We start from the raw sequence: 72089 nt of genomic DNA, 5'->3' as shown, positions 1-72089 counted from the left end.
CCCTGACTTTGGACCAGGCACCTGTAAAACAGTCCACGCAAAGGTGAATATGGCAGACTTGCTTGGCATGGCGGATTGACGGACAGATCTGCCTGTGAACAGGTGGCTTTAGGGTGTCCTGTAGACCAATGGGGTACCTACCCTGGAAGCCGTTCTTCGTGAGTTCTCCTCACTATGGAGGGTAGCTCCCTCTTCTTAGGCAGGGACAGTGAGCAGACAGGTTTACACGCTTTGTGAGCAGGGTGCCTGTGTGGTGAGGGAAAGAGATTCTTTTCTGGACATCGAAACTTGCGTCTTATGGACTATTCGCACAGATTGCTATGGCAGAGTACAATAGAAGATTTCATAAAGCAGGGGATCCGAGTGTTTCTTGCAGTTTGTCCTATGCTTCCAAACTGTCTCCCGTAGCGTTTGATTCCCATATGCTACACGTTAATAATACAAGTGCAGACTTTAGAAGGCCGAGTCAAGAGGCAGCATCGTCAAGTTTATGGGAGCACGAAAGTTGTGGAATATTTCACTATTTCTAGAATAGGTTTCATGGCGCCTTTCTCGTGCAAGGACTCACAGGATGTAGGACTGTCTCCTATCACCTAGAGCGCAAGATACTGTAACTGACTGGAGCCCAGAACAACAGACAGACTGTAAGTCAGGGCGCCATTTTCCCAACAAATCCCAGCATGATCTGGTCGCCGAGTGGAATAACAGACAGAGTGGGATCCTGTACGAGATTGTTGACATCTTGTGTAAACTTGTCAAATTCAGAGATTGGTTGGGGATTAACTTATTTTTCGGAAGATAGAGGACAAAATTGTAGCACGGCTTCCCACTGCGAGCTTGTATGGAAATCATGCACATTGGCTGATGGTTTTGGTGGGTTATCCACATACAGATGGCTATTCTTCTCTGAATTCTGCTGTGGGACACCCTTGGTTCCCAAACCGGTCACTGGTGAGCGTCACTCGTCGTCATTCTGTTTCGAGCATATTTTTCCTCAGTACAACTTTTGAGGAAAGGATTACTGCCCTGCCTTCATCTTCAGTCTATGCAGCTATATGGAGTGCAGTCCATCTGCTCGTGGAGCAACATGAAAGCAAGCTCACGTTGCAAATGTAATCGCGAGTTGATAGTGTTGAATCAGGTTAGTAGTGTTTCTTCTAAATTTGAGGGGATCTGGTCACTAATTACGTTTCGGTTGCAGTTCTGTTTGAGCTCAAGTATCTGGGGTTCCCACATGCGTTCTCCTTTTCACCAATACGATCGATTTAATCGTCATCTCCCAGTCGGAATCGCATGATTAATTCTTTTAAGAGGAACATAAGTTAATACTAGATGTTCCCTTATATTTCCCGCGGACAACCGCACGCTGTATTGGTTTATTTTAATTGAAAATTGTACGGATTTTGTGATCAAACATTCCTTTTATTTTATGTTTTGGAGACGTAGACATATCATGCGTATTTGTTTTGGTTTTCCCACCGAATCTAATGTGAATAAATACTGGTCTAAGTGGCTCCTCGCACTGTTACAAGTTTTGACAAGGACCTCACACACACACACACACACACACACACAAACACACACACACACACACACACACACACACACACACACATACATGCACACACACACACACACACACACACACACATACACACACACGTCTTATTTATCAGAGCCATTAAATTCCCCATCGTTTCCTCGGCGCACAGTTTATCGTATCACATCTGAATCGGAGTGAGGTGATTTGTGCATCTATTGGGTTCACTCGTTTCAGGTGAAAGCCAAGCTTCCTTTTAGCCATAACTCAGTATCACCTTGTACACTTCCTACACCATTAAAAGTACAGCGTATCCGTAAGTACCGCAGTCATCCAAAAGAAAAGGAAAAATCATAATTAAAAAGCTATTGGAAATAAGAATGTCATGATTTTTTGTCACGCTCTTGACAGCTAGCTCAGTGATTTTCTGTTGTGACCTAAGTATTTCAGTGTGTGTCCCATTCGTCGCTTGTAGAACAACAAGTCGGTATTCAAGTTCTGTTCGTGTAGGCATCATCCTTCCACCATTAACCGTTCTGATTGCTGCACTGATTCGTGCATGAAGGGTGGTATTGTCATTGACGGTTCTAGTGTAAAAGTGGCCCTTGACGCAATCGCACAACAATACTTCTCATGGCATGGTATCGGGAAGTCATGCAATACGACGATCAAGACACATCAACTTCTAAGGAAATGTGTTAAGTCAGACATCCAGCAGGTTCAAGTTCCAGTTTGAGAGTGCTCCATTATGCTGGAAGACGATGGACGGCTGCATAACTTCAATCTGTGATAGCAGGAACTGCCCAATCATGTCTATTTATAATTTTCTGTGCGAAGAAAAGTGGGGCTGTGACCCCATCATTCATTAGGTTACACAAGACATTAAGTTTCTGCCCATCGTGGATTGTTCACACGAATTGTGGGAGGTTTCGGAGCACCAAATCCCAACGTCGTGGTGATCCAGATGTCGAGAAATGTGGAGCCTTGCTTCATCTGAAAACAAGCACCTTCTCAGGCATTCTTTGTCAGTAGCTATGGGGTACCCGACGCATACCACAGAGGACAATCGGTTTTGGGCTATGCTTGGACATTTTTGCACTTTGTACGCAGAAAGGGGTAACTACTTATGTAAAACTTTGTGGAAAATTCATCTTGCTTCCTGCACTTCACACGATGCGCGACGAATTAACTTCTGCGTGCTGTGTTGAAATGCAGCTCGCATTACGTTAACGCGCACTTGAGACGCAGAGACACATTCACTTCGAGGATGGTCGCTTATATTGCCTATCGCTTAATGTTTTTAACCCGCCTCGTCGTGCTTGTCTTTGCCGGTATATATCTTCAATGCTGGCGTCGATAATTCTGCTGTGATTGACAGATATTTGGATTCTGCACATCATATAACATATGATAATACAAAATCAAATCAGCAACCATATTCATTCTGTCATACACACCACGACCCTTACGCAATACGTAAACAGGTTCATCTTCGTCCACCTTACGACGAACACAGGTCCTTGCTAAAAAGGTATTGTGGATTAAAAGTAAGACCCACCAATATCCCTATTGTAAACTTAACCAAAATCAGAAGTACGTTATATAATGATGTCACGATTACCTTGACTGAAATCACAGTCCTTTATGATGGTAAAATTAAAATACCAACAAATACAGGAGGACCCTCAACAACCGGTTGTGAACCAATGCCTTCAAGCTTCACTTTATTCTTCGAAGCACTAGCCGCCCCAGTACTGAAAGTAACGTTGTTAATCGGTTTGTAAACAGTAGTGCAGGAGCACCGGCTCCTGCTAAAGTGACGGTCGGTGTGGCCGAGCGTTTCTGGGCATTCACTCTGAAAAAGCCCGACCGCTACGGTCGCAGGTTCGAATCCTGCCTCGGGCGTGGATGTATGTGATGTCCTTAGGTTACCTGAGTTTAAGTAGTTCTTAGGGGACTGATGACCTCAGATATTAAGTCCCCTAGTGCTGAGAGCCATTTTGAACCTCCTAAAACAAAGCCTCTCAACGAGTGATTCAAAGCAGTTCCCTGTGCAGCGGCCCGAGCCAGACAGAAAGCATGACCGGATGTGGTGCGCTTATACACAAATCGAAAAGAGTTTTGCATCAACTCGGTTCCGAGAGCTCAGGAAAGTGTACTGAGATCAACTTGTGCGATTAACACAAACATCATTTCCGTCCCGTTTATTGCTCATGAAAACCACACATTACGTGTTGTACCACCTTCAGACCTTCAGAGGTGGTGGTGCAGACTGCTGTACACAGTGGTACCTCTAATACCCAGTAGCATGTCCTCTTGCATTAATGTATGCCAGTATTCGTCGTGTCATACTATCCCCAAGTTCATTATGGCACTGTTGGACCATATTTTCCCACTCCTCAACGCCGATTCGGCGTAGATCCCCCAGAGTGGTTGGTGGATCACGTCGCCCATATAAATCCAATTTGAATCTATCCCAGGCATGTTAGATAGGGTTTATTTCTGGATAACATGCTGGGCACTCTAGTCAAGCGATGTCGTTATCCTGAAGGAAGTCATTAAAAGATGTGCACGATGGGGCGAGAAATGTCTTTCATGAAGACGAATGCCTAGCCGATATGCTGCCGATATGGTTGCACTATCGGTCGTAGGATGGCATTCGCGTATCGTACAGCCGTTACGACGCGTTCCATGACCAGCAGTGGCGTACGTCAGCCCCACATAATACCACCCCAAAACAGCAGGGAACCTCTACCTTGTTGCACTGGCTGGACAGTGTGTCTAAGCCGTTCAACCTGACCGGGTTGCCTACAAACACGTCTCCGACCATTGTCTGGTTGAACAAATATGCAACAATTATCGGTGAAGAGAACGTGATTCCAATCCTGACCGGTCCATTGGGCATGTTGTTGGGCCTATCTGTATCGCGCTGCATGGTGTCGTTGTTGCAAAGATGGACCTCGCCATGGACATCGGGAGTGAATAAGCTCATCATGCAACCTATTGCGCACAGTTTGAGACGTAACACGACGCCCTGTGGCTGGACGAAAGGCGTTATCGAACATGGTGGCGTTACTGTCAGGGTTCTTCCGAGCCATGATCCGTAGGTAGCGGTTATCTATTGCAATGTTCGCCGTTGGGCTGCCTGAACGAGGCATGTCATAGACAGATCCTGTCTCTCTGTATCTCGTCCATGTCCGAACAACATCGCCTTGGTTCACTCCGAGACGCCTGGACAGTTCCCTTGCTGAGAGCTCTTCTTGGCACAAAGTATCAATGCGGACGCCATCGAACCGCGGTATTCACCGTCTGGGCGTGGTTGAACTACAGACAAGAAGAGCCGTGTACCTCCTTTCTGGTGGAATGACTGGAACTAATCGGCTGTCGAAGCCCCTCCGTCTAATAGGCGCTGTCCATAGATAGTTGTTTACATCTTTCGGCGGCTTTAGTGACTTCTCTCAACAGTCAAATATACAGTCAACGTCTGTCTTCAGGAGTTCTGGGTACTGGGATGATACAAACCTTTTTTTGATGTGAGTATAAAGCGCTCGGCGTTATTGGAATGACCGCCCAACTTCTGACACCGTAGTGTTCCCGCGGTGCCTAGCCAAGCTACAGGCGCCGTGCGAGTATCGGCCACGCACGTACACGAAGTACGCTACTAAGTAGCTGAAATTTTAAGAAGCGGTTTGGGGTGCTTATAGATACCTTGTACACTCCTGGAAATTGAAATAAGAACACCGTGAATTCATTGTCCCAGGAAGGGGAAACTTTATTGACACATTCCTGGGGTCAGATACATCACATGATCACACTGACAGAACCACAGGCACATAGACACAGGCAACAGAGCATGCACAATGTCGGCACTAGTACAGTTTATATCCACCATTCGCTGCAATGCAGGCTGCTATTCTCCCATGGAGACGATCGTAGAGATGCTGGAAGTAGTCCTGTGGAACGGCTTGCCATGCCATTTCTACCTGGCGCCTCAGTTGGACCAGTGTTCGTGCTGGACGTGCAGACCGCGTGAGACGACGCTTCATCCAGTCCCAAACATGCTCAATGGGGGACAGATCCGGAGATCTTGCAGGCCAGGGTAGTTGACTTACACCTTCTAGAGCACGTTGGGTAGCACGGGATACATGCGGACGAGCATTGTCCTGTTGGAACAGCAAGTTCCCTTGCCGGTCTAGGAATGGTAGAACGATGGGTTCGGTGACGGTTTGGATGTACCGTGCACTATTCAGTGTCCTCTCGACGATCACCAGAGGTGTACGGCCAGTGTAAGAGATCGCTCCCCACACCATGATGCCGGGTGTTGGCCCTGTGTGCCTCGGTCGTATGCAGTCCTGATTGTGGCGCTCACCTGCACGGCGCCAAACACGCATACGACCATCATTGGCACCAAGGCAGAAGCGACTCTCATCGCTAAAGACGACACGTCTCCATTCGTCCCTCCATTCACGCCTGTCGCGACACCACTAGAGGCGGGCTGCACGATGTTGGGGCGTGAGCGGAAGATGGCATAACGGCGTGCGGGACCATAGCCCAGCTTCATGGAGACGGTTGCGAATGGTCCTCGCCGATACCCCAGGAGCAACAGTGTCCCTAATTTGCTGGGAAGTGGCGGTGCGGTCCCCTACGGCACTGCGTAGGATCCTACGGTCTTGGCGTGCATCCGTGCGTCGCTGCGGTCCGGTCCCAGGTCGACGGGCACTTGCACCTTCCGCCGACCACTAGCGACAACATCGATGTACTGTGGAGACCTCACACCCCACGTGTTGAGCAATTCGGCGATACGTCCACCCGGCCTCCCGCATGCCCACTATACGCCCTCGCTCGAAGTCCGTCAACTGCACATACGGTTCACGTCCTCGCTGTCGCGGCATGCTACCAGTGTTAAAGACTGCGATGGAGCTCCGTATGCCACGGCAAACTGGCTGACACTGACGGCGGCGGTGCACAAATTCTGCGCAGCTAGCGCCATTCTACGGCCAACACCGCGGTTCCTGGTGTGTCCACTGTGCCGTGCGTGTGATCATTTCTTGTACAGCCCTCTCGCAGTGTCCGGAGCAAGTATGGTGGGTCTGACACACCGGTGTCAATGTGTTCTTGTTTCCATTTCCAGGAGTGTATATTTTGCCACCAGTTGCTTGTAAATTTCAATGTACAGCCACATATTTTTCAAGTAACGAACAAGATAATATCCTGGAGGTTACAACCAAATGGGAAGTTACTTGGTAATGGGTCAAAGGAAGTCCAAATTGGGAATACGTTGCAGGGATTTCCAGTTCCAAAAACTGCTTTAAACCCCAGGGAATCCTCTCGAAAACTTTGGACAGAACCGGAGGATGAGAACTATTTTTAATGAAATTCAACGTTATCCAAAGAAGAAATGGACGCCTAGTGTATGTGAAAAAGTATTTGTTTACCTGTACACAGGACAAGGTCGGTAACCTGCTCGATATATGCAACTTATGTAGTGCCCGCGATTCCCTTGTGGATGTAAATGAAGTAAAAAGACATGTATAAAATAAATTTAATTACTCGTCTATGGGAGAAGGCTGGAATTATATTTACATTTTCTGCACAAAAGAAACTGTGACTGATATCCACAGAGCATTATTAGGGTATGCTGTATTTCAGATGGGTTTCATGAAATCCAAAGCATACTCTGTCTCTTTTCATATACAAGCAGCTGTGAAGTGGAATGAGCCTCGACACGCAGTTTTCTCAGCCCGCTAGAGATGCAGGTTTTAGAAGTTTCTTGTCATTCTTATTTGGTAAATATTTTCTTTGATGATATGTGCGTAAATTGATTTGACGTCTAGGAGGAAACTCGTTAATGTAAGCTGGTGCTAAATCAGTACTAATTCTCATTCAATTCCTTCCTTAAAATAACTTTCAGTGTTTTCTGCATTTAAGAATATCGTTACAAGATTACACTCTTAATGAGGAAAAGGGAGGTGTCATAAATTACAGGGAGGGAAAATGACTTAATTGTCGAAATCGCAATATCACGTCCCCAGAGATAAAGAGTAAGCTGTAAATGAACGTATGCACTTCTCTTTCGAAATCATTTTCGTTTTTCTTCATTTTAAACAATGGGCGCTGTCTCTATTATTAGGTGGGTCAGCGATACGAGAGTGACACAGTCACAAACTGCATGTATTTCTAGATGCAGAGCTTCAATTTTCAAAATCGCAGTAAGTTCGTAATTCATACCACTATGATTTTCAACTAAGTTACCAAACTTTTTAGACTGATATACGACAGTTGCTTCTCAAATCCTCGTACTGTAGTTCGTGGTCAGACTCCATGAAACCACCATCGGGATTGCACATAGATAAGTAACAAGTATTGACAGTAATTGCCTTTTTTACCTCTTTCATTTCTTGTGGTTTTGGCATACCAATCACACATGACGCGTACTGATCTGGACAGCACGAAACCACGTTACCTAACAAACGACCTAATAAATGGTCGATATCGGAGACGTTGCATTGTCAATGACAGGGCTATTTGATTACTGACAAATGGAACAACCGCAGATTCAGCCTCCTCTCTAGGTGTACCAGTACTCTTCGCAGTCTATGTGTGTAGAGTGTTTTGAAAACAATTCTACTCCACGTAAAGTGGTTTTAATCTGAAGTAGGTTAGAACTTCAGTCATAATTGCTGTTTGACGTATTTAATTGTGTTTTTATTCAAAAATTCTGTTTAAATTGGAAATGTACCTCCATTTCTTTTCCTCAGTGCGTCGTAAATTTTCTTTTTTTGTCATGGTAGCAGATTTTGTTCCGTAATTTAAACGAGGGTAGACTTTGCAGTTATAGATAAGATTGTGATTGTAAATTTTTACAACAGATCTTAACATTTGAAATTCCAGTAGCAAGTATCGCGGATCTACACTGACATATTTCTTGTAAATGTCTATTAGATATGCAGTGAAACAATTTCCAACCGCCACTCTGAAGAATTATTTAAGTCAGTGTGTTATGTCTACCCGACATTAGTTTTCAAAAAAACGCTCACCATTATGTGAGAGTACTACAATTAAAAGACTAATTACGTGTAACAGACGATAAGAGGACAATATCGCAATCGCACTGCCATCAACAGCTGTATACCTGCAATAGTTACACCGGATTGTTCCGTATCAAGCGTACACGAGTCTTCTGGACTTTATTTGTTTATTTATTTTCAGTCATCAGTCTTCTGACGGATTTGATGTAGACAGCCACAAATTCCTCTCCTGTGTCAACATTTTCAACTCAAGGTCACGTTAGCAACATATTTCCTCAATTGTTAGCTTGATGTATCCTTATTTCTGTCCTCTTCTGTTTTCACCCCCAGTAGCTCAATGGCAGTTATATTCTGTCTTAACAGGTTTCCAATCATTATGTCTCTTCTTCCCGTCAGTTTTTTCCATATATCCTTTCCCTCACAGATACTGAGCAGAACCTCCCCATGTCTTGTCTTATCATTCCACCAAATTTTCTACGTTCTTCTGCACCTGAAATGCTTCTACTGTCTTCTGCTCCAGCTTTCATGAAGCCCATGTCTCACTGCTACACAATGCTGTACTACAAACATAAGTTCTCAGATATTTCTTTCCCAAATTAAGACCTACAGGGTGTTTCAAAAATGACGGTATATTTGAAAAGGCAATGCAAACTAAACGAGCAGCGATAGAAATACACCGTTTGTTGCAGTGTGCTTGAGACAACAGTACATTTTCAGGCAGACAAACTTTCGAAATTACAGTAGTTACAATTGTCAACAACAGATGGCGCTGCGGTCTGGGAAACTCTATAGTACGATATTTTCCACATATCCACCATGCGTAGCAGTAATATGGCGTAGTCTCTGAATGAAATTACACCCACAGACCTTTGACAACATGTCTGGCGGAATGGCATCACATGCAGATGAGATGTACTGCTTCAGCTGTTCAATTGTTTCAGGATTCTGGCGGTACACCTGGTCTTTCACGTGTCCCCACAGAAAGAAGTCACAGGGGTTCATGTCTGGCGAACAGGGAGGCCAATCCACGCCGCCTCCTGTATGTTTCGGATAGCCCAAAGCAATTACACGATCATCGAAATGTTCATTCAGGAAATTAAAGACGTCGGCCGTGCGATGTGGCCGGGCACCATCTTGCATAAACCACGAGGTGTTCGCAGTGTCGTCTAAGGCAGTTTGTACCGCCACAAATTCACGAAGAATGTCCAGATAGCGTGATGCACTAATCGTTTCGGATCTGAAAAATGGGCCAATGATTCCTTTGGAAGAAATGGCGGCCCAGACCAGTACTTTTTGAGGATGCAGGGACGATGGGACTCCAACATGGGGCTTTTCGGTTCCCCATATGCGCCAGTTCTGTTTATTGACGAAGCCATCCAGGTAAAAATAAGCTTCGTCAGTAAACCAAATGCTGCCCAAATGCATATCGCCGTCATCAATCCTGTGCACTATATCGTTAGCGAATGTCTCTCGTGCAGCAATTGTAGAGGCGCTGAGGGGTTGCCGCGTTTGAATTTTGTATGGATAGAGGTGTAAACTCTGGCGCATGAGACGATACGTGGACGTTGGCGTCATTTGGACCCCAGCTGCAACACGGCGAACGGAAACCCGAGGACGCTGTTGGATCACCTGCTGCACTAGCTGCACGTTGCCCTCTGTGGTTGCCGTATGCGGTCGCCCTACCTTTCCAGCACGTTCATCCGTCACGTTCCCAGTCCGTTGAAATTTTTCAAACTGATCCTTTATTTTATCGCTATTCGGTCCTTTGGTTACATGAAACCTCCGTTGAAAACTTCGTCTTGTTGCAACAACACTGTGTTCTAGGCGGTGGAATTCCAACACCAGAAAAATCCTCTGTTCTAAGGAATAAACCATGTTGTCCACAGCACACTTGCACGTTGTGAACAGCACACGCTTGCAGCAGAAAGACGACGTACAGAATGGCGCACCCACAGACTGCGTTGTCTTCTATATCTTTCACATCACCTGCAGCGCCATCTGTTGTTGAAAATTGTAACTACTGTAATTTCGAAAGTTTGTCCGCCTGAAAATGTACTGTTGTCCCAAGCATATTGTAACAAACGGTGTATTTCTAAAGCTGCTCGTTTAGTTTTTATTACCGTTTCAAATATAACGGTCATTTTTTAAACACCCTTTATATTTGATACTAGTAGACTTATTTTTGCCAGTAACGCCCTTTTCGTCAGTGCTAGTCTGCTTTTGATGCCCTCTTTGTTCCGTCCGCCATTGATTATATTGCTGCCTAGGTAGCAGAATTCCTTAAGCTCAACTACTTCGTGATCATCAATTATGATGTTAGGTATCGCGCTGTTCTCATTTCTACTACTTCTCATTACTTTCGTAATTCTCCGATTTACTCTTAATGCATATTCTGTACGCATTAGATTGTTCTTTCCAATTCATCATGTCCTGTAACTTGTCTTCACTTTCACTGGGAATAGTAGTATCATCAGAGAATCCTAACATTCATATCCTGTCTCCCTGAATCGTAATACCTCTCTTTAACCTTATTTTTGTTTCCATCATTGTCTCTTCGACGTATATGCAACAGCAGGGGCGAGAGACTACATCCCTGCACTACAACCTTTTTATTCCGTGCATTTCGCTCTTCGTCTTCCTTTCTTATGGTTCCCTCTTGGATCTTGTAAATATTGCTTATTAACCCGTCTTTCCTTGTAGCTAAAAGGCCAACAACTCCAATGAACGTGTCTTGATTTTTCTGCAGTGTTGCTTTCATTATCAACCGTAAACTATTCCCATTGCTGAAGCCTTATATTATATACTGATATCTGATTTCCTTTACATCTTCCTCCACTTGTGGATAAGGCGGTTTCAGTCAGCAACTTTCACATTATTGATGGCTTTTAATATTCTCTGTATTCCACTTGAAACTATTCGTTACTATGTTTTTACTCCTTTGTCTATAAAATTTTCTTAACTAATTCTTGATCGGGCCAGATATATATTAGCTTATACCTACAGATTCCCTGGATGTGTTTTCTAATTACAGCTCTATGGCTAACCCCTGAGTTCTAGAATACATATGGCAACTCTAACTGAACCTGACGTTGTGATTAAACAATAACTGTCCTCCCACTGTCTCATGGACTACCTCACTGTTTACCAAAGTGTCTGTACGACACTGTAAAAAATACCTCGTCTACGTCTACATCTACACCATACTCCGCAAGTAACATGACGATGTGTGGCGGAGGGTATCTTGAGTACCTCTATCGGTTCTCCCTTCTATTTCAGTCTCGTATTGTTCGTTGAAAGAAAGATTGTCGGTATGTCTGTGTGTGGGCTCTAATATCTCTGATTTTATCCTTATGGCCTCTTCGCGAGATATACGTAGGAGGGAACAATACACTGCTTGACTCCTCGGTAAAAGTATATTCTCGAAACTTCAACAAAAGCCCGTACCGAGCTACTAAGCGTCTCTCTTGAAGAGTCTTCCACTGGGGTTTACCTATTATCTCCGTAATGCTTTCGCGATTGCTAAATGATCCTGTAACGAAGCTCGCTGCTCTCCGTTGGATCTTCTCTATCTCTTCTATCAACCCTTTATGGTAAGGATCCCACACCGGTGAGCGGTATTAAAGCAGTGGGCCGACAAGTGTACTATAACCTACTTCCTTTGTTTTCGGACTGCAATTCCTTATGATTCTTCCAGTGAATCTCAGTCTGGCATCTGCTTTACCGACGATTAATTTTATATGGTCATTCCATTTTAAGTCACTCCTAATGCCTACTCCCAGATAATTTATGAAATTAACTGCCTCCAGTTGCTGACTTGATACATTGTAGCTAAATGATAAAGGAACTTCCTTTCTTTGTATTCGCAGCACATTACAGTTGTCTACATTGAGATTCAGTTGCCATCCCCTGCACCATGCGTCAATTCGTTGCAGATCCTCCTGCATTTCAGTACAATTTTCCAACTTTACAACCTTTCGATATACTACAGCATCCTCCGCAAAGAGCCTCAATGAAGTTCCGATGTTATCCACAAGGTCAGTTTTATATATTGTGAATAGCAGCAGTCCTACGACATTCTCTTGTGGCACACCTGTAAACACTCTTACTTCAGAAGACTTCTCTAAATTCAGAATGACATGCTGCGTTATGTTATCTAGGAACTCGTCAGTCTAATCACACAATTGGCCTGGTAGTCCATATGGTCTTATTTGGTTCATTAAACGACTGTGAGGAACTGTATCAAACGTAATGTCAATATCAAGCAAAGAACAGACATAGTTATTATGCCAATATCGTTCATCAAAACAACATTATCACTCTAGTCCAAAACTGTTCTTGTAGTAAAGCTCGTTTGTAGCGTGATTGAAAATTGTTCGCTACAGCAGCGAGTAAATTTTGGATCCCTTTCACTTATACAAATCCTGCTGTCGATATATCGCAAGCGGTTGGCGATGGGACACACGCTGGCCCTCTATGCAGTATGACACTTCTAGCAGTTTAGGCCAGATTAGGGCCATCAAGAACTCTATTACATCTAAGAACGCTTTTTATATATTTTACATTGCATGTATTACAGTAAGGATTGTATACTAAATTAATAAAATAAAAATTACATTGGTGGAGATAAAAAAGCACATACCGACTGTTTACATTCGTAGAGAATAAATGCAACAATAATTTGAGGCTTCAGCAATGGGGATGGAGGGTGGGAGTGAGAAGAGAGGGAAAGAGGATTGTGATAATATATAATTGATGGATTTAAGGGAAGATAAGATGGCTTAACTTACAGAGAAACGAAAGGAGAAAGTATTAAAACTGGGAGAAGAGTGGAGAATTGACTTTTCTATTTGGCAGCGGAAGGCTGGATACGTACGTTAATTTTTGGGGAAATGCCATGAGGATGACAGAAAGAAGTGCTTAAAGTTAATCTCAAAAGCAGGGCATCGAGCAGTGCGAAGAGTACAGGGCAGCATTAGTACAATTTTAACTGGAAGCAGTTTTAAAATTGCGGTAAAGACATAGAGTTACCATCTGTATGAGTGTGTGTGTGTGTATGTGTGTGTTGTGTGTGTGTGTGTGTGTGTGTGTGTGTGTGTGTGTGTGTGTGTACGCGCGCGCACGTGTCTAGTGTCTGCGGTGGGTAATGCCAATACGAGACTAAGAAATGAAACGTTAACTTTGACATATACAGTGTTTTCGGATACGTTGAAAGACGTGCACTGCGTTCACCACTAAGTGCTCGTCTTTCATATTCCTAACACCAGCATTCTGGTAATCGGTCATAAAGGAATTCGAGCCCTGCCAATAATTTCCTTGGGTTTACTAATTTATTTAACGTTATTTAACGATATTTCACACTGATCTGTGAGAGGAGCTTGGCGCTCGGAATTTCCTTTATGTTATGGGCGAGGGCAGCAGTCTTCCGTAGCAGCCATGATGGTTTCCTGTTTCCCTCCTTTTTCGATCGCCAGGGGTAGCACGTGGTGTCGGTTGAATACTCAGTAGTGGCCAAAGTTTCTACTATTCGCAGTTCCCCAACCTGCAGTACCAACCTTGGAACTGCTATTTCTACTCACTTTTAATGTCGCGAGGTCGCCTCCCTGCAAGATTCCGGCCCTCTGATTGGCCAGTTCAGGTGCGCGCCCGTTTTTCGCGTGTGGGCGCCAACCGCCCTCGGCAGGTGGATAGAGGACAAAGCGGCTGAGGGCAGTTCGAGTGTGACCGTGCCTGAGGCTGGAGGTGCTGCTTCCAGGAGTGGAACCTTTCGGTAAGCATGAGCGCGGGCGTGCATTGCAGCTTCGCGTCGGGCGCCCCTTTGCTTCGGTCACTATTCGGATTGCGAGCCCAAGTCAATTAGCACCGCATGTTTGAACCGATTCGCGTCGTGCAGGTCTTATTCCTTTAGGACGGGAGGCTACGTCGCGATACAACCCCCAGTAGCATTTTTCGTATTCATTGTGGTGGTCATTGCATGCCGGCAATCGTACTCTAGTAGACGACACGGCGATCGCTCCTAAAATTCCCTTCCTTTTCAATCGCGGCTTATGATAAATGTAAGTTGGGGTAGGCTGCTGAGCCCTATTCTTTCTTCCCCCACCCCCACATAATTGTATGATTGTTCAGTGCTCAACCGATGAATAAATGAATTCTTTAATGTGTAAATTCTCTCTTTCTTTTCGTGAAGTCGCCCTAAGTGTAACAATAAAAAAAATGCAGAACCACCCTCATTATAACGGTTGCCATAAGGTCGTGCGGGTCTCGCGCCTTTATTGAATAGTATAAAGATTACATATCGCGCGCCTGGCACGACCATTGCACGCATGGCAACGAGAAAACTGATGACAATTTTCGATCATTCTCCAAAATGGGAAGTGCCCACGGCTCAGTGCGAGCACGTGAGCAAGAAATCCACTTAATGTGGTGAAAGTAGTGGCCGGTTCTCCTTGCTAGTTTAGAAAAGAAAAAAATTATAGCCCCTACGCAAGGGACAATAACTCACAGCCGAGCCACCGCTTTTAACGTACAGGCTGTTTAAATGTGTCTCATATTGTTACAGGTGAGGAAGGAAAAATAAAACTGGTAAAAGGCCTCATAATGCTATTACAGGAAACAATATCATTTGAGACATGTGAACCTGTACTTATGTCGAGAATGCTAAGTGCCCATTTACGTAGAGTGAAAATTGATTGCACATTGTTTACTGCTTCTGTTTGTGTCTGTACTCTTTACACTGGCTAAAGTGTTGATGTCAGGCATTGAAGTTAAATGTGTTTCCTTGTTCACCCAGTGGATGCTGAGCGCTGAGATCCGTAGGTCGATGCTTTCATTAAAATACCGGAGAGTTGAAGGACTGGTCGAGAAGATTCAGTAGGATAGCTTTCCTTACTCCTTTCAATGCGTGTCTTCGTTGATATCAAAAATCGTTGGCTTATGCCTTTCGTTAGACACTCATTGTCACACGTGAAGTGAAATCTGAAGGCAGCCATATGCCTTTTTGGAAGTATCGTTGCTCGTCGAGCACTATAGCTTAAGGATAAATAAAAATTGGTGGTAACTACATGAACATCTTTTACGAGATCTACAGACAGGAGCGAATGCCCATTTTCAACAGGTTTTTGTTGTAGCACGTAACTTTGAAGGACTGTTCCCTTTTCTTTCGACCAGTACCGTTCACATACATTCATATATCATTCGTCTATGTGAAACTCAACCTATCAGTAAATATACGCTTGCACGTAAGAAAGTTTTATTTTTTAACTGTGTTTTATTCTTTGCATTTGTATGTCTTATTATTGTATTAGAGAGTCATGTCTATAATTAGTGCTAAATGACCTCTGAATAAATAGTACCCAACTAAGATGCTATATGTTACACTCAAAATAAATTTTGTTCTCTTTTAGATATCCCTAGATATCCATCCTGGTTAAGTGTATGAGTCGTTACCTACAATTGCTTCCACGGGATTGAGAAAGCCGCAATTGTGAGGAAAAGAAAATGATACAGTCATATGGAATAGGTGGCTGGGAGACGGCGTGTGGTAAAGGGTGTTCTTCGTTCTCACACAATGGCCCATTTTAATCACGTAGTGTGAGAATTTAGTCTTACACGTTGCTATTCACAAGTGACCGAAATGAATATGTGTAAGATTTCGGGTCATGTTTGCGTTATATGATTTTGGCAGGAAGAATTCTGGTACCGACTCCTATCAAATAGTTCCCAGCTTAAAGTCGCCATCCGAGAGATGAATCGTCTTCAGCAGTGACACATGCCTACATTCCATGAGACACTGCGGAGAGGTTCGAAATTTAATTCAGGATACTGACGCAAAGACAAACGATCAGGATATATACGTAGGCCTCCCCGGTCATTGTCAGACTCAATAAAATTTTTCTATGTTTGTGACCGCTTTGTCTATATATATAAAACTACCGACTTTTCGGCCACTATTGCAAGCGACCTTCTTCAGTGTGTTTTTTGTTTTGTGTTGTAAGTGAAAAACACATTGAAGAAGATCGTTTGCAATAGGGACCGAAGCGTCGGTAGTTTTATTTATATTGAAAATGTAGTCACCAACACAGAAAAATTGGATTGAAAATGATCAGCAATTTCACGCCACATCGGCTCTCGTTATCGACCAAGTTCTGGCAATGACAATTTCTTCAACCACTAACATTCGAACGTGGTATATAGGCTCACATTATCAACATCGGCTAACGGAGGTGGCATATGTTTACGTCGTCAGACCTTCAAACTTTTAAGATACTGCTCGTTGTGGACGAGTTCTTCTGTTTCTTCCTAGAGTTTGATATTATATGTATCAAATACCGAACATATTTTAGATGATGTTATGTGTTGTCGGCCTTAAAACAATGGAAACTATTCTGTGTCACTGTGTGGTCTTTTCAGTCTGGGTTATAGGAAAAGGCTGCAGAAGGAATTTGCCTCCAATAGAAACTCTGGCTTATTTTATCAACTACTAGCAACTGTAATGTAGCGTTTCTTCTTTTCTGAGGTAATACATGAAAAGGAAATCTCGATTATTTACGACCTTACATAGATTATTACGTAATTCACTAATAAAAAATAGAGGCATAGTTGTTTCTTAATATGACAGCACTTACACTAGTGCACTAATAGTAATTAGGTTATACTTTATCATGGTGAGCTCTGATACTTGTCATTAATTCTTAGAACTAAATCAGAATTTCTTCATTGCCGATATCTCGAAATTGTAATGATGGAAGGTGAAGTATTAAAACAAAGTTACAGTTCCCCCTGAGCAGCCATAGCGTACGGATCTCCGTGCCGGCGCGTTCACAGGAGCTCAGTCCGTCAGTTCACCTGATGATGGCGACATGTTTAATCGCCGAAATATTGTGCCCGTTGGACACTATAGACCGACAGTACACCCGTTGATATTTTGATTAAAGTTACAATTGTTTATGAATTTTACATCATATCTAAGAGTGATGATGGATTTCAGAAAATTGGCTTTCGTTATTTATTTTCAGCTGCTTTCATCAGTTGGAGCCTTAGTAGCCCTACAGCTAGTTAGTTTAAAAAGTGAAATTCAGTAGATGAATTATCGTTGTCAATGTCCTGTTTCTACCGATTCGTGTACAGGGTGGCACGCAGTAAGGAATATTTTACGGAATTGGTTTAAAGGGCCCGAGTCAATTGTTTACAAGTTTTCTCCCAGAGAACATCTACGTATACAGCTACGTGATTGTAGAATGAAGGCTTTCACGACCGGGTGACATGGCTGTTGATATACTTTTCGGGATGTGAGGTCGTGGTCCAAGAACTTTTCTGCTCCTTACGTTTCTTCCAGGACTGCGCTGGACGAAACGTAAGGAGCAGAAAAGTTCTTGGACCACGACCTCATATCCCGAAGAGTATATCAGCAGCCATCGACGTGATTACTCTGATATTCACAATAAAGTGCCTGGCACAGGGTTCAATGAACCACCTTCATGCTGTCTCTGTACCGTTCCACTCTCGAATGGCACGCGGGAAAAACGAGCAGTTAAATTTTTCCGTTCGAGCCCTAATTTCTCTTATTTTATCGTGATTATCATTTATCCCTATGTAGGTGGGTGCCAACAGAATGTTTTCGCTATTGGAGGAGAAAACTAGTGATTGATATTTCATGAGAAGATCTCGTCTCAACGAAAAACGCCTTTGTTTTAGTGGTTGTCACTCCAATTCACGTGTCATGTCCGTGACACTATCTGCCCTATTTCGCGATAATACAAAACGAGCTGCCCTTCTTTGTAATTTTTCTATGACATCCATCAGTCCCACCTATTGCGGACCCCACACCGCACTGCAGTACTCCAGAATAGGACGGAAAAGTGAAGTGTAAGCAATCTCTTTGGTAGACTTGTAGCTCCTTCTACGTGTTCTGCCAATGAATCGCAGTCTTTGGTTTACTCAGAACATTATCTATGTGATCTTTCCAATTTAGGTTATTTGTTATTGTAATCCCTAAGTATTTAATTGATCACTGATCAGTCTGGCCTAGCAACGGAAGACAGCAAAACGAAAGCTGAAATTTTAAATTTAGCATTTGAGAAATCTTTCACGCAGAAGGATCGTACAAACATATCTCCGTTTGAGTCTCGTACAGATTCCGTATGGAGGACATAGCGATAGACATCACTGGGGTTGTGAAGCAGCTGAATGGGTTGAAAATAAATGAATCGCTAGCGTCCTGATGGGATTCCAATTCGGTTTCACAGAGAGTACTCTACTGCAATGGCTCATCGGTTAGCTTGCATTTATCGCGAATCTCTTGCCCAACGTAAAGTCCCGAGCGACTGGAAAAAAGCGCAGGTGACGCCTGTATATAAGAAGGGTAGAAGGACGGATCCTCAAAATTACAGACCAATATCCTTAACATCGGTCTGTTGCAGGATTCCCGAACGTATTCTCAGTTTGAATATAATGAATTTCCTTGATACAAAGGAGTTGCTGTCCATGCATCAGTACGGCTTTAGAAAGCATCACTCCTGCGAAACGCAACTCGCCCTTTTTTCACATGACATCTTGTGAACCACGGATGAAGGGTATCAGACGGATGCCATATTCCTTGACGTCCGGAAAGCACTTGACTCGGTGCCCCACTGCAGACTCCTAACTAAGATACGAGGATATGGGATTGGTTGCCGAATATGTGAGTGGCTCAAAGACTTCTTAAGTAATAGAACCCAGTACGTTGTCCTCGATGGTGAGTGTTCATCGGAGGTGATGGTATCATCTGGAGTGCCCCAGGGATGTGTGGTAGGTCCGCTGTTGTTTTCTATCAGCATAAATGATGGATATGGTGGATAGCAATGTGCGGCTGTTGTTGATGACAGGAAGTTGTCGCCGTTGAGTGACTGTAGGAAGATACAAGATGATTGGGACAGGATTCGAGATTGGTGTAAACAATGGCAGCTAACTCTAAATATAGATAAATGTAAATGAATGCAGATGAATAGGAAAAAGAATCCCGTAATGTTTGAATACTCCATTAGTAGTGCAGCGCTTGACACAGTCACGTCGATTAAATATTTGGGCGTAACACTGCATAGCGATATGAAATGGGACAAGCATGTAATGGCAGTTGTGGGGAAGGCGGATAGGAGACCACTTATAAAACACTAATACGACCTATTCTTGGGTACAGCTCGAGCGTCTGGGATCCCTATCAGGTCGGATTGAGGGAGGATATAGAAGCAATTCAGAGGCGGGCTGCTAGATTTGTTACTGATAGGTTTGATCATCACGCGAGTGTTATGGAAATGTTTCAGGAACCCGCGTGGTAGTCTCTGGAGGAAAGGAGGCGTTCTTTTCGTGAATCGCTACTGAGGAAATTTAGAGAACTAACATTTGAAGCTGACTGCAGTACAATTTTGCTGCCGCCAACTTATATTTCGCGGGAAGACCACAAAGATAAGAGAAGAGACGTTAGGGCTCTTACAGAGGCATAAAGGCAGTCATTTTTCCCTCGTTCTGTTTGGGAGTGGATCAGGGAGAGAAGATGCTAGTTGTGGTACGAGGTACCCTCCGCCACGCACCGTATGGTGGATTGCGGAGTATGTATGTAGATGTAGAACTTACAGCCCTCAGATTTGTGTGACTTATCGTGTAATCGAAAATTAGCTGATTTCTTTTAGTAGTCATGTGAAGAACTTAGCACTTTTCTTTATTCAGGATTAATTGCCACTTTTCACGACATACAGATATCTTGTTTAAATCATTTTGCAAGTAAATGACGGCATCATCTGCAAACAATCTAAGACGGCTACTCAGATTGTCTTCTATGTCGTTAATATAGATCAGGATCAATAGAGGGTCTATAACACTTCCTTGGGGAACGCCGGATATTACTTCTGTTTTATTCGATGACTTTCCGTCTATTACTCCGAACTGTGACCTTTCTGACAGGAAATCACGAATCGAGTGGCACAACTGAGGAGATACTCCGTCGACACGCAGTGTGATTAGAAGACGCTTGTGAGGAGCGGTGTCGAAAGCCTTCTGAAATTCTAAAAATATGGAATCAATTTGACATCCCCTGTCGATAGCACTTATTACTTCATGAGTATAAAGAGCTAGTTGTGTTTCACAAGAACGATATTTTCTGAATCCGTGATGATTATGAGTCAATAAATCTTCATAGTGTTCGAATACAGTATATGTTCTAAAATCCTACTGCAAGTCGATGTTAGTGATATAGGCCTGTACCAGTAATTCAGCGGATTACTCCTACTTCCCTTTTTGGGTATTGGTGTGACTTGAGCAATTTTCCAGTCTTTAGGTACGGATCTTTCTGTGAGCGAGTGATTGTATCTAATTGCTAAATATGGAGCTATTTTATCAGCATACTCTGAGAGGAAGCTGGCTTGTATACAATCTGGACCGGAGGCCTTGCCTTTATTAAGTGATTTAAGCTTCTTTGTTACACCGAGGATATCTACTTCTATGTTTCTCATCTTGGCAGTTGTTTTTGACTGGAATTCAGGAATATTTACTTTGTCTTCTTTGGTGAAGGAGTTTCGGAAAATAACTTTGCTTTAGTGGCACTGTCATCAGTGACTACACCGTTATTATCGCGCAGTGAAGGTATTGATTGTCTTGCTACTGGTGTGCTTTATGTATGACCAGAATCTCATTGGGTTTTCTGCCAGATTTCGAGACAGAATTTCGTTGTCGAAATTATTAAAAGCATCTCGCATTGAAGTACGCGCCATATTTCGAACTTCTGTAAAACTTTGCTAATCTTAGGGATTTAGCCTTCTTTTACATTTTGCATGCTTTTTTCGTTGCTTCTCCAACAACGATCCCATCAGTTTTGTGTACCATGGGGGATCAGTAGCATCATTTATTAATTTATGTGGTATATATCTCTCAGTTGCTGTAGATACTATCTTTTTGAAAAAATTCCACAACTTTTCTACACTTACATGATCAGATCGGAAGGAGTGAAGACTGTCTCTTAAAAAGGCGCTAAGAGCATTTTTATCAGGTTTTTTAAACAGATATACTTTGCGTCTCTTTTAGATGGTTGTAGGTGTTACGACATTCAGCCTGGCAGCATATGTCTTATGGAGCTATTCCCTGTATTCGTCATGATATTCCCTATTTGTCCAGGATTATTTGTTGCTAAAAGGTCAAGTATGCTTTCGCAACCATTTACGCTTCGTGTGGGCTCATGAACTAATTGTTCAAAATAACTTTCTGAGAAAGCATTCAGTACAATTTCGGATGATGTTTTATGCCTGCCGTCGACTTTAAACATATAAATTTTTCAGCATATCGAGGGTAGATTGAAGTCATCACCGACTATAGTTGTATGAGCGGGGTACTTATTTGAAATGAGACTCGAGTTTCCTTTGAACTATTCAGCAACTATGTCTTCTGAGTCGGGGGGTCGGTAAAACGATCCAGTTATTAGTTTAGTCCGATTGTCAGGTATAACCTCTACCCATACTATTTCACATGAACTATCTACTTCCATTTGGCTACAAGGGAAACTACCGCTGACAGCATTAAATATTCCACCACCAATTGTATTTAATCTAACATTTCTGAACACTGTTAGATCGTTCGAAAAAATTTCGGCTGGACTTTTTTTCGGCTTTAGCCATCTCTCTGTACCTACAACTATTTGAGCGTCAGTGCTTTCTATTAGGGCTTGGAGCTACAACTACAATACCAATCGTTTCTACAACTACCTTACTGTGTTTTTCCTGCCCAATTTCTGACTGGCGCCCCTTCTGTCATTACTTAAGACCCTCTAACCTAAAAAACTGCCCGGTGCCTTCCACACATCCCCCGCTACCCATGTAGACGCCTCCTGTGTGTAGTGGACTCCTGACCTATTAATCGGAACACGGAAACCAGCCATCCGAAGGCGCAAGTCAAGGAATCTGCAGCATACGGAACCGCCTGAGCCTCTGATTCAGACCCTCCATTCGGCTCTGCACCAAAGGAGCACAGTTGGCTCTATCGACCATGCTGCAGATGGTGAGCTTCGCCTTAATCTCAAAAGCAAGACTGGCAGTCCTTACCATTTCCGCTAGCCGCCCGAAACCAGACAGAATCTGCTACGACCCAAAGCGACACGCGTCATTGGTACCGACATGAGCCACTACCTGCAGTTTGATGCACCCTGTACTCTTCATGGCAGCCGGAAGCACCCTTTCCACATCCGGAATGACTCCCCACTGAATGCACACGGAGTGCAAACTCGCTTCCTTCCCTTCCTTGGCAGCCATTTCCCGAAGGGGCCCCATTACACTCCTAACGTTGGAGCTCCCTACTACCAGCAAACCCACCCACTGTGAATGCCCAGAGCTTGCGGGCTGAGAAGCTTCCTCTGGAACAGGGTGGACGACTGCATCCGGCTCAGAGACATGGTCAGCCACAAATAACGCCCGAAACCTGTTCGTCAAACGAACCGGGTAGGCCAACGATCGGCCCCACGGAAAGTCTTTCGCTGCCTGCCAGACTTTGGAATGATCTCCCACTCGGCCACGGGTGAGGGGTCAACCTCAGTGTAGGCAGTACCCGGGGAGGTCACAGCAGTGGATAGCTCGACGGACACGTGGGACGTGCTCGACGTCCCTCGCATCCCCGCGTCCGATCTCCCACAGTGACGTACGTTGGCAGCAGCCTCAAGCTGTGTGATGGAAGCCAACGCAGCCCGTAGCTGTGAGCGAATTGTCGCCAGCTCAGCTCTCATCTGTACACAACAATCTCAGTTCCTATCCGTTAGTGCACTCCTCCTGTTTGAAGCTCGTAAAAATATGTAAAAAGCAGTAGCAGGAACTAGCGTGTGCGCTCTCTCTGACGGTCTAACTGACACTAAGCTGTTGTAACCAAACAAACAAAAGCCTGCACGATACGAGAATCGATACAACGGTCGATAGCAACGGCGGTATTGTACACTGCACTGTTATTGGAATTAAAAGGTTGTGCCTAGTAAGCACTCGAGCACGCAAGAAATTACAGAAATAAATTAGTAACTACACAGATAACTGAAAATAAGTCGCTCCTGTTTGAAGCTCGTGAAAATATGTAAAAATCGAACGGTGTACTCGCCTTAGTAGTAGCAGGAACTGACGGTCTAACTGACACTGAGAAACTTCCGCTATGCCTACGTGATACAAGTTGCCTGTCTTTCAGAACCGAAGCAATTCTGTCCAGTTAAAGCTGCTGACAAGAGACGGTTTGATCCTCTTCTGAAACTGCTAGCGAGTTCACGCCATCGGTTTCAGCCAATAGCTTGCGTGGGGCCTCTGAAATAAAATCACAGTCTTGTAACCATCTCTCATGAAATGAGGGAGGAATTGCACACGGTGACGGGTAATAATGCTAAAATTTTTTATTGTATTGATCTTTCGTTAAAGCTTCTGGCAGTGGAGTGAACAACTACGTTAACTACTGCGCATTAATTGTGGCCGGCTCAGGGGGCTATTTCGCTGAGCTACGGACGCCACCATTATTATTATCGGTTTTCTGTGGTATATTTCCTTCAGGAGGACACCAATTTTGCCCATAATTACCATTGTTACTACTATTAAACTAGCAAACGCCGCAAGGTTGAGATGCCACGCCGGGTACCCGCGCGCTATAGACGCGCAGTCTTGGGCGTCTTGCCAAGTCTCGCGCGGCTCGCCCCGTCGGAGATCGAGTCTTCACTCGTTGATGGGTGTGTGTGTGTGTGTGTGTGTGTGTGTGTGTGTGTGTGTGTTGTCCTTGGTGTAAGTTGATTTAAGTTAGATTATGTAGGGACCGATGATCTCAGCTGTTTGGTCCCATAGGAACGTACCACTACCGAGGTTGAGATATCCTAAATGAAACTGAGCGTCAGATATTAGAATTTCCCTCATTCAATAGAGGGGGTCTGAATTCTGCCACGCGCCATTAAAATCCTGTCCACCACCGTTCAAAATATGAGCAGGTGTCCTATACTAATAGTAACGTGGTGAACATGGAACATTTTCATAATCTGAACCACAACCATTACTACAATCACCATTTCGATCATGTTTCATGTCGTCATAATATACATCAAGGCAGTCAAGAACAAAGAGAAAATGTTCCACATCAGTTATGAGTACATCGATGAGCTCTTTCCTGGTATCAAATATAAATTAGTTCTTAGTATCCTCAATCATCTCGTTGCGAAATTGGTTCATTCCAATACTTTATCTTATTTAGATACGTCTTAAATGTTTCCATAAATCAACGTCCTTGATATAGCATCTCTCAGGCTTGAAAACATGTTGACACAATCAGTGGAGAATAGCTTGCTACCAGTACTTAGCAAGGAAATCTTCTTCAAACTGTTTAAATGATTGACAGTATTCAATATCTTCAGTTGCTCAGCCCCCACCCCCATCACATTGAGTAAGTCCTGCCACGTATTGTATTTTCTGTCTCTCTGACCACCGATTTACTAAAATACCCTTAATTATCCTATGAACACTGCAGGTTGTATACTACACTCCGGGAAATTGAAATAAGAACACCGTGAGTTCATTGTCCCAGGAAAGGGAAACTTTATTGACACATTCCTGGGGTCAGATACATCACATGATCACACTGACAGAACCACAGGCACATAGAAACAGGCAACAGAGCATGCACCTTTCGCAGCAATGCAGGCTGCTATTCTCCCATGGAGACGATCGTAGAGATGCTGGATGTAGTCCTGTGGAACGGCTTGTCATGCCATTTCCACCTGGCGCCTCAGTTGGACCAGCGTTCGTGCTGGACGTGCAGACCATGCGGACGTGCATTGTCCTGTTGGAACAGCAAGTTCCCTTGCCGGTCTAGGAATGGTAGAACGATGGGTTCGATGACGGTTTGGATGTATCGTGCACTATTCAGTGTCCCCTCGACGATCACCAGAGGTGTACGGCCAGTGTAGGAGATCGCTCCCCACACCATGATGCCGGGTGTTGGCCCTGTGTGCCTCGGTCGTATGCAGTCCTGATTGTGGCGCTCACCTGCACGGCGCCAAACACGCATACGACCATCATTGGCACCAAGGCAGAAGCAACTCTCATCGCTGAAGACGACACGTCTCCATTCGTCCCTCCATTCACGCCTGTCGCGACACCACTGGAGGCGGGCTGCACGATGTTGGGGCGTGAGCCGAAGACGGCCTAACGGTGTGCGGGACCGTAGCCCAGCTTCATGGAGACGGTTGCGAATGGTCCTCGCCGATACCCCAGGAGCAACAGTGTCCCTAATTTGCTGGGAAGTGGCGGTGCGGTCCCCTACGGCACTGCGTAGGATCCTACAGTCTTGGCGTGCATCCGTGCGTCGCTGCGGTCCGGTCCCAGGTCGACGGGCACGTGCACCTTCCGCCGACCACTGGCGACGACATCGATGTACTGTGGAGACCTCACGCCCCACGTGTTGAGCAATTCGGCGGTACGTCCACCCGGCCACCCGCATGCCCACTATACGCCCTCGCTCGAAGTCCGTCAACTGCACATGCGGTTCATGTCCACGCTGTCGCGGCATGCTGCCAGTGTTAAAGACTGCGATGGAGCTCCGTATGCCACGGCAAACTGGCTGACACTGACGGCGGCGGTGCACAAATGCTGCGCAGCTAGCGCCATTCGACGGCCAACACCGCGGTTCCTGGTGTGTCCGCTGTGCCGTGCGTGTGATCATTGCTTGTACAGCCCTCTTGAAGTGTCCGGAGAAAGTATGGTGGGTCTGACACACCGGGGTCAATGTGTTCTTTTTTCCATTTCCAGGAGTGTATTTGTTCCAGGAATGAAGATTTGTGAGTTAGACTTCTTTAAAGGGTCTTTTCCGGTAGCCCAGTCCAAAATGGCTCTGAGCATTATATGACTTAACTTCTGAGGTCATCAGTCTCCTACAACTTAGAACTAATTAAACCTAACTAACCTAAGGACATCACACACATCCATGCCCGAGGCAGAATTCAGATCTGTGACCGTAGCGGTTGCGCGGTTCCAGACTGTAGCACCTAGAACCGCTCGGCCACCGCGGCCGGCCCAGAGGACAGTGTTGGCTTCGCCGCCATATTATATGCACGGAAAGCAAGAGAGAGATTGTAATCGTGTGCTGTTCCCCTAGGGAAACACTCGCTTGGTATCACATGACCATTGAAATCCTACGTTCTGTTTGCTAAACTGGGATTATCATTACCTATTTCCCTTTTGAAAATTACCGTGTTGAGTATTAACTATATCCCTCCACTCTGGTATCTCTTAATTCAACGTTTCCTTAATCTTACTGATATTTCTTCTTAGTTACTTCTCTGCATCTCTCTGTTCTATGGGTATGTCATCAGTAGAACAGCAGGTAGGTTGCTTTACCTCTGAAGCTACTACCTCGTTGTGTTCCTTTCTACTTCCAGAATTCAATAAATTTTTGTTCTTGATTAGCAGAAAGGCGTTCTAAAACATCGCTAAATTCCTTAATATTAGTTTTCATCGAGTGTTGATCGATCTGTATAGCAGTCACCTCTTTGGAAAGTTTTCTGACAGCTACCGGGACTTCACGGTAAGCAACTTGGAAATCAGATATATCAATTTCTACTGCATCTTTGCCTTATCATATTCCTGACAAAAAAGTCACGCTAATGTCATCATTTGAGCTGACAAAGTCTTTTGTTCCATGTTAATTTCCGCTAACTGAGATGACATGCCTTTCTGTGGGACTGTTTACGGAGCAAGTCAGAACGTATATGTTCAGTAACCCGGTTATTTAGATGTTCGGTCAGCTCAACTTCTTCTTCTATCAGTTGAGAATACAAACATGTAGACAATTCGGTTTTCAAATGATCATACTGCTGTTTGCTTTTCACTCCTGAACTGATCCACGAACTGTCTTATCCGAACGTTGTCTCATCATTCCCATGAGAATCATCAAACGAGAGGCCTATTCGGCCTTTGCAATTTCCTCAAGTAAACCAGAAACGAGATCTGTGATTGCTATTGCAATGTGATTACTGTACGCGAGAATTCACATTTATCTACGATAGTGCTCAAGTTTTTGTTTCTATCTTCGGCGAATTTGCCATCTGTTGCTTCACGCTTATCAGCATTCGACACTTGAGACATCATGACTACTACCTACCTACTCATTCTTACCATATTCATGAACACAACACCAGTACACAAATATTTATCACTTCAGGTTAAGTGTTTGGTATGTCAACAATTAACATGCAAAATTAACGTGCACAATTAACATGTGCAATTAACATGAAGAAAACAAATCTCTGGGCGGACACAGCAAGAATATATCAGATCACTTTCGAAACATTACTGTTTCTGCCATGTTGTGGCAAACAAACACTTAAATTTTGAAGTATTGCGATCTTGCATACGATCATTATGAGCACTGACAAATTATTTTCCTAATAGGTTTTACTGACGGGAACAACACAATACGCCAACGGCAAAGAAAAGCTAGACTAGAAATTATTCTTACCTTCGCGTTGTGCCGGGACGTATTTCGAAAAAATATTTAGTTTGAAACAGACTGTCGAAAATGTCATCATTTGATCAGTTGCTTCGCTTTTTATAGTTTCAAAATTCTTGCAACATTACTGTAAATAATTCCTCCGGCAGCGGATGCAGTCACAGAGCATGAAAAATTTGACCATGTGTTAGTACATACACAAGATAAAATTTTATACGTACTTAATTACATAAGATTGTCTATGTGAATCGAGCCACACTTTCTGGCGCCACTTATAACGTTTCCGTAAATGAGAGAACGGCAAGATAAAATTTTCCTTGCTTAAAGTTTAAGTTTGTATTTAACATACGGCAGGGCAGAAACGTTATAATTAGCAGTCACATTATGTTGCGTTACGTATGCTCTTTCTAGTTAGCAGTTCAGAGTACCTAATTTGGCTTCAGTAAGACACAGAACTGCTAAAATTTGAAAAGATTCCTTAACTTATTATTTTCGTTGAAAGTTATAATGAAGACTCTGTATAATTTTTATCCAGCTATTCCTGCTCAGGCATAACGTATATTGTTAAGACTACGTCAATAATTGAGTACGCACTGGAAATTTAAACTTCTCTGCTGCATGGACATGGCTAAGGAAAGATCTGATTACTATCTACTACATAAAAAGTAAATTTACTCTTCGAACAAGGTTTATACTTTAAGAAGATTAGATATGTGGCTGGTGGCGTCTGATCGAATATTCTAGGCAATGTAATGCTACGAAATTCTGATGAGCTACAAAGAGATTGTTGTTAACATTTATCAACAGTGTCAAACTCCTTGAAATAGAACAAGTTATTACGTGAATTAATTATTACTCACTTAACGAAACTGCACTACTTGACGAAAGTAGGTGCTTGCATGCTTGGCTCAAGATAACAAAGGGAAGAGAACAATAGTCGGTAGAAAATATTCATCGTCCATCAAGGATATTACAGAGTTCACTATTACCAGATGAGTCACTATATGGGCCAGTTGTACAATCTCTGTTTCGCAGCCGGTTAAGCTCCGTTCTCAGAATAGCACGAAGAACACATTGTACAAACCCGGAATAACACCTAACAGGAGAATAAACTCCAGATAACTTAACCGTCACTTTCTGGAAGGTTAGGGAGCTTAACCGGGGCATAACAAGGCAGGGATAGTGGTAGACGCAATGACGAAATTTTGTTCATGAGAATGAGGAAGGAAACGGAAGAATGACGACGCCGATTTCGAATTTATTTCCAGATTTTGTGTATCAAAGAAACCCGTACTTCATCTTTCCAGTGTTGTAAGTGAGAAACAGGAGCATATGACGGACAGGTGAAACCATTTTTCTGTTTTCTTATATAATACTGTTTATTTGTAGTAATATGCATGCGATTTTAGTACCTCGTGAATTCCGTCGTGTTATTTATAAAAATCAGGAACATTAAAATGACGATTATAGCAAAAATTGTCTCGTTTTTCTGGTGTGTGTTACAATTGCTGTAGTAGAGAGGAGAAATATTTCGTTTTATTTAGCTGACATTGCCACACTAGACTTTACCAAATCGAAAAACCACAAAAAATGAGTCCAAAATTTTCATTAACAGCTTTTTCTGTATTTGACGAAACATCGATGCTTCGTGTTGCAAAAAGTTTTGACAAAACAATAGTGTTCCAATCCCATCAATAGCAGAAAATATTGATCCACCCTGTTTTCTACTGGGAGTGCCCCTTTTTGCAAACACCACAACAGTGTCAAAACAACTTTCCACCTTTTATTGAAAATATTAAGATTACAGGCCCATTAATGCTTCAGGGCAAGAAGATTGTCTCCCATCTACAAGTATTCATTGAAGCCTGTGAACTATTTGTTCTTACTCAGGCTAAGTTTAACACAGTAACATTAATACGAAAGTAGTTTCTTTTTTAAAGAAAGCTATAGCAGACAGCTGTTGTATTTCTCAGTTATTAGTATTATCTACATAACCAAATACATGTTTATCATAAAGCAATTATCTCTGTGTTACAAGAACATAGCCGGCCGGCCTGGCCGTGCTGTTCTAGGCGCTTCAGTCTGGAACCGCGTGACTGCTACGGTAGCAGGTTCGAATCCTACATCGGGCATGGATGTGTGTCATGTCATTAGGTTAGTTAGGTTTAAGTAGTACTAAGGTCTAGGGGACTGATAACCACAGATGTTAAGTCCCATAGTGCTCAGAGGCACTTGAACCATTTTTACAACAATATAGGTACTTTTCATTCAGTTAACAGGAATCTTCAGTTACAAGATCTACATATCATAACAGTAGAAGGAGTGGCTGCCAATTACGTTGTTAAATTTCTCTTCAGTTGTCTCATGTAATTCTTTTCTTTCTTTCAGAATTTAATGTCCCATCAATGAACCAGCTACTATAGACACTCGAGTACGTTGCCTGTGGTGATTTCTTTTGGCAAGTTTGTGACTTTATTGGTACTGGCAGGGAGACAGCCAGCGTGATTATTAAAATGCTACACATGACACTGGACAGTATGCACAAGAGACAGTTTTTAGTTAATTCAGTTCTCTGATGTTATTAAAAGAGAAGAAAATAAAATAAAGACATGTAAAGGGATTAATATATTTTTATTCTGAAATCATTCGTATTAATGTTTATTATCTGATCCTAATTTTCAGCTTTATGACCCTATTTTAAAAAGTACAGTTCTTTCTCCCTTCCTGGTTCTTGTCAAGCTACTTTTGAAGCAGCACCATCTGCAACTCTGCTAATTCTTCTACATTTGAGAACAAGTATTTTTATTCTGAAAACAAAAGTGACAGTTCTATGCTGAGATGACAGGAAAAGACGGAAGAACACAGTGAAGGTGCCAGGCCTCTGGTTACTTCTCCATTGACATTGCATACGGGTGCCAGAGGAGATTACCCAACCCAAAATTATGTATTAAACAGTTTATCAACGATTTATGGTTGATACAATAACAGAAACCCCCAGTTTGGTATGTGTCGTAGGTACATTTCCACATCAAGATTATAAACAAGATAATGGGTGCTTATTGTAAATGTTGGCACATTGTTCTTCATATAATCCACAATATAATTAATAATCATTACATCACAGAAACATGATTTATATGTGCCCAAGAATTGCAAAACTGGATGCACAAATAGTGTACAATAGTCACGCCTCGTCCTGACAGCTTTACTTCTGCCAGTACCTCTTCTCCTACCTTCCAAACTTTACAGAAGCTGTCCTGTGAACCTTTCAGAACTAGAACTCCTGAATGAAAGGCAAGTGGTCCCAAGTGCGAGTCTCTCTCCGGCACACAGTTTTGATCTGCCAGCAAGTTTCATATCAGCCCACACTCCGCTGCAGAGAGAATATCTCATTCTAGTGTACAACTATATAGAAGGGTATTTCCTGTGTAATAACCATTGCAGCCGTAATGAAGAATCATTCTAAGACGCAAGTACAACACCAAGCTAGCCAGTAACACCTTTCTGAATGTTCAGTCAAATCAATTTCCAAGAAGTCTGTGTTGTCACAGTTTGGTGGAGAGACTGTAAAGACCAACTATTTCACAAAGCAGACCGCATTTCACAGTTATGTCTATTTATGTGCCTACTTACAATTCAGTTCACCATCCACACTACAGGCCACAGTCGATGGAATACTATTTTGTAGAAATGTTGCGTGTGAATCGGACTGACTGTCGCGTCCTTCTGTCGACAACTTTATCAAATCGTCTATTTCATTGTACACAATTTGAAACTTACATTGCACATATGAGGTGCTACCAACCTACAGCCTCTGCTACCTTTTCTGTGTTTCATATTCATATCTTTCATTCCTTAAATAATAATAAGGAGAGTAATAATAATCGTATGTCTGTTGTAACTTTTCCGTCTGTCTCTGTGAAGTTGTCTGTGAATAGTAACTGTTGCACAGTCTTTCGTACGCTTTGTTCAGAAATCTAGAAAGATCTCTTACTAGTCAAATAACAAATACGAGATCATTTAACTAAATTCAAGATAGAAAGTAACACATATACATACTCTACCAACTTAGTTAAATGTTTTGCACTAATATTTTCACTGAATGAGTCTACAACAGTTTTCGTGTTTTCTACCATACAGTTGAACTCATTCATGGTATCCACAACACTCAAGAAAACCTCAAGCGACAAGTTTTGAATCTGGAAGGTTTATCGCTCATGTTTGACACACTATTCTTGGAGACGACGACTACGTAAATAATAATATGAAATGACGTACGCGAAAATATGCAGAGAGGTATCCAGTTGTTGCCAACGTAACTCGACATGAACGGTATTCCGGGCATAACAAACCGAGGTATAAAATAGCCATATACAACGCGCACTCCGAATTAACCAGCGGTTAGCCTATTCCTCCATTAGAAATGAAATGCAATCATATTATTGTCCTTCCCTTGATTTTCATAGAATAACAATTCATGTTCAGGAAAATGAAAAAATAATTCCAGTCGAATATTCATTAACCATGATTCTGTAGAGAAACTTCTAAGTCAATTCGGATGCGTTATAAGGTCTAAGAGATTTCAATGATACAAACGTAAATACGTATTCTGAGTTCATTACAGTTCTTTGTGCTCATCTAGTTAGATGGTACACTTGGTTAACAAGCTATTGGGACTCGATTTGATTTCTAGTGCGTTGTGTTTGGTTCCGATACATCTGTTCAGAAGCAGAAATGTTTCCCTAACTAAACATTGCATGTTCTCTACCAACGGATCCAAGATTCCAACCTCAAATCTCATTGTTGATGTTCTACCAGACACAGTAACAAAATAGAATAGTTCTAAAGAGAATATGACTTGCATATGAATATATTTGTTCTTAATTAATCATCAGGCTAGTCATAACTGACGCAATGCATATCTACTTCAGATTTCCTTTCGCTATAAACAATGACAGGTGCAAGGTGTGTCAATGTCATGGCCACGTGAGCACGGGCAAAGGAGGACAGCTGTGCCTTCAGTGGTCACAACTAGGAAGCTGCGAGTGTGACTCACTTCGCTTTCCGCCCACTCCTCCGAACGGAAATTAACTGTGACCGACCGAAGGTGGGATTAGATTTGCGCCAGCTTTGCCCGGCGTGTGCCGGCCTGCCGCCGTGAAAGTGAGATTTATCCCCGGGGCCAGAGAAAGGCGGGCCCGCACTAATTGCTTTATTTTGGAGGCTTCTGGCCGCCTACAGAGCAACGCCAGTAAATCACCTCTGCCGTCTCAGAGGGCGAGGAAACATCGGACCCCCGTTCGGAAGGAAAAGCCACGGACGTATTTCCCAGATGGCACTGATTGTAGTGACTGTCCGTACTTTTGCCCCATTTCAAGGAAGGCGTATGCCCAGGCCACAAGACGACTGAAGATTACTTGAAGAAATAAGCAATGACTGTGACCCTAAAACAGTCCACATTGTGTCAAATTGGGAGTTTTGCAGCTGGTCACTTGAGAGAATTTAATTTTATTGCTCGAAGGTGAATACGCTGGGAGTAATAGTGGCTGAAATCTGAAAGCAAACTAGAGAACTCAAACCGGACACCAGCTGTACCTCAGCATCGTGTCATCTGCCGAAACATGAAGTCGGTCTAAGAGACATTTTTGGTTACCTCAGCTGTTCGAGATCAACAAAGTAGGCCTAAAAGACGGCAACAGTTATCTGAAATAGAGCTTCCTTTAAAGGACTTGTTGTTGTTGTGTGATTGTTACCACCCGTATATATAACAACATTTGGTGACTTTGGCTCACATCTTTATAATTCTAAACCTGAAGTCATAAGATCTTGGGTTGAAGTCCTTCCAGTTATTCCAAACCCTTATTATAAACTTGCTTATCTTTACAATAAAGATAATAGTGAAACCAGAAAAAGTAAATCGAAAATGCTAGAAACACACACACACACACCATAAAATGTCCAGTCATAAAATTTCAAATTATATAAATGTTTTACATTAAGTTCTGTATGTTTGCAGATGACAAACTGCGAAACAGACCAACTACATCAAATAACGTTAAAGTCCAGGAAATCACAGAATTTGTCAGTAAGATGTATATACAATATTTTTTCAAATACGTAAATATTCTCTTAAAAACTAAAATTTATAAGTGTACAAGTAGTAAGAAGCATTTTTCCTTTTACGCACGTAGATAATAACAAAGTCACTGATGATACTAAAACTTCAGCGAAACATGTCTGAGAAACAAAAATAAAAATTGTGTTTTGCTCATGGCTGGCCCTCTCCAAAAACAAATCTTTGGCATATTTGCATTCAGTACTTAAAACTCCTAAAATATCATGCTCTTAAGATGGTATGGTAACAATACAAATACAATAACCCTCCACCTGCCAGTTTCCTTGTGTTTCACTTAGTACTATTGATGTCATAACTCCTAAAGTAATATACATGAGATGTACGTATGGTAGTTCAAAGAACCAGGCTAAAAATATGCATTACAGCTGTTCAGAGTAACAGTCAACACTGTTTTTACAACTATACCATTTAGACTCGGGTTATATTGACCCCTAGTGGTATTAATTTCAAAATGCCATGGATAAATTGTAATGTGTTATAGATTTAAAAGTGAACAACATATCATTGGCTACAATTGACCCAGAAGGATTTCCTTGTCTGCTGCATCTGCTTCCTTATTATCTAGAATATGTGCTGGTATCCTGCTGACTATATCTTTACAGCCGAATGAAAATGTCAACGATTCCCAGCACTGTTGTTAGGTGTCCTAGGTAGCTTTCAGTGGAAACAGGAGAGTCGGGGCAGATCAAGAATCTTGTATTTTGTATGTGTCTCGTCCGATTTCTGAGCATGTATCTTCGCGACAACGGACATGAACTTATTTAGTAACTAAATTGATCTTGATGAGTGACAAAGACAATCTGTGCCTCTGCTTCGATACGTTTTTGTAGACTTGCATTTGTTGTGAAGCTTACTTTAAAAAATATTAGCAATAGTATCTAAAGAGTGTATCCAGGAGTACTTAATACGCTGCATTGTTAGGTGAGTAGTATGAAGCCTGTGCTGATTTTCAAGTGTAGAATTGCCAGGTTTGATCGCATCTTAATTTAAGTGACTGATCAGGTATAAAAGAGACTTTGTTTTCTACAGATATGCAGTTTCTCAGTCTATTGGTGGCATCTTGATGGCACCAACGCATAGAGTGTGGTGCACATGATGTCATGCACGCCTGTGCCATCCTCAAATAATTTTCATCCATAACTGGTAAACAAGAAACAAATATCTCTGGGTGACAGGTCAGGCTGTAAGGGAGGTTTTTGAGTGGTGTGCATCGCATTTATTACAGTTTCTGCAGTGTGACAGCTGAAATACTGGGCCGACCTTTCTGGAAGATACATGTATTAGTGTAGCGTGTCATTTTCCGCTATAAGAAGGTCTAACCTCAAACGACAGTAGTAATAGCCTATGTTACTATGCTACGCAGGCGGTGTGACGCGTATGCTACACACCACGCCAGTCAAGGCACCCTTATCAGCCAACAGTCGAGTCTCAGCTTTAATTTGGTTTGCTTCACTCATCCTTCGCCGCTCTTTAATGGCATGTCTTTACTAAGACGTGCAGCCGTGAACCCAAGACTCTTCCCGGGTGACTATGCAACACCAATATACAATCCCTTAGCTGCTGACTTTGTTGAGAGCCTGTCACTAACCTGCAGACCTTCAGATGTAAGCCGAGGGACCTATCTTGTTGCTTGTAGGTAGGCCCATAAGAAGGGTGGAATCGATTCATTGAGTTAACAAGACAGAAATCATTAATTGATTAATATAATCACAATTTATGTTTCATCTGACTGATAAGCTACTCTCTTTTCGAGGGGTGGGGGAGGGGAAGGGGAGGGGGCATATATCCGATTCTAGTGATCACAGAGATAAGACACAAAGCGTTTTAAAGAACCACTGGCCTAGTGACCATTTGTACACCTGTTGGATGAATGGGCGTACTGTATCCATCTCAGACTACTGGGACGAAACTGAAGAATTTCACAGTTCCTGCAGCCCAGGGAAATTAAGTAATTCGGTTGCTCCTTTTGCAATAGATGCCGTTTCTACTATGGACCTTCGGCGGCTTATAAAAGCACCATTTTTCATGGGCGGTTTTCGCGAAAACCTCTGAAAACCCAAGACTTTTGGGAAGGACATGTACCAATTGCAAAGATGGCGTCTTCTATAGTTCCATGCTAGATCGTCGAAATTCTTACCTTATGTTCTTAAGATGATACTCTCGGTGAACGTCAGTTTATTAAATATCATTATCCAGAGGTTGAAAGTTACCATACGTAAGCAGAAAACCGCAAAAACCGGTTTAGAGCCATCTTTGGACCGTTGGCTGCAGTTATTCAAATAACGAACCAGAGCAAATAGAAGTCATTGTACGTATACTTGACTTAGACATTCATCTAGAAACATTTTCCCGTTTTCGAAAATCTATGTCCTTTATCAAGATAAACAAGAGAAGCCGTGATTTTTGGGTACCAAACTTACCAATTCTGGAGATGAACATTTCTATAACCTCTATTCATGACAAATCGCCGAAAATCTTACCATATTTTGTTAAGACGATGTTTTCAGGTAACCAAATACTATTTTTATGATCGTTGTCCGTTACCGTGATCCAGAGGTTCAAAGTTACCGTACTTCTGCCCGTAGCGTCCGGTCTGAGGTGTAGATGTTGTTTTATCTGACTTAGAATGCTAGCATCAAATTCACTGAGATTACTAATACTGACGGACAATACTAGTATCAAACGTAAGGCTCAATGTGAGGAAGATATTTCTGAGAAAGACTTCTGGGACGACTGTGGGAAATCCGAAACTGAAGAAAAACGGTTAAAATGGCTCTGAGCACTACGGGACTTAACATCTATGGTCATCAGTCCCGTAGAACTTAGAACTACTTAAACCTAACTAACCTAAGGACATTACGCAACACCCAGTCATCACGAGGCAGAGAAAATCCCTGTCCCCGCCGGGAATCGAATCCGGGAACCCGAACAGCAGAAAATCAAAGCATTTGAGATTTGACGCTGCAGACTAATGTTGAAAATTAGGTGTACTGATCAGGTAAGAAATGAGCTGGGTTTCCTTAGAATCGAAAAAGAAAGGAATTTATGGTGAACACTGACAAGAACGAAGGACAAGATGATTGGACATCTGCTAAGACATCAGGGAAAACTTTCATGGAAGTGGAAGGAGCTGTAGACGATAAAAAACAAGAGGCGACGGTAGCGACTTGATTACATCCAGCAAATAATTGATGACGTAGGTTGTAAGTGCTACTATGAGACGAAATGGTTGTCATTGGTGAAGAATTCGTGGTGGGCTGCATCAAACTAATCAGAAGACCCTTTAACCTTTTTTTAATATCAAGCGCTGTACTGTTTTACTTATTATCTGCTGTTTCGCTACTAGCTGCCGTCTTCAGAGGTGATAATATTGTTCACCAAGTTGCCAAAAATACATCTCTGCGGGATATGGTACCATGAAGTATGAAATGGGACGAATGTTTCAGAAGACTGCTGACTCAAAAAACCTAAATATATGTCAAGGGTTATAGGGTATTCTCAACGGTCTTGAGGTCACCAAGCTACGATTTCTGCTAGCACCACGCCTGTGAAATTATACCACGTCGCACTGCAGTAACAAAAAACGCTAATAAGGGTCTTTAAATGGCTGAATATAACTTAAAATCACTCCCAAAAATTATAGCAGTTGAATAAGACAGCCAACCAGTCGCAATAAATGGTGGTATTCAGTTATCCTTAACCATGGTTTCCACAGATTTAAACCCGTCTATTTCAGGACTAGAAACTAACTTCACAATAGCAAACAGTCACTAAAGTGTTTCTTGTCTTCTGGAAAAGACGGATCTTAATCGGCTGAAACCATGGTTAAGGTTAATTGAGTAACACCATTTATTGCAACTAGTTGGCTCTCTTATTCACCTGCTGATCTGTGACATTGCTGAAGTGCAGTCATGTTCAAAATATCCAAACATTGTGTAAAACTAGGAAGAGTGTAAATTCAGTAAAATATTTCTAATAACTTTTTCATTCTTTTAAAACACAGTAAAAACCAGGGTGCTCTGGATGTAATGCGATCGATGAGCAAAGTATCCAGAAAGAATAAAAAGCTAAACTATTTTGGGTTAAACTTATATAACACGTACATATTTGTTGTGTGTACATGTCAAAGTATATACGTGCATGGAAGTATATAAATAAACTGTCAAAAGGTTACTGAACTTTAGAATTCGTTTTATTCAGTGTGTGTTCGTAAATGCGTGCCAAAATTTAACAAGACAGAGAGGTTGCTCCACTGTACATTTCGAGGTAGGGAATCTGAATTTGGAGAAGAAAGCTTAAGCAGACAATTGGAATAAAATCACGTTACTGTGTACCTTTTTATTTGTATTAGTTGCAGTTAACCGCAAATACTATCATTGGTATAATGAGCATACCATTTTTCTGTGTCTCACAAAATGTGCTGAAACTGATGGCCATCAACCTCAAAGCATGCATGACATCGGCGAAACAAGATTTTGACGCACCCTCAGAAATATCCTGGTGTTTTTCGAATCACATCACTGGCAACTACAAGTCTGGCAACTAATTCCATCTCAGTATCCACTCGGGTCTCATACACAAGTGAGTCTAGATATCTCCGTAGGAATTAATCAAGGGGATTTCGGTCAGGTGATCTCGCAGGTCATGGAATAGGACCTCCCATTCCAATCCAGCGACCACGGAATACTGTATGGGTACTGTCCCATTTAATTGTACAATACGTCTCTGAATAGCACTGAGTAATGTACGTGTCTGTCGTTGATTCATAGCACTTTATGTCGTTGCACAATGTAAATACGATACAAGAGAGCCACATTTTGCACAATTGAAGTAAACAAAACCTGTGTGGTGTACGTACTATAAGACCCTCAGTACACACACCATCAGATTATTTGACTTGTCGCTCTAACGAAGTAGGCGAGTGTCAGCAATATGTCTCGTGGTCTTGTCGTGGAGTGTTTATCTTCTGCTTTAGGTCAGACGATAGAAATGCCACTTGCACGCTTATAGTAGCAGATTGACGGTGACCAACTTTAAACAGAATTTGACAAATTTCCACACCCACTTATTAAAATAATAACAAGCATAAAAATTACTTAACTTTGTTCTGGATGCTATTTACATTTGACAGTCTGAAGTTCCTTTGGTATTGGTACGTTAATCTTATTCTCACATATATCTCGGATACTTGAGAAAAGTGTCTATACATTTATCTTAATGGCTATGTACAGGGACATAGTACTCTTGTTAGGAGCAGACTGAAACTTGACTATAGACTGGTACAGACATATGTAGAATTCGTACAGACTGGTACAGACTAATGCAGACTAGTACAGACGTGCAGAGAAATGCAGACCGACTAATCGGAGGCCTGTACACTCGTTATAATAACTCGCGCGTTCATGTCACACTGCGCGAGTGTGATCCGCGAGGAGAAAAGATTCTACGTTAGCAGCAATCTCATTGGCTGCGTTACATATTAATACGCTGATCGGCGGAAGCAGAATTTGGTCCATCTCTATGGCAGCGCCATCTCGTAGTGCGGAGACGGACGAGCACTGCACCTGCGCTGTTGTGCTTAGCGGGGCGCGCTCTAGTGGGAAAGTTGTGTACGCGCTGACTACGCGGAGCTATGTACACAACAACCTGCATCATGGCTTCCTAATAATCGGGCTCGTCCTCTTTTTTTCCTTGCAGGAAATAAAGAATGTATATGTGAATAAATAACACGTGTAAACTTTTTTGCATTTTAGTTGTAAACGAGCTGAAAACGGTAATGTTAAACAAAGTGGTAGACAAGTTTGCTTCCATATCTGCTTAAGCTGGTTTTTCCAACCCCAGGTTCCTAACCTCAAATTGTTCAGTGAAACATTCTCTACGTCCTGATATATTTTTGGACTCTGTTGCGGAAACACTCACTATAACCAGCACACCCTGCTATAGAAGAGAAAAGAAGGGAACTAGACAAAAGAAAGCTCTTGTAGGAACACGAAATAGGCGCATATATTCGTCTTTAAAAGACTCTGGCAAAAAAGGGGAAAACCAGCTACCTCAATACTCATTTCCCCTTCCTCACAAAAATTTTGGCATGGAAACATATTTGCACTGTTTTGGACTGAAAGAGAACATCAAGAATACACTGACAATGGAAGAGTGACGAAACAGTGCCAGTGGGCGGGAAAGAGAGACGGGAAAGTGATGATGGGAGAGAGGAAACGTGGCAGTGAAAGTAGAAGAGAGATCGACGAACATGATAGCAGCGGGAGCCACACAGAGATGGGATACTGACTGTTAATGAGAGACAGTGGCACTAAAAGAAAAAGAGAGATGGAGACAGGACACGTGGGATCGATAGTGAGAGGAGACAGTCTAAATGAAAAATACAAATAAGTAGAGACCACACTTAGGCTTGGGAGATCTGAACCCTCCCAGACCGGAAATCTTTAACACGTCGGTGAAGGGGAGGCGCATTGTGGACCGAAATCTTAAACACGGTGGCGTATGGGAAAATGTAAGTCACCTCCTAGAATTCTTGACCAGCGGAGGTATGGTGGAGATAGTGGTTGTGAAAAAGGAAAACGAAAGGAGACAGTGTAAGTGAGAGGGGACACAGTGGAAAGGAGACAGTGAGAGAGAGACACAGACAGACACTGTCAGTGCGAGGGAGATGCTGAGTATGAAGACTTAACCACAAACAGAAATTAGGTAAAAAGACTTAGAATATTCTGTGTTGAAAGACTGTGAATATGGTCGAATGCCAAATTTTTTGTGAGTAACGCAAAATGACGATTGAGGCAGATGGTTCCCCATTTTTCTCTCAGCCTTTCAAAGAGGAACATATTCAATTTTTTTGTGTTACGACAGGGGCACATTCCCGCTGGTGGTTATTTAATTTAAGCATCAAGTAGACTTGGTACAGATCATCATGGTAAATAGTGAACTTTTTATGAAGTACCATCTAGTATAGTTATGCACCATTCACTGCATTCTGCGATGTTTACTTCACTACACTTCTAGTTCTGTCATAAAGATTATATATTGGTTACAGCGAATTGCAGTACCTAGCTTCACTCTCCTCACAGCTTTTAGCTATTACAAGGAAGTTGTAACAATTGGTTAATAGAGTAATTGAACTGACAGTGCCGAATGCGACCAGGCGCTAGACGTCGAAGAGCTAAGAGAGCTCGTCGTAGGTTTAATAACCGGAAAGTAGCAGATTTTTACAAAATTTGATACCAAACGCCCCTTGAATAACTACAACCTTAGAACACTATCATTAACTTTCAACGCACTCCCTGATTATAATATTATACAAACAAATCTCACTTGTAAATCATTTCATTCACATGTTAAACGACTAATGCAGCAAGGAGGAAGCAAGGATGACATACGAAACTAAAATCACAGGAATGAGTATCGTTCCTCGTCAAATTCTGTCGTTTTTTTTCTTTTTTTCATTTTCCTCTTGAGTCATCATTATCGTGACTGCTTTGATGCAGCCCGCCAGGAGTTCCCCTTCTCTGTGCCAAGCTTTTCATCTCAGAGTAACTATTTGCAACGCATGTCCTTAATTATTATCTGGATCTATTCCAGTCTCTTCCTCTACAGTTTTTTCTTTCTGCAGCTTCCCCTGGTACCATGGAATTTATTCCCCGATGTGTCAACAGATGCCCTATCATCAAACCGTAACTTTGTGTCATTGTTTAACCCCATATTCCTTTTTCGCCGGTTTTGTGGAGAACCTCCTCGTTCCTTACCTTATCCGCCTACCTTCTTTTCAGGGTTCTCCTACAGCACTATATCTGAAATGCTTCAATTCTCTTCAGTTCTAGTTTTCCCACAGTTCATGTCTCAAACATACAATGCTGCATTCGAAACGTACATTCTCAGTAATTTCTTTCACTAATTAAGATCTATGTTTGATACCAGTAGACTTGGCCAGCAATGCCCTTTTTATCAGTGATAGTCTGCTATATATGGCCTCCTTGCTCCGCCCGTCATCACTAATTTGCTGCCTACGTGACAGAATTCCCTTATTTAAACTACTGTACTTCATGATCAACGATTATGATGTTACGTTTCTCACCGTTCTTATTTCTGCTACTTCAAATTACTTCCATCTTCCTTCGATGTAGTCTGTACTCATTAGACCGTTCATCCAATTCAAAAGATTGTGTAATTCTACTTCACTTTCTCTTAGACTACAATGTCATCAGCGGACTTTAGCATTCTCTTCCCTTCCTCCTGAATGTTAGCCCCATTCTTGAACCTTTCTTTTATCCCCATCATTGGTTCTTCGACGTATAGATTGAACAGCAGAGGAGGGGGGGAAAGACTTTATCCCTGTATTACACCACTTTTAATCTATGTACTTTGTTCTTGGTCTTATTGTTGGCTCTTGGTTCTTTCATATTTTACGTATTACCCGACTTTCCCTATTCCCATATTTTTCTCAGTATTTCGAACATCCTGCACCATTTTATATTGTCGAACGCTTTTTCCAGGTTTACAAATACTTATGAACGTGTCATGACTTTTCTTTAGTCATGCTTCCGTTATCAACCGTCACGTAACGTAACGTTCATGTTTTCACCTTTCCTAACGCCGAACCGATCGTTATTCAATACACCCTCAATTTTCTTTTCCATTCTTCTGTAAATTATTCTAGTCAGCAACTTGGTTGCGTATGCTGTTTAGTTGACTCTTTAGTAAATCTCGCACTTGTCGGCTGGTGCAATTTTCGGGATGGAGTGCGTGTGTGAGAGTGTGTGTGTGTGTGTGTGTGTGTGTGGGGGGGGGGGGGGGGATGTTTTCCGAAAGTTATTCATTCTGCTCACCAACATGAATAGACGTTTTGTGGTCAATTCCCCAATGGCTTCAGAAATTCCGGTGGATTGTTACCTTCCCCTTTTGCCTTACCTGATCGTAACTCTTCAAAATGTTTTTTAAAATTTGATTCTTATACTGGGTCTCCTACGTCCTCCCTATCGACTTCTGTTTCTTCTTCTGTTACGTTGTCAGACATAGAGGTCTTTATTGTATTTTTGCTCCTACCAGCTCCCTCCTCTGCCATTAAGAGACGAATTACTTTTGCTCTCTTAACGTTACCGCCTTTGCTTTTAATTTCACCGAAGGTTGCTTTGAATTTCTTCTACGCTGAATTACTCCTGCCGCTGAATCACTCCTGCCGACATTCATTTCTTTTTCTGTTTACACGCTTTTTCAAGCAGCCATTTCGCCTTTGTTTCCCTGCATTTCCTATTTATTTTATTCCTAAGTTACTTTTGTTTCTGTATTCTTGAATTTCCTTCCACATTTTTTTCTTCATTCTTTCGTCTTAATTATTTCTTTTGTTATCGATGGTTTCTTCGCCGTTACCTTCTTTGTATCTTCTTCTGCTCTCCATCTTCTGTGAGTGCCCTTTTTAGAATTCTTCTTCAACTGAACTGCCTAATAAGCTATCGCAGTACTTATACCCACAGAGAACTTCAAGCGTTTCTCTTCTTTGAGTGCGAAGAACACACCACACTATTTCCCAGGTGGGCGGTACAGCTCCTGAGAATGAACGGAAATGAAAACCGACGGTATATCTTTTACCATCTCGGTCTCAGCAGCAGCGGACTGTGGCATGCTTTCCACATCCAGGGGCGCAGAAAAAACGTGGGAATACGTTACAGACTCTGGAATTCCCGGAAAATCCGCCGATATAGTACATAGCTCCGGAACATCTGCCCTCATGTGATTCCGAAGAGGCAGTCTCGGTCTCGGGAGATATATCGGAGGGGGCTGAACAATTTCGAATCTTGAATATGTTGGTTGGCTGATTTGGGGGAGGGGAGCAAAGAGGGAGCTCGTCGATCCCATCGCATTAGGAAGGGTGGGGAAGGAAGCCGGCAGTTCTCTTTCAAAGAAACCATCACGGCTTTCGCCTGAGCCGATCTAGGAAAATTACAGAAAACCTAAATCAGTGTAACCGGACGCGGGTTTGAACCGTCGTCCTCCCGAATGCGAGTCTAGTGTGCTAAATACAGGGCCACTTCGCTCGGTCCTGAATAGTAGCTGACATATCATCCGATAAGAACTTGTGGAGGAGGAGACGCCTCCTCCAATGGAATATTTTCAGGGAAGCAGAAGAAGAGAAAAGGAATCGTATGATTCCTCATCGTCTTCAGTACGCTTCTGCTTACTTTGAAGTGGAGGTAGTGACGACGCGGAAGTCACGGTGGCGGAAATGCACTACGTACATCAAGCAGTGGCTCTCACTGCCCCTCAGGAACTTGATTAGGCGTAATGCGTGTCACTTGGAAAAGAGGTCCGCTAAAGTTAGCCTTTTACAATGTTCATATGTGGATTTGAAGACCATGAGACGACGCGTTTAACTTGTGCGGAGGTGGCCACTCTCATGAGATATAAAACAGACCCCTTCTTGTCCTGTGTAAATTATATGCTCCCAGTACCCACACACCTGCAAATGAGAGACGATATCCCGTTTTACTACCATGTTGACAGATCTAACACCTCTATCAACTTGTAAGCGATGTTGACCAGCGTGCCCTCCATATATTCCGTATATCCCCAAACAGGAGCAAGACGGTCTTGAGGAAACTGTCATCAAACCAGGCAGAAGATTACACACCTAGATACTCGGTTATTGCACCCCCTTGTTCACCAGGATAACCATAATATAAGAACCACTGTGGTGAGTGATAGAGTCCTGCTGCCCGTGCCGTAATTTCAGAATTGATGTAAGCCATGTGAATCTGTTCTGAAGTTATCTTGGGCATTGACCCGTGGCGGCTCAGTTTGCTGGTCTAACTACCTCTGGCACTGGTATCGATATTTCCCTCCCTCGTCACTTACCTTTGAATTTCCTGGTTGAGTCGTGGCGGCTAGGCGTGGCTCGGAGCGCTGAAGGAAGGAAGAGGGCTGGAGCAGCAGTGCGTGGCGGCGGGGTTTGATTGGGCAGATTTGGCGTGGACAACGCATGTACCCAGCCGGATCGCCGAGCGACTTTTAGAATTCTGGGCAGCCCCTAAGAAAGGTGACGAAAGTCGTGCTCCGGAGCTTTGGTGACGGGGGCCTCCTTCTATTATCTGAAGAGGAGTTAAAAGGATAATTCACGCTGGGGAGACTGCACCGTAACATACTGCCTTTGGACATTCTCGACCTGTGCTTCAATTCTCTGAAGAAAAATTTGCGCAATATTATTGTGTCGTGTTCGGTGAATAATTTGTATTTGTTTGTCCTTCAGTGTGCTTGGCTTTAGAGTGGCCTATGGTCGTTAGTGTGTCTTCCCGAAGTCGCGTGATTCTGTTATTTGGTAAACCGCTTGGGGTGCGATGTTATGAATGGAATTGGTAACGCCGGTGAGCGGCATTTTACCCGGTGGTAATGTCATGGTACTGGGCATGAATTTACGACAGATCCATTCTAATTATCTCTGCAAGTTTCCCCTGATCTGATTGGAAACCTATATATAGTCAAACCAGGTATAACTTCAAGGAATGGGTTTAACTAGTTGTTTTATTTAAGATTACGAGTTGTATTTACCTTGCTAAAGCGTGTCTCATCATTTGTAAGTGTATATTCTGTTACTGTTTGAAGGTGCTGCCTCGCGTGTGGTTTATGTTCACAGTTGATTACGAAACACGCGACTGTACCTTGGTGTTTGTAGCCGCTACCATAGCGGCATCCTGCTCAACGCCGGGGTGTGCTTTGCCGTGTCGCCTGTAATACCTAGCAATAGTTGAGTGATTGTCCTTTTCCTTGAAGTTATACCTGGGTTTAGCGACTGCCGCCAGAGTAGTAGGCTGTGGAGTTTGGCGGGATTAGCACTTCAACTTTGTAAATTACAATTACAGTTTCTCTTTTACTATTATAAACTCAGACGCTTCGTGTGTATTGAATACTCTTTCCTTTTACTTATATTGGTAAATGTCAGTAGTTTGTCACTTTATATGTTTTTATAATTCTGAAGGGTTTCATGTTATTAATCGGGAATTTAATTGATCAGTATGTTTCCCTTAAATAAATGTTAATTTGGTGAAAACGACGAACTATCTGATGGGTCTTCCTTCCACGTGTTGATGTTTGATCCTTTCCTGTCCTGAGTCTGTTACCTGGGTTTGAAGCGTATCGACTAGCCAGTCATCAATTGATAACGAACTTAGTTGCACATGTCGAGCAAATTTGTAAAAACTAAAATTGATGATACGCAGAGAGCCCGGGAGCCAATGATGACATCACAGAGGAAGACAACGCCACGTGGGAATTGAGTCTCAAACACTAGACACTGAGGGAGAAGCAAAGATGCGTCGCACACAAGGATTAACAAGAGGACAAACAAGGAAGCCCTCGCAGCGCTACGATAGAACAGGCAGAACCTGCTCACCCGACGCGCGAAACGGAAGTACATAACCTGTACACAACAGAGAACTCTACTCAAACCAAACGTGGGCTTTAATTTGGGAAATAAGTTTTAGAGATTGTATATCTGGAACACACCATTGTGCAAACGTGGGACAACAGAAGAGTAGAGAATCGAGGCGTTCATGAAGTATGCTGGATATTTAATGGACAGGCATGAATTCAGAAGATACTAGACAGAGTCAGTGAAAGACATTTCTGGAAAACACTAACAAATAGAAGTGTTAGGACGACAGGATATGTATTACTGTATCGCAGAATAACTTCCACGGTATTAGGACGAGCTGCAGAGGCCAAACATTGGAAGACATCCATCAAGTAATTGATGCCATCGGGTTGCTACTCTGATAAGGAAACGACCGCTCAGAAAAGGAAGATGTGCGTAGCCACATTAAACCATTCGGGAAACTGGTGAAAAAACTATTTCCCTTATTCCACTGTGATTTCATTTTTTAAGAGTCTACAATGGAGCTCAGAATCACCTAGTAATTTAATTTCATTGTGTGATAATTTAAATAATAAATTCGTTTTTCTATGGCAAGTTTAGTTTCGTAGAAGGCTGCTTAATCATTGGTTTTATCGCTTATTCGTACAGGGCTGCTTAATCATTGGTTTTATCACTTACCGTTTTTAATATCTGAGAAAGGTGACAAATATCACAGGTAACTTAAAAGATGTTGCACTGACTAGCATCGTTACACTTCACAAATCAGCTGAGGAGGCATTGTCTTGGGGCTAACTACCCCATAAAGTGAGAGGGAACAAAATGTACATGCACTCTTACGACGTTGGCAATGCTGTCAATCACAAGTGACTGCACTGAATCATCGTACTGCAATTCAGGGCACTGAGAAGAGAGAAGAGTAGATAAAGAGCAGAGTCTAGGCACCTTTGAGGAACCCTGTGGGATTGCATAATGATTAAGAGGATCAAAAGTTGCTATTGAAATTAATAATGTCCCTAGTTTGAAATGTTAAGTATTTCCGCTCGATTTCGATTTTGGCTCTAAACAAATACGAAACCGAAATGTGAGTGCTGCAGCAGTGAAGTTAGTTGTGGTGTGCTGTGAAGCTATTCCGGCAAATTGCCTTCTTGAAATAATAAAAGTAGTATCGTGAGAAGTGGTAAACTCTGTGTCATTTGTGGTGTAGTAGAGCTGGTGAGTGACAAAAAATAATAGCTGAACAGCGAGGAAAACGTATTACTCTGAAGACGGAGCTGGACAGTGCAAGGAGGGAACTAGATAAGTTGGGGATGTGGGGTGGTGGTTTGGGGGGGGGGGGAGGTAGAGGGAAGTGACTGGGTGACAGGAAGAGTAAAGAGACGTTGCAAGTGGTGACAGATGACAGTTATTCATAGAAAGAGAATCTGTAATTTGCAGCTACTACAACATAAGAACGTTTTGTCTCGATATATCATGTAGATCTACAGATGATTAGTTCCTATTCCATAATCCACACTTAAGTTCACTCAGTGCATTGTGCTGTGTCTCTTCCCTTGAGTGCTATGTATAATATCTGGCTATACCATATTTGTACAATGTGTGAGCAACTTGTTAATGGTTTTATAAAAATCTCTCTTCAAAATCTGGTGATGACATTTTCGAAACGCGTTATTAAAAAGAGTGATCTCAGAAATACTTAAGGCTATATTACTATTACCATGGCGTCCATAATAGCTATCCCCATACTTCTATCCATGATGGGCGTACACCTCGTTTACGATTGTAGATAGCAAATTCGCAAATGCAACTTGTCTCTTATTGTTTCTGCTTTCATTATCGCATACTTTCACTCCTTTTCCTCTTCCGCTATTAATTATAATTCAACCAGTGTACCTCCAGCAGATTGGCCCACTTCATCTTACTTCATATTGGAATCAGAGTCAATGCTCGTCCATATGCAGGCAGGGTGTTGACAGTCAAGGGAAGATTCTGAAGACGAGGATAGCGTCTGCATCTTGGCGATAGCTCGGACACACTATTGTACAATATAGTACTGTATTTGTGTTGGTGTTCTTGCATGCGTTATGATTACATGACAGGGCTACAGTATATTGGCTGGACATGTTGAACTAAATCAAGGTATAATGGCTACGAAGTGTGGTTGTGCATTGTAGTATTGCGTTTGCATTGTTTTGGATGAACTGGCATTGAGAAATAGCAGACGACGTCGACCTATAATTTACCACTGATGAATAAAATGAGAACTACAGCGAGGGGAGCAGTAAGTTTAATGTACCCATCAAGCATGTGGATTAGCATCCGATGAGTTGTACGCCACTTGTTCACTACCATTGTCTTTCAGTTGTTGACGGAACTGAAAAGGTAGAGTGGTACTACGGAAGAGCGAGGCAAGGATTTGGTTATTGCTGTTCACTGTAAATATTGTGGTCTTCTGATATAACAATACAGTACTATTTACAAGCACTTTCATTACAGTCCATGCGTTAGTATCTCATCGCTACGTCGATTCTTTCGAAATTAAACTTGTCCTGTTGATGTATACACGTACTTCCTCTTGCTAATACAGGCAAGTTTCCCGAGAGCAACAGCTCTTCTCGTAAAAGGTAAAAGCAATGTGCTCAAAGCAGAACATGAGTGACTTCATTGGATGCCTGATTAACTCCTCGCCCTGGATATAGTTGAAATGGCTCTGAGCACTATGGGGCTTAACATCTATGGTCATCAGTCACCTAGAACGTGGAACTACTTAAACCTAACTAACCTAAGGATAACACACAACACCCAGCCATCACGAGGCAGAGAAAATCCCTGACCCCGCCGGGAATCGAACCCGGGGATCCGGGCGCGGGAAGCGAGAACGCTACCGCACGACCACGAGATGCGGGCCCTGTAGATGGAAACTTGATCATAAACATGTTTATCATGCTCCTCACTACTTTCGTCCTACAGCTCCTATGAGTGAATTAGACGATAAAGCCTAAAAGATTTTATGGGAAACTTAAAGTTACTCGGACATAGTTGCAAGCGTGTTTCGGACTTGGAAGTCACTGTCAAGTGATACCGCTAAGCAATCAGTCGTGACAATCTGCTGCGGCAATCAGTTGTCACAGTCAGCTGTGCCTATCAGCTTTCCAGGTGCCCAGAATTGTTTCAGCTCACGTTTGTGGCTTCTTCTCGTCATGAATAAAAAAAAAATATTGTCTGAGATTAAAATTTCCAGTGATGATGTACATGTCAAGTTCGTTCTTCAACAGCCGCTTATAGCTCCGATTTTAACTTTTGAAATACCTAATATCGTGAATTTATTAATATTGTAACTCTTTGGTGATAGTGTTTCTGTAGCTTATTGGGCCATTGTGGAATCCTTCGACTTGATTTTCTCGTATTCGGAAGGGCAGGACTTTTTAAAAATCTCAAAAGCCAATTCGCGGGAAAGTTACTTTTAGCAGTGCCGAATACAGTGCCGTCTTTTCTCAAACGCGCCAGTGCAGTGTCGACGGCGATAACACTCGAAGTTCTCATTCTCCTCCCTTCCTCAAGTAAAAATGGATATGTAACTTAAGTTAAGATAAAGAAACAGCGTATGTGCACACCGCAGAAAGTTCCTTGCTCAGTTACATTGGAGAATACGTCGGAGAGAGCAGTTTCGATTGCTTTCTCCGAGTTTCGGTCGTACTTTCGACGAGAAAGAAACTCCGAAAGAAGTTGAAATTGCCATTTTCCCTCTTGCAGATTTGAAGCGAGAAAGGTTTTTTTTCCCTAGCTGATGGCCTTTGCCTTTCTGGCTATCGGTTAGTTACATTTTCAGTCACTCTGACGTGTTAACTGAAGATAAGTTGCAGAGGTCAGTGGTAGCGTCTGGGAGACCATGTAAATTTATGTAATACACTGAACAGAGAAGGCAGTTGAAGGCCCGCTTTGGCGTAGGCTTTATTCTAAGTTACAAAGAAATTTATTGTACGAGCTCGGAGTTTTGATGGATCAATCAATACCTTCCGTGCAGTCGGAGGTATATACAAAATCACTCGTTTCCAAATAACTTTAGTGGAAATGATGGCAATGCACGAAACGCAGTAACAAATCAACAAAATATGGAGCGATGTAGACGCCATTATTTAGAAAAATGATCACAAACTCATTCAAGGCGGTTATTCCCAATATGGCTTAAACGGGTAATTTTGTAAGGGGCAATCAAATGAAAACCAGACACCTGGGAAGGAATGTAAGTAAACTGTTTATTATTTAAACTCAATCTCCTTTATTCCAATATGGAATAAGACGGTCTGTGTCTTAACGGAAAATTATTTGCTGTTGCCTACGGAAACGTGATTGTACCTAGGCGTCCATCTCTTCGTCCGAAGCAAATCGACGGCTATGATCGTCCTTCTTCCGCGCCCCAAAAATACGGAAACTGCATTGTGAGAGACCTGGACGGTATGGAGGATGTCTAAAGGCTTTTTTAGCGAAATTTCTGTAGGTTAACCAAATCAAGCTTGACATTTATTGAGGGGCTGAATGTTGATGATATATATTGGAGGTGAATGGAGGGACTGGCGTGCTGATTTCTTTGATCACTCTTAGTTTGTCTTTGGCCCGCTTCGTCTTTCATGGTAATTTCTCCTACTTCTTTCTCCTCTTGGTTATCTTCATGTACACAATAATCGTCTGGGCGAGCGCTGGTTACTGATTTCTCAAGGTCTTTTACAGCTGGGAAGTTGAATTTTGTTGTTTCATCTGGGAAGAAATCATCTTTCGTGAACACATCCTCATTATAACGTTAAAAATCATGTGTCGCTGCAAGAAGCCAGAGCTTTCTCGATAGTTGCCACTCCTTCATACGTTTCGCGAAATAGATCGCAGACTTACACCTGAGTAACAGCTCTCCCTAGATGGCTGCAACGCTACTTCTTACTTTCTTCTGCATAAAGATTCTCGACTGGGCCAAATAGACTTAGCTAACGGCTGTGACATATGGCTTGCGTAAGGTGGTACACGTAAAAATTCAATATGATGTTTGTAAGATTCTACCACCGAGAGAGACCAGTAAGAGACACTGTTACCAAGAATCAGTACGACGTTATCGTCCACAAAAGGCTGAACATTATTTTCGAATTGCTGCTTCAAAATTAGGAAAGGTTTACAGTTCAGGAACCTAATTCATTCAATAGGTCAACAGCTCCAACTGGAGCATTTTTTAGTAGTTCCAGTTTACCTCTCTGTGATGGAGATAGCAATTCATGGGGTTCGCAATGCCCAATGAGATTAAGACAGGATATGGTTGTTCCAGTTTATTGCCACAGCTTTGGCGGTCTTACCAGGAACGGCAGACACTGCAGCTTCGTTCATGCTGTAAACCTTCAGGAACTCATTTCTTGCTGTTGGCAGTTCGCATGTTATTTCCTTAGTATGTAGGCCATCGTCTGTAATTTTGCCACTCAATTACCAAATCTTGTCTCATCGTTTACACTACGAATTTCTAATATAATTATCTCAGTATAAACCCTTTTCAGAAAACTATCCAGACCATTCAAGTGATCTTCCAGGACTTTTCCAGTCTGTTATGGTATTACAGTAACACCGGCAAATCTCAAAATTTTTGCTTTTTCTCTATGAAGTTTAACTCCTTTTCCAAACTCCACTTTGGTTTCCTATACGTCTTGCCCTCTGTACAGATTGAACAACATTGGATGTAGGTAAATCCTTCTCACACCCTTCTCATCTACTGCTTACCTTTCATGTCCTTTGACTCTAATAACCGCAGTCTGGCTTCTGCACGAGCTGCATATGATCTTTCGGTTCGTTTCTACCTTCAGAATTACAGAAAGTGAATTCCAGTCAGTATTGTCAAATGGTTTCTCTAAGTCTACACATGATATAAATGTAGCTTCGTTTTCATTAAACCTACCGTCTAGGACAAATCTGACTTGTACCTATGTTCCTCCGTGATCCATGCTGATCTTCCGGAGGTCGTGTTCTGCGAGTCTTCCTATTTTTCTGTAAACAATTTGTGTTTGTGTTTTGGTAAGCCTGATTTGTTTACCTGACGGTTTGGTAAAACAGACAGCTGTCAACATCTGTCTTCAGGTATTATTATATCCTTGTTGAAGTTTGAGGGTGTTTGCATATCTTGCATGCAAAGTGAAATATTTTGTCATAGGTGGCTCTATCAAGGATCTCAATACTTCTAAGAGAATGCATCATAATAGAATGTCTCGTAACAAAATAAGAGGTGCATTCAAGTTTTAAGGCCTCCATTTTTTTTTCTCCGGACTGGAAAGAGATAATAGAAACATGCGAATTGTTTTAAAATGAAGCCGCTTTCATTGTCAATACGTCCCAGAGATGGCAGCACCATAGGGCAGATGGAATTGTACCGCCAGCGGCGAGAATGAGAACTGTTTTATATACTTAAAATGGCGACGTTTTCCTTACTTGAACAGCGTGCAATCATTCGATTTCTGAATTTGCCTGGTGTGAAACCAATTGAAATTCATCGACAGTTGAAGGAGACATGTGGTGATGGAGTTATGGATGTGTCGAAAGTGCGTTCGTGGGTGCGACAGTTTAATGAAGACAGAACATCGTGTGACAACAAACCGAAACAACCTCGGGCTCGCACAAGCCGGTCTGACGACATGATCGAGAAAGTGTAGAGAATTGTTTTGGGGGGATCACCGAATGACTGTTGAACAGATCGCAGTTGGCATTTCTGTGGGTTCTGTGCCCAAAATCGTGCATAACGACCTGAAAATGTGAAAAGTGTCATCCAGGTGGGTGCCACGAATGCTGACGGACGACCACATTGCTGCCCCTTGTGGCATGTTGCCAAGCAATGTTGACGTGCAAAGACAGCATGAATGGGACTTTCTTTTCGTCGGTTGTGACAATGGATGAGACGTGGATGCCATTTTTAAATCCAGAAACAAAGCGCCAGTCAGCTCAACGTAAGCACACAGATTCACCGCCACCACAAAAATTTCGGGTAACCGGCAGTGCTGAAAAAATGAAGGTGTCCATGTTCTGGGACAGCGAGGGCGTAATCCTTACTCATTGCGTTCCAAAGGGCACTACGGTAACAGGTGATTCCTACGAAAATGTTTTGGAGAACAAATTCGTTCCTGCACTGCAACAATAACATCCGGAAGGGCTGCGCGTGTGCTGTTTCCCCAAGACAACGCACCCGCACATCGAACTAACGTTACGCAACAGTTTCTTCGTGATAACTTTGAAGTGATTCCTCATGCTCCCTACTCACCTGACCTGGCTCCTAGTGACTTTTGGCTGTTTCCAACAATGAAAGACCCTCTCCGTGGCCGTACATTCACCAGCTGTGCTTCTAGTGCCTCAGCGATTTTCCAGTGGTCAAAACAGACTCCTAAAGAAGCCTTCACCGCTCTCATGGAATCATGGCGTTAGCGTGGTGAAAAAATGTGTACGTCTGCAGGGCGATTACGTTGAGAAGTAACGCCAGTTTCATCGATTTCGGGTGAGTAGTTAATCAGAAAAAAATTCGGAGGCCTTAGAACTAGAATGGACCTCGTAAATAAAAATAGGCAATACTATATAGAAAAGGCGTAAAGTGAAATGTAAAAAGATCGGACGACGTGTGTTGCAGTTACCTGGAATAAAATTTTTAAAACCTAACTGGCAATTGGTGCTTTGAACAGTTGAGGATGACTTGCAGCGCTTAGAGCAGTGGTGAGTCAGTTTCTGGTAAGTAAGACATCATCGATTGTCGTAGTTTGCGCAGTCGTCGACTGGACATAATTTGTCGGGTATGTGTGCCACACTAGCAAGTGAATACGAACTCCCGAGACGGGCCAGTCGCGGTATTATTTCAAGCTCTGAGTAAGGAGCACTCTCTAAAATAATCGAAATCCGGGATTACCCACAACAGCATAACATACACATCTAAGACATCTGAACTGAAAGTAGGCAATGCTCTCGAAATACAGTAAACCAATACCATCCTGCCACCGACGAATGTTACGGCCAATAGAAGAGAACGTTGCCATTTGTAAAAAGAATCTGTGAGTGATCATCCATCCAGTATATTAAACATGATTTTGAAAACGGTATTCTTGAAGGTAATTGATTTTTTAATACAGTATGTATCACAAACATTGTTCTTTTAAACTGTATTTCATACCTCAATGGAAAAAAATCTCTAGAGAAATACCTTTCATTGCTTCTGATTATTTATTGTAGCCACAGTTGCGACGTAATATTGGTGTCTACCTGGTTTCTGCCGTTATGGGTCATTGTCAGATACTTTCAGTTTGGTTACAGTGAAACGTGTCACCTTTGTCGGAGCGTTCTACGGTAACAAAGTTGAAATTGATTTTTGACGGTACACATTCACAGAGGCATCGATGTCATAATAAACCGCCTATTGCATCCCAATGGCTCTGCAGAAGAACGTGACCTCCGTTCGTCAATCGCTTGTGGTTATCATTTTGTGTTGGTTCTTTATGTATTGGTTTTTATATGTTAATGAAAATTTGGAGTTAATGTTATTGTATCTGCTTCCCAACTGGAAAATTATTTACGTCAGTGACTCAGTTGTGGTACTTCTCGCAGCTAGTTTGCTCGGCACGACGTTTTTATATTAAAAGGAACCACCGAGAAAGTATGTTGAATATAATGATTAGTTGTATTGTTGCAATGAAAAACCCACCCCTAAACATGAGAACTCTCTTACCTTTATTTTTAAATATCAAAGTTAGTGAATACTAAGATATTAAAGACGAATCTGGCCGTTATCATTCAGGACTTCGGGATGGAACTATGCACCAATGTTTCCCCATACAATTTGCATCAAGACATTAGTTTTGCCGCTTCATTAATATAGCACGTGGTACATACAAAAATTACAACACTTTTAAGTAATATTTTATTATATTTAGACTAAATATAACATGAAACGTAAACGTTTTCGCACCTCGTCACGACTGGTTTCTTACACTACGAAAAAACGAAACGGAACAAAATGATCATCCTGAAAAAAAAAAGCATTTACATTCACAGATCATATTACTTGATTACAGAGTCTTCGTTATCTTTCTGAGATGATAATTATGTTTATTACGACGTAAGTTCTGGTATATTTTCAAAGTAGCTCAGTATCATTTTCATAACGTTATGTGGCGTACCGCCTCATTTTGTTGTGCTTTATACGTGCGGATATATTCTCTCTGTTGCACTGAACTTCCAGCCTTACACACTGTTGCTCTTAATCTCGCTGCCACTGAAGAAGACTAATATACATATCCTGGTAAGAAGGATGCATAGATTTTAGGGCAGCACACGCACAATGGAATTACTGATTAGAAGAACGTATTACTCAACTTGGTTAACGCTGGTTACAGCAATTGTAGAATACGTTCACTACAGTTCCATGAACACAGCTAAACAGTGTTTGAAGGTTGGACGTTCATATCGTTTTTGGATAGTTCGCTATTGATTATGCTGTTGGGTGCATACACAAACTCTAAGTCTCAGATATTATTATCCGACTTGTAGCGAGCGAACAGTTGTTGAGAGTAGTCGGAAGCAGTCTGGCGTGGAGAATAGCCGCGCATTAGGAGAGGACGCAATCTCAGTGGAAAGTTTTATCATCAAAAATTTTCATTATTGTTCCTAACCTCGTGAAAGTTTTATGCCAGAAATTACTATTATGGCAACAGACGTACGAGAAGTGTGTGAAGGTCTGTGTCTGACGGGCAGTATTCTGGCTGAGAACAAAAAACAGAAATTTATTCTTCTTCCTGTAAATCATAGGAAATCAGTTCTCTTGTATCTGACTGCGATGTTTTAAATATTCTCTAACATCCCCTAACAATTATACTGTAATGCTTCTGCACACAACAGACAACTTACCTCGTATTGCCGCAGCAACTACAAGAAGATTATGCATTCAGTAACAGGCTAAAATAATTCTATACAAACACTGCGATCCATGCAAAGTGCAGTTGTAACGTCCCCTTAGAAAAATTTATACACGACTGTGCTTAAACTGACACACAATATTTTTAGCGCAACGCAATCTGACTTTCAAAAATCCCTACGAAAGAATGGCCCGGACTAACATTAATCTATACCTTTCACAAATCACTTACCTCAGAAAAATCTTCGTTACTCGAACTACTGCAATACAGCGAGCGCCACTACTGCCAGCTAACTAAAAGAATCAAACTACGGAAGGCCGAACTACTGATAGGTATAGTTAGCAAATGAAAGATTTTAATAGAGAACAAACAGTGTATTTACCTTAATTGTCATAATATATATATCAGTTCATGACACCAATTATTACAAATTTCAAAACTCCGCCGTCTCTCTCCCCACGTCCACCACTGCTGGCGGCTCACCTCCAACTGAGCAACGCTACGCCCTGTTAGCATCCAGCTGCCGCTGCCCCACACTACAATGGCAGACAACAATGCAAAACAGCCACAGACTGCACACTGCACAGCCAGTGATTTTCATACAGAGCGCTACGTGGCGGCGGCGTTACCAATAAAAAAACCTAAACAGCCTACTTACACAGTGCTTAATCACAACTACTGATGCGACTATTGCCCTTTGTATAGAAACTGAATGATCAAGAGGTGTTTCGTCAACAAGCCTCAAGTGGTGTAAAAAATGAAAGGAACCAATAAAAAATTGATTTCATACTTTCTGAAAACTGACAATTCAAACACAGACAAATTTTACTCGCTCCTTTCTTTTCCTTTGACAGTTTGGCTAGCAAAAACTTTAATTATTCGAGAATGTCTAATCAATAGTCACGTATCTCGTCACAACAACGATACGAATATTACTTTGAATGTATGCATAGACAAATTCTCGCGGCTACCCTGTTGCGGGCCGCGGTATTTCTGGTACTACCAACTGTCGCAAACGTTTCTTGTGTGGTGTCTCAGTACACCATTATGTCTTTTACGAGGGTCTTTTAGTACACCACTATGTTTTTTACGGACTACCATCTGGCATTAGGAGTCGATAACTATCGAGTTTATGCAAATTTAGCTTCATATCTGTTTACAGCAAACTGCTCATACATCATACCTGTACTCGCACCATACGTCTCGTATTGGCTGCACTATTTGGGTGACAGACATTGTACATCTTCGAATGGACCACTCTTCCTGTAACGTTTATCCACTCAGTAGTTGAAACTTTCTCTACAGTCCCTTCTGCTTTTGTGTCTATTTCATTAGTATCAAATTTGAAAACGAAAACGTACAATGACTGATACCGAGCTTCTCCCTACCGAGCTTCCCTCTACATGCGGTCAGTTTGGCTGAAGTTCGAGTCAATTAGCCACAGAACAGTTACGGTTACGGTACTGCACACATGTAATCACATTCCGTCAACAAAAATGGTTCAAATGTATCCGAGCACTATGGAACTTAATGTCAGAGGTCATCAGTCCACTAGAACATAGAACTACTTAAACCTAACTAACCTAAGGACATCACACACATTCATGCCCGTGGCAGGATTCGAATCTGCGACCGTAGCGGTCGCGCGGTTCCAGACTCTAGCACCTAGAACCGCTCGTCCACACTCTGTTAACAGTAGCTACAGAAACAGATGACACCATAGAAACATTACTTAACAGCTGGGTGTTCGAAACACACTTCTTGCAAATGCCTGAAGATACTGCGTTAGCCCATCGTATGAGCTGACACTGAACGAGTAAACGAGCACGGAAATGCAAGGGAAAATGTGTCAGGTAAAAATACATTAGATCAGGAGCATGTAAAACGAATTGCCAAAGTGTATGGATAAAAATTCTAGGTCAAGATTGTTAACTTTCTTTTACTGATTGCTAGATAAGCTCATAAACCAGCCGTCTTTCATTTTAAAAATGTTCTGAGTCATAGATATGTGTGTTTATGCTTGAAAAAACGTGAGTTGCTTTACAAAGTTAAAATTTCATCAGTGCCCACACAGGGCCCACAAAAAAACTGACACCCGCCCAGCAACGAACTTGTGACGTCACACCAGTTGCCTTGCTCAGCATACATCGTGAATGCTCGGCCACGTCCGGAGCCAAGTGGGAGATAAGTATGTCAATAAAAACGTACGCATTACAGTTGTTTGTCAACGGAAACGTACACGATTGAGTCGCCAATACCGGAACATGTTACCGAGAGCATGAATGTATTTAAACACGCATCTACAAAGTGTTAAACGGGTCTGAAGTAGCAACTCGCACACCCCTGGAAACGGTCGCTGCAGATCCTGAGACCTGCGGTGTCACGTGCTGTGATATACGCCACAGGGCATGTATATCCCTTTGGTCCCTTGCCAACGTGAATGTCCTACATGGCGTCTCGCTTAAAGATGTTAGCTTCATGCACTTTCATAATTATTACTACACTCATGAGTACGTGAAAATATGTATTAAATGTGTACGTACTACATACTTTCCTTTCCAAACACTGAACCCTTACGAAGCGTACGTTTAAGAGGAGTCATGTCATTATATCTGACGATTAATCCCTGCTTATTGGCAATACGGATTAATTCTAATAGCATTAATAGTCATTAGACACTCAACATGATATGTATATTAAAACTCGTAATTTTAATTTGTAATTTTACTATGTCATTTTAAACTTATTTTAATTCCTAATTTCAAATTTTATACTTGTGCCTGTTAATGCCGGTAAAAGCAACGGATACGTGTCGCAGTTTAATGACATTACTTTTTGCGTTTCACTACTCCTAACTTGATTTTAACTTCTAAGAAATGTCTTACGGTGAAAGGGTGGTAACTTTATATACTAAAATGATCATTTAAATAAAAGCCCATGAAATGCAATCTTATATAAAATTCTACAAGGTTGGCCAAACTATAGTTCAGATGCTCTACAGTACACAGATACCACCTCTCAAGATCAGAAGTAATAATATCAAAGTTTCCAAAGATCAAAACATATTTCAGGTATTAGGCTGTTACACTCCAGGCAATAAGTTCGTTAACACACCAAATCCGACAAACATGACAGAGGCAGCTACTACCGTAAGGCATATTGATAGGGAGATTACTGAACAACCCGAACCTGAGGTTGCCTCTAACCCGCCCCTACTCCACAAGGGGAGAAGGGCCACCCAATTTATAAACCTTCCTGCGGATGGGCGAAAGGAGAAGAATGGTGGGACGACCCCAAAGCAAAACGGTTGGTGACCTCACCAAGAAAACAAGTAGAATTTAACAAGAGTAAATCAAACAACATATCACCAATCACTTAACTTCTAATAAGCAGCGATTTCTCGAGAAGACCTGGCACAGCACACCCAAATCGCTATCCCGAACCGTCCGCTGCCAGCCGCTTCAACGGACGCAAGAAGGCGCGCCGATCTCTCAACTCATGGTGTCGCAGCTCGCACGTGGCGACCCACCATGCGCCGACGCTCGAGTCGGACAAGTCATCTTGTGTCTCAGTGCACGACCGACCAACCGATCGATCCAACCGCCAATGACCATTGCCTGAGGAAACTCGAGCAGACTGGTGGCCTAGCGCGCAGACTCAGATGCAGGAACTAAGCCCCGACCAGGCGACCACTCGCTGAGTTCTCTTACTGGCGGAGTGGAAAGGCTCTCATTTTGCCGACTTTAGAGGTTGATCTGAACGACAGACAGACACTAACTGCCTAACAGATGCGGACGAGAGACACACTAGCAAGCTGGGGACGAGACACTGACCCAGACTGGCCCACTGGTGAGCTCATGCACGTGAATAGGCAACCTTTCCCATTTCCCACCAGAGGGAGATACCAAAGCTGCGATTGCCAGAGCAGCGCCACCGCCAGAAACGGAGGGCGCTTGCTTCACTCTACGCACTACGCCGCGCTCTTCAAAACAGCAATTTTTACTACGGCTCAATGTTAACAGAGAGAAGTTACGTGCGATCGTGCCTGGGATATAATTTTAATTTATAAAGTGGGATATGTTAAAATTGCGTCGGGTAATATCGATTATCAGCTGGGAGGATATTAAGACAAATACTGAATTCGTTAAAAACGCATCAAGTCTATCGCAGTACTGATGCATGTGCAAACTGAATGACCTCGACTGCATGTGAAATTAACGGTTAATCACACTCCAGTTAGAGTGTTATTGATGGAAAGACGAACTGCGATAGAATCAATCGCATATCACGTTGATTACGGCTGCCGTCTTTTACATACGCCTCAAGTTAGTTACAGTGGGGATGGGCCTTTCAGAGGAACAGGTAGAGACGTGTTTTAGATTTTCACGGTCTCCCCGCAGAAAGCTGCAAAGCTGAATAGCGGGAAACCCAGTGGGAGAAAGAGTGAGGGGGTGGGGGGTGTGGTAGGGTGAACACCTGCCTGGGAAGACCCTGCAGTACTGTGAGTGAGTGGGCGGTGTCCCCGGGCGAGCTGTGGGCGTCTGGCCCGGCTGCTGGCGGGAAGCGCCCGGCACAATTCAATTTCGCATAGGAGGCGCTTCCGTCACGGCAAACACAGCGCTGCCGCAGAGGGGAGATGAGCCGCGGAAGGCAGCCACGTGCCTGCGTGGGCAGCGCGTCCTCTGAACTCCGCATTCCCGGAGTTAACCGATAAGTGTACCGCACCCGCGCCTGATATGAAGATGCTGCACACTGAAACAGCTCCTATCAGATTCCCACCAGTTATTTTCATACATACCCTCTCTGCATCACATAAAAATATCATTTGGTAGGTGTTTATTGCTGCATCACCTCACTATCGGAAAGAGCTCAAGGAATTACCAATGAAAACTATAAAAGAAATAGCTTATACTTCTAATATAAGATATTTCGTGGTGTCAGGCAACCTTAGCGACAGCCCCGGACGGTGCACAAGTCCCGCCCAATCAGCCCCCTCCACACCCATCCATATCCTAAGCTCCGCCCATGGTCTGCCACATGTCCCAACATCAAAGTTGTTCGTATCACAGATATGCCACTCATAACAAGGGAGAAAATCAGTAGTTAGTACGACATACAGTTTTTCCAGTACCATTGTGAAAAGAATTAGAATTATGTTCATTGAATATGCGAGTTGAAAAATCATCAAAAACATCCACACTGTCTATTTTATTTCACCAGCTTTCATCTGCACTATATCAAAAAATCTGATATTTGTTAACTGGAGTGAGCGCAGATTTCCGTCACCTCCCTTAGTGTAAGAAATTCTGTTGGGAAATATTAATTGGTAGTATCGCCAAGGATTCTGTGCATTATCTCGATTGTCTAAAGTCAATGTTGTGCATAAAGAAGGCAAAGTCGATGTCTTGGTTTGTTTCTGATTACCTCATTAAGACTAAAGAATATAACAGTGCGATAATGTAGAAATGTGTAATGCAAGCAGTCAGATGTTTATACAGTGACATTCTTCATTAATATTTGCCTGTGTAATGGGTGAATTTTTACTTGTGAACTCTTATGACTGCTTGCTTGTAGCAGACACGAGATTACTTTGAGTTCTTCTTCAGTGTTTCAGAGCTGTAGAGCTGCCTATTGTTACACATTTGTACATAATTTCGTCAGTGTCATTCCAACACATCTTATGGTACTTTAATGTCTGTTAGATAGCAGTTTTGGCAGCAGTTGGCCACAACAGTCAAGATTAGGTACCTTGTGTATGACAACTTTTCATTTTGACAATTTACACAAACTGCTAAGAAGTACTAACAGCACAACACTGCTAGTATGAACAACCGCGGTAAAACAAAAAACGACGAACAAAAACACGACAGTGACGAGGACTGCCAAAGATCATATTGATGCGCTCTTGGTTGGTGTGCCGGGGGGGGGGGGGGGGAGGTGTGGAGGGGGGTAAATGGGCGGGGCTTGTGCAAATGTCCGGAGCTGTCGCTAACGTTTCCTGTAGTGTTGGGACAGCAACCAGCCGCTAATTTACACTCAGTTCCTTTATTCAGAGGTACCTATACCGCTTTCGAATCGTTGTGATTCATCTTCAGACGGTTTACACGCTTTCTATATGACATGTGGTGTGTTATTTTTTTACAGATTAATTGGTAACTTGAACAAATCTGCATTTGCAGCCCATATTGCTGAAGAAAGCCACTGAGTGGGAAACATTGAGAACCACTTAAAAATGTTACATCTGGCAGAAATAGGAGCCACTAAGAATATATTAGAAGAAATATAAATACACACACACAAAAACAGCATCCCAGACTATATCGTTAATGAACAAACCAAGATAGCTAACACCCCTTTCCTGAAAAATTTCCAAAAATTTTTTCCAACCTCTAAAGCAAATAATATTAGTACTCCTATCTGCAGCTCAAATAGCAAATTTATATGCTACTATAATTCAAATGTAGCTAAATGTAATTCAATAATGTACTATTTTACCTTCACAGTACTAAAAAAACCAACTTCATAATTAATGTAACAGTAGCAACTCAGAAAATCAATGTCTCTGTATTGGTGTAAATGGAATTTCAGGTGTGTAAGTGAATATATCATCTTTTCCAAACATAGGACATCTTCAAATGTTACGATATATTATAACATCTTTGATAATCATATGTTTGTAAGCTCTTTGTATGTATCAGAATATGTGGTCCGTGGTAGAAATCTTCTCAGTGACAAATCTAAAGTGTTCAGTGAGAAAAATTACGTGTGCAACAATAAGAATGCAGTGGGAATGTACTCACATCTGTTGGCCGAATGTTATGAAAACAAACACTCCAAACCGACAATTCAAGTGCAACGAAAATCTGTAATGCAACCATCTGTGTGTGGTGTGCTTATAATTATGTATTAGTTATATTTTAGGACAATTACTCTGTAAAAAACACACCACATGTCATAATGAAAGCGTGTAAACCGTCTGAAGATCAATCACAACGGTTCGAAACCGCTAACGGTACCGTTTGAGTAAAGGAACTGAAAGTAAATTTGTGGCTGGTTGCTGTTCCAACACCATAAACATTTGTCTTCAAATAACAGTCACGGTCTCCATCATGTTTTCATATGACAAAATTGCAATAAGATATTTAGTTTTACACTCTGTAGACCAATCCTGAGCGTTGGTTGGGCCACAACTTTGTGTTAAAAGGACTGCTCCAGATTTCAACAATACGCGAACAACACATCGCTCGGGATATAGGGATGGAAAAAAAAGACCGTTTAAACCAACACTTTCGTTAAACCCATACTTTAGTTCTCAACATCCGGTACATTTTGCTATTTGGTCTTTGTCATAACAGCTGTTTCTTAATTAATAACCGAGTAAAAAAAACGAAATATCAATTAATCATACCAATAGCGCTAAAATTTTTGGTTTTGAATGACCCTTCTTTAAAAAATTGTTAATCTTTATTAGTAAAATTTGCAGTTGTTTGAAATATTGCATTACTGTAGAAAATAGGAAGAGCGATATCAATGTTGACAGAAAAGAGCAATAAACACACGCCATCAGAAATGGTAGAGCATTGCTGAGGCAGTAGAGATATGACTTCAGGTACGCGTGTGCGTGGAGCGTGCACGACGTGCCCCCACCTTGTCGTTGTTTGTCGTCGCCGGGCACCCAGTGTATTGCAGAATGACACCAAACAGAGACCGGAAATAATTTTAAGAAATGGCGTCGCACAAACGTCCAATGCTTCACTTGCTTTAAAAGAGTAAATAAGTGTCTCACATTTCCATAAAAACAACAAAAGAGGAAGGAAATAAGCGTAACAGTAATAAATGAAGAACTTAACAATAATTCATTCATAGTATACAATAAAAACAAAAGGTAGCTCTTTTGCTGCCTGTGTCTGCATAATTTTCTTTATCTGCTTGCAGTTCTTGAAAACGGAAAAAAATAAAAGAAAAATTACAGTCATTCAACCTCGCTTGGCACTAACCATTTGTAATACCCTAATAGTGGTATGATCCTCGATTATAACACGATTTTTCAGCATAACGTACAAAATTTAGGATCAATTTTTTTCCAGTATTAAAGCACTTAGCACTTTCGACACAAGCAGAAAATTGTGGACAGCCAGCTGGCACACTATCTTTCAATCTTTGTTTCATTTCCGCTTTTACTACAGAAGATAATAGGATTGACAAGCCGAAAATGGGTTATATCGGAAATCACTTATTTTAACCGGTTTTAAGGGCCACTTTAAACTGGCATGGAAAAAACGAAAAAACCGAAAACCGGTTTCTACGATAACCGACATCCTTATCGAAACATTAACTCACCACGTAAGCGAACAATGTAAGGACGTCTCGCTACCTTCTTCTCTACTGGTGTTGCCGTATAATATCAGTTCCCGGAATTATGTAGAAGAAAAATCAGCGAACGTGTCGTGAATGGCTAAGCTAATATGATCGCGTTCACATAATTTCCTGTGTGCGCTCGTTATGTTTCGCAGTTTCCTGTAGCTCTGCTAAAAATAAGTAATGTTTGGTGAGTGAGCGAGAAACTTTGGTAGCTCAAGATAAGAAGTTGTTCTATAACTGACCTCGCACTTATAATTTCTGTCACCATTATATTAAAGTTTTCAATCTACCAAAGAAGTAAAGCACGTGTGAAAAATAAATCTTGAATTTTTGTCTTTTATAAGCGTACATTGCTCTTGAAGATGACTTTTTCTACATGTGCCAGTAATGCTTTTAATAATGGCATAAATGGCCAGTTTCTTATGCCCGATATTCTTTAAATACGCCTGGTCTCCAAAGCGTTAATTCGCAGACATGACTAGCTATACAGTGTACTGCAAATAATAATTTACTCCATCGGTAAAGAAAGTTAATACACTTGGAAAGTCGACGTCGAATTTGATCCAATGGCGGCACCCGAGGTCTCATCGACTACACAATAACACCACCAGGTAATGAACCTGCGACCGACGAGGACGAGTGGACAACTCAGCTGTCAGCCGCTGTTTCGTCGATCTAAGCCTCCCCATGGTGGAGGACAACACGACGCAACCCGAAAACGACAACAGAATGGACTTCACAGCGTAGGATAGGAACGGCCACGGTGCCATCCACCGAAGGAAACTGCACTGCCCGACTCCGAAACCATAGTTTTTGCCACCCGCTAGCTCCTTATACGAGCAGCTGCAGGAGGAACCACTCCTTGACAATCACCGCCAATCACGCACGACAGAAGAAATTCAGCTGTACGAACAGTTCTCTGACGACGATGTCACGTGCTTCCGGGACGAAGAGGCCGTCTTTACTACAGTTCAGTATAAGAGGCACCACAACTCACGCAGACCCTACCGCCGGAGGTTCGAGAGCAACCTCGGGAATGGGTGTGTATGCTGTTCTTAGCGTAAGTTAATGTAAGTGCAAGACTAGGGACCGACGACCTCAGCAGTTTCGTCCCTCAGGAATTCACACACATTTGAACAACCCATGGAAATAAAGCGTCAACGACGTAGACATGAAGACATGACGAACAGATACCAAGCGATTGCGCTACAAGAGGCAGCGCCCAGAGAGTCTCAAGAAAAAGAAAGAGAAGCAGCTAGTTAAATGCAATATGCTAACCACCTCAAACCACCCACCGGTGACCTTGCACAGGATCGCATCGATCTCAGCATGGCGCTCAGCTCGCTTCTCGACGGCGGTCTGAAAGTCATTTATCAGCTGGACAGAAAAAAATACCATTTCGACACGTTCGCAGACCAACAAAAACCCATTTACTTTTTCACCAACCGCAACATCCATTTGTAAAGCCGAAAATGCATATCCTCCTATTTCCATCTATTGTACTATAAATTTTTCCCTTATTTTCTTACCAGAAGAAATGAATTTTTTGTCTCTTTATATATTGTAACTGTTTTACATTTTATATATATAAGCATTTATGTCAATGTATAATTGGTTTGTTTTGTAAATATTATTTGTATTTTTACGCTGGGTCTTGCCTATGGAAAACAATGTTATCGAACGATTACATCGATAGGTCGTGTGGAGAACCAAAGTGTTTACGATCTTGGGTAGCGTTAACACTGCCGCGTGGAGCGCTGGCAGAGCAGAGTCTGGCTGGAGTAGGGCGGTGGAGCAGGTGTGTCGAGTGACGCTCCCACGAGCTGCCGCGCTCTCAGCGTTTGGCAGATTGTAATTGCGCTCGATTTGCTATGATAGTTTCTGGCACGGTGTCGCGGACGGGAAACATTAAGTGGCACACATCAAGAGCCCGTTTCGCCTAGTGACCGTGTCGAGAAGAAGGCGAGCCAACATCCAGCTTCTGCAACTGCGACAGCCGACAATGAGTGACTGTCGACTTCAAACCTTCAATCAACCAACAAGGATGACTGGAAGCACGTAAAGTTTTAGAACTGTATGGCAGACCTCAGCTTTTCAAACTATTCCATTAGCATCACTAAAATACAGCAACTTAGCATGAACCTTTGTAGCTCATTGTCCCAATTGCATTACCAAGTGGGGTCCCTTCCTTTTCCGAAATGAACTCGAGTGTCGTTGAAACTCAAACGCCAGCATTAAAGTAATATCATTCGATTTCACTGCTTTTTTTTCAAAGTTCATAGCTGGCTACGATAGCCAAATACAAATTAAGAGTGCGAGTTTTGTTACCATATTTTAACTTACCCGTGACTGTAGCTCAGCTTGGTACATACTAAATTTTACTATTGTTAAATGTTCAAAATCATTTAATTAAAGTTCAAAGTTAAATCTCGTATTCCTAAATTGTGTAGATTGAAGTTGCTTTTGAGATGATTGTTGAGGCAGTCCAAGAATAACCTTATGTTGTTTTATTTTGTAGTGCTTTAGAAAAAGTTCAATATTAATTTCAGTCACTAAATTAACTGTCAATTTTCCGGTTTTATTAATTCTTTTAGTAAATTAAGTCAGAGAGTAGCGATATGTATTACTTCTTACAAATATCCAGTTTTCACACAACGCCTTTAGTGCTTTCTTTTTTTGTTATTATAGCTGTTGCCCATAGAAATGGCGACCGTAATTTTCCCCAAACCTCAAATATCGAATTAACGCCAGTTAATTGCTAACGTAACGACAGTACATTTACTTTCTTCATTAACTTTACCCTTTTTCAAAATTAATATCACGAATTTCATTTGCATTTTTCCTTTCATTTATATGTAACCCTTCCCCCCCTTTACCGACAGATTAACTTCGGTGACGATTGCTGTTGCCCAATTTCCATCAGGTACACGCCGTTTAATTTTTCACTGTCATTAAGTTCGATAAGTGAGGGGAGGTTACACATTCATTTTTTTAGTCACCATCTCCGGAGGACAAGGAGTGCAAAGTCGTCGTTAGACGCCTGTCAGAACAGATTTCTGAGAAAGAAGTGCTCAAACACTCTAAAAAATGACTGCGGCGTTATCGATGTACAACACTACCACAAGAGAGACGAGAAAGCAAAGGAACACTTGTCGGAATCGGAGTACTGCGTACGGCTACCAAAGGGAAAAGATAACCACAAGATCAACACAGAAGTATCTCCTGAGCCCTGCCGGCTCCAATCGATCGCTAGATCGCGGTAGTGCGGCATGATCTTCCTCTCTGCAGGAGGAGCTTTGACCGGCACGCAGGTTCACAGAACTGGCGGGCCGAATTGGAAGGAGAACTCGGTGAGGCTCTTTCTGTGGATTCTGAGCCTTGTTTTGTTGAAGTATAGTCGTATTACTCGTTTCTCCTTTCCGGAACGTGTGCTTTGTTGGCAGTTTTATGGGGTTTCGCTGTGCAACATCTGAAGTTTACCATAATGAAAGCAATTGATTACAGACGTTAATTTCAACTGTTTGTGAAATACGTAGAAGTTGCGTAGTCTGTGTTACATTATGCTAATACAGGGTGTTTCAAAAATGACCTATATATTTGAAACGGCAATACAAACTAAACGAGCAGCGATAGAAATACACCGTTTGTTGCAATATACTTGGGACAGCAGTACATTTTCAAGCAGACAAACTTTCGAAATAACAGTAGTTACAATTATCAACAACAGATGGTGCTGCGGTCTGGGCAACTCTATAGTTCGATATTTTCCACATATCCACCATGCGTAGCAATAATATGGCGTAGTCTCTCAATGAAATTACCCGAAACCTTTGACAACGTGTCTGGCGGAATGGCTTCACATGCAGATGCGATGTACTGCTTCAGCTGTTCAATTGTTTCTGGATTCTGGCGTTACACCTGGTCTTTCAAGTGTCCCCACAGAAAGAAGTCACAGGGGTTCATGTCTGGTGAATAGGGAGGCCAATCCACGACGCCTCCTGTATGTTTAGGATAGCCCAAAGCAATCACACGATCATCGAAATATTCATTCAGGAAATTAAAGACGTCGGCCGTGCGATGTGGCCGGGCACCATCTTGCATAAACCACGAGGTGTTCGCAGTGTCGTCTAAGGCAGTTTATACCGCCACAAATTCACGAAGAATGTCCAGATAGCGTGATGCACTAATCGTTTCGGATCTGAAAAATGGGCCAATGATTCCTTTGGAAGAAATGGCGGACGAGACCAGTACTTTTTGAGGATGCAGGGACGATGGGACTGCAACATGGGGCTTTTCGGTTCCCCATATGCGCCAGTTCTGTTTATTGACAAAGCCGTCCAGGTAAAAATAAGCTTCGTCAGTAAACTAAATGCTGCCCACATGCATATCGCCGTCATCAATCCTGTGCACTATATCGTTAGCGAATGTCTCTCGTGCAACAATGGTAGCGGCGCCGAGGGGTTGCCGCGTTTGAATTTTGTATGGATAGAGGTGTAAACTCTGGCGCATGAGACGATACGTGGACATTGGCGTCATTTGGACCGCAGCTGCAACACGGCGAACGGAAACCCGAGGCCGCTGTTGAATCACCGGCTGCACTAGCTGCGCGTTGCCCTCTGTGGTTGTCGTACGCGGTCGCCCTACCTTTCCAGCACGTTCATCCGTCACGTACCCAGTCCGTTTAAATTTTTCAAACAGATCCTTTATCGTATCCCTTTTCGATCCTTTGGTTACATTAAACATCCGTTGAAAACTTCGTCTTGTTGCAACAACACTGTGTTCTAGGCGGTGGAATTCCAACACCAGAAAAATCCTCTGTTCTAAGGAATAAACCATGTTGTCCACAGCACACTTGCACGTTGTGAACAGCACACGCTTACAACAGAAAGACGACGTACAGAATGGCGCACCCACAGACTGCGTTGTCTTCTATATCGTTCACATCACTTGCAGCGCCATCTGTTGTTGAAAATTGTAACTACTGTAATTTCGAAATTCTGTCCGCCTGAAAATGTACTGTTGTCCCAAGCATATTGCAACAAACGGTGTATTTCTAGCGCTGCTAGATTAGTTTTTATTGCCGTTTCAAATATACCGGTCATTTTTGAAAAACCCTGTAAGAACTGCCTGTGTACATCGGTCTTATTTCGAGTGAATCACTGTGAAGCATGTTGAGGGCTGAATTGTCTTCTTCTTCCTCTTAAATACTGTCAAGTATAATTTAATCAGAGCCCTTTCTCACCGTAATCATTTTAGTTAAGCATTGGCAAAGTATTTTAGTGGGGTTAGTCAAATTTAAGCAGAGCGCCTTTCATTGTAATCGTTTTTATTAAGTATCTGCAAACATTTTGTTTTGGTTGTTAGTTGACCCATCTTGAGATTTTCCATGGTAAATGCTACTGAAATATGAATGTACTTTTCCATTGCAGTTGTGATAAACCAAGTTTGATGTCTGATACACGGTTGATTAGCTATTGAAAATATTGGAGTTTACGTTAGTAAGGACTGCCAGATTCATTACTTATGGCTGGTATTTTACTGCAAAACCTTTCAGTCAGCAAGTTTGAATTTTTTACCATTTCCTAAACGACTATTTCTGCTGCGTAATTAGTACAAGTAACAGTTTGCCAATTAATTTTGGGGCACATATGGCTTATTGGTTTTTTTCGTTCCTGTAATCAAAGTTCTACCCAGTTGTCAAGTGCTTTGTTGCTTATCACCATATTCACTGATCGGTTAGGTGTTTGTTTCTTATATATTTATGTCTGCTCTTAAATGGTAATATAATGAAATATTTGCCACCCTTGTAAACCAGTGCAATGTACTAGTTTTCTATGGTTAGTTCTTAGTCTGTTGTAGTCCGCATTGTACGGAAACTGCCCCGTCCACCAGACACCCGTTGGGTGGCACGTTAACACGGCCCTGTCTGCCTGTTCGGTTATCCCACCTGTCAAGGTGCTGAATTGTATTTGTGTAGCTTCTCCTTAATCAGACACCAACGGACATGACGCATTGCTTATGTTGGCACTGCTGTCACCAAGGATGCCGCAATTATTTAAAATATTGTATTTGAAAGCCACCTTAAAATCTTCGCACGATTAAGGTTTTGATTATTAATATGCGGCTTGGCTGACTTCAGGTACCTGTTAATGTCTGAGAAATCGCATAGTTTCTTAATTGTTTAAAAGCCCTTTTGCCGATGTCAGTTGCTAACATCGGTTTCTCGCTAATAACCGACAAGTTCTTTAATTTCTTACTGGTTTTTCAAAGCTATTTTATTGAGAAAATTGATGAACTTTAATTTAATAAAAGATTTTGGAGTTTTGCAATTCCAAACGCAGCTTTCTTGCCTTCTGGGCAAGCCCTACCGCTCAGCAGCGTATTAAGCTGCTTTAGGGTAATACAACCGTTTCATCTCCTCTGTAAGAGAATGCATGTATAAACCGACTGCTCCAATGATGGCCCAGTCCAGTGCAAAGTATGTGAACGATGAGAACACACAGCAAATTGTTGATGCCTCTCACTGAAGTGTGGCCGGTGTGACGGCCATTATAAATCAGCTGACTGCCAAATATAAAAAGAAGGGAAACCTGCATGTGACGGTTGCGGAAAGGACGACACCGCGCCCATCAGCACGATGACAAAAGACCTCTGTCATAAAAAATACCATGGTGGAAGAACAACATGACAACGTTCAGCCACAAACCTCACTAGCGGCCGACATGTGACATCGCACCTGGCTACGCGCCTCGTCCTGTAGAGTGCCGCCATCGTCGCTCCGGTACAGACATAAACGGGCAAAATATAAACCGCGAAACGCCGGTCAACAACAAAAATTTTCCAATCAGGCTTCAACTTTGAGGCATTTTCCCCATGTCTTCAAGCCATCAGAACACAACGGAATTATTTACGGAGGCGTGGGCTCCATTTTAATACTGGCCATTAGAATCGCTATACCAAGAAGAAATGTAGATGCCGGCCGCGGTGGTCTAGCGGTCCTAGGCGCTCAGTCCGGAACCGCGCGACTGCTACGGTCGCAGGTTCGAATCCTGCCTCGGGCATGGATGTGTGTGGTGTCCTTAGGTTAGTTAGGTTTAAGTAGTTCTAAGTTCTAGGGGACTGATGACCACAGATGTTAAGTCCCATAGGGCTCAGAGCCATTTGAACCCTTTTGAACCAAGAAATGTAGATGATAAACGGCTATTCATTGGACAAATATACTATCCTAGAACTGATATGTGGTTACATTTCCACGCAATTTGGGTGCATAGATCCTGAGAAA

This window comes from Schistocerca gregaria, chromosome 2 (assembly GCF_023897955.1).
Source record: "Schistocerca gregaria isolate iqSchGreg1 chromosome 2, iqSchGreg1.2, whole genome shotgun sequence".
Classification (NCBI taxonomy): domain Eukaryota; kingdom Metazoa; phylum Arthropoda; class Insecta; order Orthoptera; family Acrididae; genus Schistocerca; species Schistocerca gregaria.
This window is presented reverse-complemented; position numbering follows the sequence as displayed.